General features: G+C 52.9%; 6 protein-coding genes across 8 annotated transcripts; all 6 read left to right on the plus strand.

The window, feature by feature from the left end:
* The first annotated feature begins 3,084 nt into the window (after positions 1-3,084).
* HOXD11 (homeobox D11) lies at positions 3,085-4,506 on the plus strand. Its single transcript, XM_009481517.2, has 2 exons — positions 3,085-3,691; positions 4,271-4,506. Exons 1-2 carry the CDS (start codon positions 3,085-3,087, stop codon positions 4,504-4,506), a joined length of 843 nt encoding a protein of 280 aa, XP_009479792.1.
* A 7,848-nt stretch (positions 4,507-12,354) lies between these two features.
* Positions 12,355-14,800, plus strand: HOXD10 (homeobox D10). Its single transcript, XM_009478321.2, has 2 exons — positions 12,355-13,096; positions 14,523-14,800. Exons 1-2 carry the CDS (start codon positions 12,355-12,357, stop codon positions 14,798-14,800), a joined length of 1,020 nt encoding a protein of 339 aa, XP_009476596.1.
* Positions 14,801-18,792: 3,992 nt separating this feature from the next.
* HOXD9 (homeobox D9) lies at positions 18,793-20,168 on the plus strand. Its single transcript, XM_075710694.1, has 2 exons — positions 18,793-19,477; positions 19,927-20,168. Exons 1-2 carry the CDS (start codon positions 18,793-18,795, stop codon positions 20,166-20,168), a joined length of 927 nt encoding a protein of 308 aa, XP_075566809.1.
* A 5,054-nt stretch (positions 20,169-25,222) lies between these two features.
* Positions 25,223-26,676, plus strand: HOXD8 (homeobox D8). 3 transcript variants are annotated; one of them, XM_075710696.1, is made up of 3 exons: positions 25,223-25,354; positions 25,634-25,781; positions 26,381-26,676. In XM_075710696.1, the coding sequence occupies exons 1-3, from the start codon at positions 25,223-25,225 to the stop codon at positions 26,674-26,676; spliced, it is 576 nt and encodes a 191-aa protein (XP_075566811.1). The 3 variants fall into 3 exon arrangements, with proteins under 3 accessions (XP_075566811.1, XP_009478326.2, XP_075566810.1); XM_009480051.2 differs by having other exon boundaries at positions 25,223-25,781; XM_075710695.1 differs by having other exon boundaries at positions 25,223-25,781; positions 26,384-26,676.
* A 16,341-nt stretch (positions 26,677-43,017) lies between these two features.
* On the plus strand, positions 43,018-44,143 carry HOXD4 (homeobox D4). Its single transcript, XM_009490945.2, has 2 exons — positions 43,018-43,435; positions 43,839-44,143. The coding sequence occupies exons 1-2, from the start codon at positions 43,027-43,029 to the stop codon at positions 44,141-44,143; spliced, it is 714 nt and encodes a 237-aa protein (XP_009489220.1). The 5' UTR covers positions 43,018-43,026.
* Positions 44,144-58,627: 14,484 nt separating this feature from the next.
* HOXD3 (homeobox D3) lies at positions 58,628-60,368 on the plus strand. Its single transcript, XM_075710916.1, has 2 exons — positions 58,628-59,123; positions 59,617-60,368. The coding sequence occupies exons 1-2, from the start codon at positions 58,628-58,630 to the stop codon at positions 60,366-60,368; spliced, it is 1,248 nt and encodes a 415-aa protein (XP_075567031.1).
* The last annotated feature ends 7,196 nt before the right edge of the window (positions 60,369-67,564 follow it).

Genomic DNA, 67,564 nt, shown 5'->3' on the forward strand with positions numbered 1-67,564 from the left:
TCCGAGGGGGCTCTCCGCTCCTCCTCGTTTGATAAGGCTGCAAACGCAACTCGGCTTGTCGGGAATGGCTCTGGATGCCTTTGTGCTTCCTAAAAGAGCATAAATAATTAAAGTTTGGCAGGGAGGAAAAGCTTTCTTGCAGAACTGTAGTGGCAATAAATGAAATGACTCAGAATCTCTTCTCCAGTCGGTTTTTACGAGAGCTGCCAGACAGTGTCTGTTCACGTTCTCCAGATACTAGGGGCGCCATAACAAAGTTAAGGTCAAGTTAGTGTCTTATCTTGGGTGGCACAAAACACCGCATCTTCTCCAGCCGGACTGGGCACATTTTTAAACCCGAATGATACGCGAGTCGCCTTAATTTCCACGGAGGGCTGTTGGAAATGTCACTTGGACCCGAATCCTTGGTAATTCCAGGCAACGGTTGCAGATGTTTCAAGACGCCTAACGGTAAAGTATTCGCCTGACCGTGTACATGATGTGCATTTATGTTTCGATGCTGTTTAATCTGCGTAAGGCAACAAAAAAGAAAAGGGGGCTGGGGGGGATATGAAATGCTCAGGGCTGGGCTGGGAACCGACCCCAGGGTGAAAATGCTCTGGCAGGCGGGGACCCCCATCTCTGCCTTATTCCAGCGGGGTCTCTGCTGCGATATTGGACTCACATTCCCCAAATTAGATCGCTTTTTAAGGGACTGTTACCTAAAAGGGCTGTTTTCGTATTAACAAATCGTCGCCATGTCTTTGAACTTGAATTAGTTGAAACCGGTTGGCTCCTGCGCCAAAATTTAATTGATGCCGGGCTTGCTGCATCGAAAGGAAGGTGAAGGATTCTCACTAAGGCGTAATGAGTTGTTTGAACGGTAAAGAAAATGAAGCTCCATAGGTTCCCAGAGCCATCTCTCCTGATGAGATAGGCGATCAGAAACCTGGGGGCACAATCCAAACGGATCCCTGCCCTGCTCTGCTGCAAGCTCAGGGTGGTAAGTGACACAGGAGCCATTTTAACTGCGCAGGCATCATTTTTAGGAGGTTGATTGTGTGTTGCAGCAGAATGGAGAAGGCTCGGAAGTTGCCGATAAAGGCAGGGAACGGTGGTTTTGTGCCTTGATTTCTGGTGATACCTTGTGAGAGCCTGCCTGCTGGGAGCAACGTGTGGCGTTTGAGGTGGCTTGCCAGCGAGGCGGCAAGGCAAAAAAATACCATACTGTACAAAGAACAGGGAAAAAAGGAAAGGATGGGGGTAAAGAAAAGGAATGGGTTTCATCTGCTCTGCCTGGCTTCGGTCTTTTGCTTTTCAGGAAGGGCAAGCCGGGCTGCGGTGCGGGAGCCCCTTGGGCAGCCCTCGCCTGCTCCGGGGGGCCGGGGGATGCGGGAGGGGCCGTGCCGGTGCCGGCGGCGGCGGCGGGGCGGGGGGCAGGGTGCGGGGCGCAGCCCGGGCCGCGGGGCTCCCGCCCCCGGAGCCTCTCCGCAGCGCGGAGCCGGGGGCGCGCAGGAGGCGCCTGTGGCGGCGGGGCCGCGCAGCCCGCGCCCGGCCGAGCCCCCCGCGGGCACCGCCGCCTCGCAGAGCCCCCGGGCCTTCCCCCCACTTGCCCGCTGCCCGTCGGGGCCGGTTCCCTACCTGCCGGGCGCTCTGCTTGCTGCGGGACTCGGAGCCTGCCTTTTTGGAGGTGGTCTGGGGCCTGGCGCCTGGCCGGAGCGCCCGGGGATTGCCGGGGTGGCAGGGGGGGACCCTGCTCGGCGTGGCGAGCTCGCCCAGATTTCGGGTTTATTTGGAGAGCGGCATGTGGCGGGGCTACTCTGGCTATGCTGTACAGTGGCGGAAAAAGGCATTCCCATAGAGAGCTGGCAACCGTTTCTGGAATGAGGAATCTCCCGAGCATAGGGCTGTTGCTGGCGCGTATTATTTATTCTCTTCTCTTTTCAGCCTTTGTCACCCGGTTTGTGCTCGCCTGTGTAAAATCATATTTCAAGGAGAAAAAGAAAATTGGCCAAAATGAGCCCTCGAAGGCAGGGCGGCGGCGGGGCCGGCGGGTGTTGTGCGCGTCGCCCGCTCCCAGCCCTGCTTTTCCCTTCCAATGGAAACGAACGTTTTGGTGGGAGTTGGAGGCACGGGAACAGAGGTCACTTTGTGTGCCGCTCTGCTTCCCAAGGAAACCGTGCTTGGTGGACTTCCCTTCCTGCCCTAGCCCTTCGCTTTCCAGAAGAGCCCGAAAGTGTCTCCCTTTCATAAAACCGGCTACTGAGAGATGCTCTGTTGGCGTATTTCTCACTTCGGCTTGTGCCTGGCGCCCTGAGACAAGCGCGCAGTGTTTGGGCTTCTAAGCGAGGGGGAAATGAGGTGATCGGGGCTCCGGCCGTGGATTTCGTGGCCGGCTTCGATGCCAGCTGCGGGCTGCTGGCGCCGGGCGGGCAGATCCGCTCGGAGGCTGCGGCGTGTGAGTGGGACCTGGCTTCCCTGGGCGAACGGTCGCCCGCGCACCCCCGCCGGAGCGGCGGCCGGCGAGCCCCGCTCCCTCTGGCGAGGAGCCACCCGGTTTGCCGGCCGAGGGTGCCCGGGCGGGAGCCCGCGCCCCGCGCCCCGGGGGCTGCCTTCCCCGAGGGTGCGGGGTGCCCCCCGGCTGCCCGCCGAGGGCCGGCGGCCGGGCGGGCCGGGGGCCGTGCGGGCGGGGGGCTGCGCGCCGCGGGGCTCCGCGCCGGGCTGCGGCGGTGGGCAGGCGCCCGCCCGGGCGGCGGGGCCCCAGGTGATGAGCCGCACCACCTACGTGTATCTCACCGCCTGGTGAAAGGGTGAGGGGGGGAAGGCGGCCGTACGTGTACAAAGGCTGCGCTCCCCTCTCCGTGCTGGGAGGGCTCTTTGGAGAGATCTTAGGAGCCTTTCCGAGGGGCCGATATAGATATAAGGACATTTCTACATCGCGTCACGTGACATAATTACCACTAGAATCAATCAAGATGAATTGCACGTCAGCACACGGTGGGGATTTTTTCTTAGTTGATCCTGTCCAAACCCTCTTGTGCAATAGATGGATCTTGTTCAATGCATTGAAGCCTCCTGGTTGCTTGCAATCGCAAAAAGGAAGACATGACCGAGTTTGACGATTGCAGTCACGGCACATCCAATATGTATCTGCCAGGGTGCGCTTATTACGTCTCGCCCTCAGATTTCTCGACGAAACCCTCTTTTTTGTCGCAATCGTCGTCCTGTCAAATGACTTTTCCTTATTCTTCTAATTTACCTCACGTCCAACCTGTGCGCGAAGTGGCATTCAGGGAATACGGATTAGAGCGCAGCAAATGGCAGTATAGGGGCAGTTATGCTCCTTATTACTCAGCTGAAGAGGTGATGCACAGAGACTTTCTGCAGCCTGCGAACAGGAGGACGGAAATGTTATTCAAAACGGACCCTGTCTGCGGCCACCACGGACCGTCTCCCGCCGCCTCCAACTTCTACAGCTCGGTGGGGAGGAACGGCATCCTGCCGCAAGGCTTCGACCAGTTTTACGAGACAGCCCCCGGACCCCCGTACCAGCAGCACTCCGAGGGCGAGGGGGACGCGGACAAGGGCGACTTGAAAGCCCAGAACAGCACTTGCAGTAAAACACCTTCCAGCCAAGAGAAGAAAGTGACACCAGCAAACAGCGCCGATTCCCCTTCTGGTGAGGCTGTTGCAGAGAAGAGCAACAGTTCAGGTAGGTATCAGTAGTAAATTGGGGGCAAGAGTACAAGGCCAACACTTTGTCAAGCCGCATTTTATGTGCAATTTTATAAGCATCCAAAGGATTTTATATATCCTATAAGATTTCCTTTACCGTTGTAAAGCGTGTTTACGATAGGAAACCAATTTAGGTGGGCTTAAGGTATTCTTGGAAGAGGATATTAATTGTTATTAAATTGTTGATTTGGCGGGGGGGAGACGGGGAGGTTTCACAGGTAGTGCTCAGAGCTGCCTTCGGTTTAGAGCTTAAGATCGTCGTTTGTTTGGGGCGGGGGGTGTGCGTGTGAGAGAGGAGTTTGAGAAACTTGGAATTTTTCCAGCCCATTTAAATATCTCTCTGTATTGCTCGAAGTGCTCTCTTTTAAGGAGAAGTTGGGAAATATTCGCTTTTTCCCCTAAGTCACCCAGAGAGTAAAAGCCCCAGGAATATTTTTTTGAACTGCTAGAGGGCTGCTTTCCGGGCGATGGGATATTGTCAAAGTCTCTGATCTCTTCCTAGCTGGGCATGTTCGTAGCAGCAGCATAAATCAGTTTCTTCTCTCTTGAATTTCAGCAATTCCCCAGCGATCAAGGAAAAAGAGGTGTCCCTATACTAAATATCAGATAAGAGAACTGGAACGGGAGTTTTTCTTCAACGTGTACATAAACAAAGAGAAAAGACTGCAGTTGTCCAGAATGCTCAACCTCACTGACCGGCAAGTTAAAATCTGGTTCCAGAATCGAAGGATGAAAGAAAAGAAACTGAACAGAGATCGACTCCAATATTTCACTGGGAATCCCTTGTTTTGAAAAAAAAAAAAAAAAAAAAGGAAAAGAAAAGGAAAGGGAAAAATTTTAAAAAGAGAGAGCGAGAGAAAAGGAAGAAAGAAGAAAAACAAAGATTATCTCGGTCTCTCTGACCTGCCATCTGAATGCAAAAGTAAATTGGTTTACATGACACATCCACCCTGCGGAACTCAAAGTTTCATTTTCATGTGCAACTCCACACACTGAATGGCCACTGGAGATTTCGGGGCTTGGCGGAGCAGATTCCTGATAAGGGGAAACTAGGGTAAATTCAACTGTCCACTCTCAAGTGTTTCTCGCCAAAGGTGCTTTTTTTTTTTTTTCCTCTCCCACAGTACCAGCAATGGACCTGCAGTGTGTCTGGTAGTTTTTGCTTACGATTCATTGAGTTCGGGGGGGCTCTGTTGTTGCTTTTGAGCTAGGGTAACACTTTCCTCCCTTTAAGTGAATGCGGTTTATTTAAGAGATGGTAAATGTACGTTGGCTATATATAAAATATATATATATATATATGTTTCTATTGTCATCCAAAAGCATGGGCCACTGTCTTTTTCATGTGAATAAATGGTTTCTAGTAAAGTTAAGGTTATAACTTCCGTGCACTGTATGGATTTCCATCTCCGAAGGATCCTAGCGTTTCCCGGGCTAGAGCCAAGTTCAGTTAAATAATAACGGGAGGAAGCCCAGTCGGGTTATTTTAAATGCGTTTTTGAAATGAATAGTTTAGATGTCTAACTCTCCCTTTGTAGGTATGCGCAACCTTCCCTGTTCGCTGCGAGGCAGAGCCAACATGGCTGTCTGCAGACCATCACTTCTGATGGTGCTACAATTCCTATAAACAACGAAAAAGGCGCTTTTTTTCCCTTTTTTCTTTTTTTTTTTTTTAAAGTGGTCAGGCTCCCAATAAGAGAGGGAGCTATAAACAATTGGCACTGGTGGAGCGGGGGGGGGGGGGGGAGGAAGGAATTAAAAAAAAAAAAAAAAGAAAAAGAAAACTTTGGAGGCCGAGGGGTGGATCTCTTAAATATCATCCCTCGGCAGGGCGAGCGGAGCGCGGCGCTCGGCCGGGAGCGCAGCCGCTGCCCCGGCCGCGGCGGGCCCTGCGCGGGGGCAGGCACCCGGCGGAGCTCCGCGCCGCTCCTCGCCGCTTTATCTTGCGTGACCTGGCTGGGCTGTTTACAAAACCTTGAACTGTCTAGACAACACCATAAAACCCGAGGTTCTAAACAGCTTAATTGGGTGATATTATACACCTTCTGGTGGGTGAAAAGGAGATTTCCGCAATGTGCAATAAAGGCGAGGACTGAGAAAAGAATTTGCCTTTTTTGAATAGGACGGAGCGGCTCTCGCTACGCTCGCACGCAGGGAAGGCAAAAGTGCCCAAATAAGTCAGGAAAAGCCCGAGAATTCAAAAAATCGAGAAATGGAGGCGGAGGGAGGCATGACTAAAAAAAAAAAATTTTAAACCCTTTCGCAAGAAAAACATAAGTGTATGCCTTTGAACTTCCAAAATGTCAAGGTCATCACCTTTAACCTTTCTGAATAATTAGGCGCCTTAAGGTTCCTCTGTTATTTTCAACCACCACCCACTCTCTCTGTCTCCCTCCCTCTCTCTCTCTCACACACACACACGCACAACCACACACACACTTATTACCGCATAGCTGGCCGTATTAGCAAATGCATCATAACGCAAAGAAAATCCCAGCTGGGTCGAGGTGAGCCTCTCCACGGCGTGGCGGGGAGCGTGTCCCGCTCCGGTCCCCGCCAGCCGGAGCACGGCGGGCTCCCCGCTTCCCTCGCCTTACTCTGCCGCGCCCCGGGAATTCGCCCCAAATCTCCTTTTTTTAGCTCTTTTTTTTTTTTTTTTTTTTAAAAAGGGGGGTTCGCTCAAAACAAACAAACAAAAAAATACGGGGCTTGCAGGAAATGATTCGTAATTTAGGGAGAAAGATGGTATTTCTGTGTAGCTTTTCTGCGGGTGTGCGTTTCCCTACAAAGCCCATTAATTAGAAACGCGCGAAGTCGCGGGGAATTTCTCAAAGCATTTCGCCTGACCTTAGAGCAAAATTCTCGCGTCTCTCCCGAGCCTTAATCCACAGGGCGAGAACGAGTCGTTTGATTTTCTGTTCCCTGCAGTGCTTTAACAGTCTATCTCAGCGGATTAATACGCCTTTAAAATGCTAAGCCACCGCAAAAGAGGGCCGCGGAAACCGAAACACCCTGGCGTGAATCTTGCATAAATGCTCAATTATAGCAGTTTTAGGTTTCTATTTAAAAAGAAAGGAAGCAACCCGCGACTGAGAGCGAACTGAGCTGAGGAGAAAGACGCCGGGAGAGGAGGAAATTCCCCGGTGCTTGGCGGGAAACGGCCACAGGAGGGCGCGCCCGTGTCCTGTAATGCCCACAGCCGTCCTGGTGTTCCAGGCTACCTTCCCCCTATAATAATTCCACTGCTAATAAAATATCTAATATATAAGTAACGATAAGATTTCAGGGCCTTCCAAATGAGAAAATAAAGCATCAAAAAGATTTATTAAACAAATAACCCATAACCGTGACGTGCTGGAGAAATATGCCACTTTAAAAGATTTTTTTTTTTTGGGGGGGGGGAGGGGGAGTGGGGGAGTGGGTCGTAATGTCTTATAATGCATCCAAGCTTTAAAAAAAAAATCCCATAATTTTTAGAAAGAAAAAAACCAAACCCAGTGATATTCAGAATTCGTTTGCTAGAACGAAAATCTATTTAATTCTTTAAGGACAGCCTTAACGCGGATGGAATAAAAGTAATATAAAACCCATGCGTTTCCACAGTTTATCTTCGATTCTTATTCGAGGATTTTCTTAAATAAACCTCTAGGTACAGAAAGCATAATTTTAAAAACATGTTTTATTTAAAGGCGAGATTAACGTTAGATCCTGAGAGTGCTTATTTTTTTAAAGAGAGACAGAGAGACTAAAGCGAAAAGAAGACATTTTTAATATCCGAACATCACCTTGCCAAGGCATTGCTGAATGAAATCCCTCTCCTTAAAAGTACTATGGAGATCTATTAAAATGAAACTAGAGATTAGAAAATTAAAGTGAAGCTTATGAATTTCCTGGACGCTCTCCAGCGACCGAGCATGTTCCATTTTTCTGGTTTTCTGTTTTATTTTTTTTTCCCCCTCCAGTGCGCACTTTTGGTCAGGATCTGAGGAAAGAAAGGGCTTCTCTGCTTTCTGCTTATTTGCAGAATTCATCGAAATCTATTTCACGTTGCCTCAGCCATATTCCGCATTTCTTAAAGCCCCGTCTTCTCGTGAAAGCATTTGTTGGCACTTCGTCTTCTGGGTTGTTGGGTTGGTTGGTTTGGGATTGTTTTTTTTTTTTTAGAAGTTCATTGTTAACAGTTTCCTAGAAATAGCCTTTCCGTCGGTAATAAAATGGCATTGTACAATCTGAAATCCTCGGGATCCCTGACGCCCAAGGTAGCCCTTGCAGGCGCAGCCGGAGCCCGAAGGAAAACCCCCTGGTCTCTCGGTGGAGATACCCCTTTCGAGAGGGAAACGTTTAGCGAAGTTTTTGTGTGTGTTTGTTTTTCTTGGCGTGAGAGTGCTCCCTGTGAGAGCCCACACCAACCCCAACCCCATTAGGCTTCATACGAGGTGCTTTAACCCCTCGCAATTACAGTGAGGCCGGTCTGAGAGAATGCGAACGAGTGATGGGAGCCAGGGTGTGTTGTTAATTAAAAAAAAATTATACTGGAATATGGAAACGCCGCTTTCTTCTTTTTTGAATCATCGTGTAAATGTGATGATTCTGTGCGAGCCTATAAAATCTTCTATTCTTTTTTGTTGTTTTTTTTTTTTTTTTTCCCTTTCTCTGCTTTAATCCTTTAGACAGAAAGGGCTGTGAGCTATTTCCAAATGTCTTTGGGCTTGTCCTTTAAGGAGAACGGAAAGGGCAACTTGCTTATTTTCTGATTAAACTACAAATGCGGCAGGAATCTGCCGAAAGATAAATGTGCAGCCCAAACACCGAGGCTGAGGGCAGAATCGGCGACCAAGTTACAGGCTAAAATCTGATCATACCAGATACGCACTTCTGTGTCCAGAGAAATACAGAAATACAACAGAGGAAGGGCTGAGGCTTCGGGCGAAGCTGGGAGTACAGTCAGTGCTACTGTGCGATCCCCACGCTCAGGCGTAACACCTTTGAAGAAATGGCCAGCGTGCTATTTTGTTTATTTTATAAGCTTTCATATTTAGGAAAAGGCATAATGTCATCAGTATGTTCGTTGTTGTTCCCCCCCTCCCCCCCGCCTCCCCCGCCCTCGGTCAAAAAAATCCAGGGAATCTGAACCCTCAGCCCAGACGCCGACTCTTTCTATGAATATATGGCACATAGAAATCTGGGCAACGTGTCAGTTGCATTATTAAAAGAAGAAAGGACACAATATCGTAGCCAATTTTTTTTTTCCTTAAATAAAAAGTATTCTTCAATCTCCCTGCAATATAACAGCGTGGCATAAAATATACAATCCGCGCCTGTAAAGACAACCTAAATAAAATGCTGAAATCGAGCAAATGAAAGGAATTTTACTAAAAGCTTCCTGGGTTCCAGCCTGTTTTTAAAATAAGCTATTTCTCGCAATACCTTTGTTACTGAAGGCATCTGCAAAATATCTAGCCTCTTTCGTACCTCTCTCCCATCCCCCTCCCATAATGAGACACAAACACAGCAAATTGCAACTATGAGAATCCTCAGCACAGCCGAGAGAAAAAAAATAATCATATCACCAGTAATAAGGTTTAGGAAGATAAGGCAGTGAAAATTAAGCCCCGCTGCCACGTCTGGTAACCTCAAGTTTTTAGCCCTGACATTTGCTAGAGGAGAAAACTGTAATGTCCACCTATGCTTTATTACAAACAGTAATTTACATCTGCATGGACCCATTGGTTGGGTTTTTTTTTCTTTCCCCTCCTTTCCCTCCCTCGTTCGGAAAAATATGGGGCTCTGAGAGCAAAACCTTTATATTAATGTAGATTGTATATCTCATTTATTGCACAATATTGATTTATTTATTAATGTTAATTACTTGATTCCATTTTAATATGATTTAAAACAGGAGTGACATTAAATGCCCAGAGCCTAAGTCCCCAGTTCCCCAGTGGCTCGCGCATGTTTATTCAACTTCTATTTACATCAAACTTAAACTTTTCTACTGTTCATTTTCACTAAAAAATTGCTGCCCGTTTTGATAAACCCTCCTGATTTATCGTGAGTGAAGGGTCTTACGGAGCTGTTTGCCAGTCCTGAATACGATATTTAAATCATTATCATCACAGCCATCGTCTGAGTTTCCGTGCAGTGACATGCGAGAAATTCATATTTTCAATTATTTAAAAAAAAAAAAAAAAAAAATCAAGGAGCCCTCGTGTCTCATCAGGAGCCAAGGAGTGAGCTTCCCGAGCACCAGCGAGGCTGGCGTGGAACGCAGCTCAGCGTTTGCTTATTGTTTTAACCTTACTCTTGGGCGAAACCCGCTGCAAAGCTCTGGGCTGCTACTTCAGCCGGGATATTTCTGGGACCCCCTTTTCTTCAAGTGTAAATAAAGATTATGAAAGAGCCATTTGATGGGCATAAAATTCCCGATTAGATTTAACAGTCGAGCCTTAAGCTGCGTCAAGGAAAATAGTATTTTGTTTCTTTAAACGCTGTGGGTTGCCCGGGCTGTTGTTGAAGAAGAGGAAATTGCTAGAAAGCGAGGGGGGGAACGCCGCGCTCGGAGGGAGCGTCGTGGGCTCCGCCGCCGCTTCTCCTCCGGCGCAGGCAAATCTTAGCAATGGCTCTGATCATGATCTTAAGCGGGCATCTCGCCCAAGCCCCCGCTTCCCCGCTCAGCCCTCGGTGGCGGCGAAGCGTGCCCGGGGAGGGCAGGGGGCTGCGCCAGGCGCAGGGGATGCCGCGGAAAGGTCTTGACGGCAGCGAGTATCGCGAAGGTAATATTTAAACTCTCCGGCAAGCCAGAAGCTGGAGACTGCAGCCATAAAAGGCACTGGCTCTTAACCTGACAATGATGTTGTATTTGAACAGCTGCGATAAGGTTTTAAAAGGTCTGTCTCATTGCCACAGCGAAATTTTAAATAGGGTTATTGTTTCCAGCAGTGTAAAGGGTGCGGTAAAGTGCAAACCGTCCAAATGCCAGGGAGCAGGGGAAAAATTCAAATCCACGCTGGTGGAAAACGCATGTTTTCAGCTGGGCGAAAGACGCGTTTGGATTTTTTAAAATCCTTTTCGCGTGCTGCCCGCTCTTGGGGACCCGAAAGGGTGTTTTCATGGCAGAAAGGCCCAAAATAAACAGGCGGATGAATCCGAAACAAAAATTATCAACAAGTTCACTTTTTCCGGGTGAGAGTCCTTGACAGCATTAGTCCCAGATAAGAAATACTCCAGTTTGAGAACAGTTGGGGAAAAAAAAAAAAAAAAGGAAAGAAAGAAAGAAGAGAGAAAGAAAGGAAGATAGCTAGAGCAGAGGAAAGGAAAAAGTGTGATAAACAGTTTGTACCGCCACTATTTAAAATGTAAGAGCTGCGGGTGTAAATATGGGTACGAAGTGGGGGGAAAAACAGTAAAACACGTTTAAAATGGTGGGGCGGAAAAATCTGATTTGCCATGTAGACAGTTGCTGTTGCCTTCGGTTTGTTTGGTTTGTTGGGTTTGGTTTTTTTTTAATAATACAGATGCATTTATCATTCTTCTTTCAAAAAAAAAAAAGAAAGAAAAAGTTGCTTGAAGAGTTGCAGTGAGGATATGAGTTTCTGTATGTTTTTGAATGAGCAATACAACAGAAGGAGAAATTATCTTTATGATGCTTTCAGTTTCCAGGGCAAGTGAAAAACCCACTTTTTTTTTTTTTTTTTTTTTTTTTTTTTTCCCAGGCGGTCGGGAGAGAGCATTGTAAAATGATTTTAGGAATGTAGCCTCCCTATAAAACTCGAGTTATGACAAAAGTCTAGCTTTTAATATTTGACGATGTGTGTTAAAACAAAAATTGACCTTCTCGGTTAGCAGCGAGGAAAAAAATCAATAGTATAATTTTCAATAATTCATAACGCGAACGCCATTATGCTAAATCGTAACTATTAATCTTATCCTTTACAAAGTCTCGATTGATTTGTTAATAAAACATCTTCCCGTGCGCGGCAACAGAGGGTATAACTCTCGAAAAAGCTTCAGAAGCAAGAAAATTACCAAGTAGCCCGAGAATGTAGATGAGGCTTTTATTGATCGCCCCTGATTCTCCTTAATACGCATTAATAAATCCCGCAACCTTTTGTCCCCGCACTTGTCAGAAGCGGGGCTCTTACAGGAGCCATCACGGGCCGGCGCCTTTTTCCGCCCGCCGCGCCGCGCCGCCCCGGGGCGGGGAGGTGCGGGGGGGGGCGGGGGGGGGGGGGCGGCGTGTTCCGCGCCCGCGGAGGCGGCTCCGCGCCCGCGGAGGGGTCTCGGCGCGGGGCGGGGGGGGGGGGTGCGGAGCGGAGCGTGGCGCGGCGGGGCCCGGTCCGGCCGCGGCAGGGCGGGCGGCGGGCGGGCGGCGGGCGGCGGGCGGGCGCGGCGCGGCGCGGCGCGGCGCGGTGCGGTGCCGGCGCGGCGGCCTAGGGGTCGCTGTTGACCGCGGCGGGGCGCGGCGGGGCGGCGCGGCGGGGCGCGTCAGCGGCGGGGCGGCGGGGCGCGGGGCGGCGGGCGCTGCCATTGGCCCGGCTGTCATGTGGTCGCGCGGAGGCATCCGCAATTACACGGGAATGTTTTCCTAGAGATGTCAGCCTACAAAGGACACAATCTCTCTTCCTCAAATTCCGCCCCAAAATGTCCTTTCCCAACAGCTCTCCTGCCGCTAATACTTTTTTAGTAGATTCTCTCATCAGTGCGTGCAGGAGTGACAGTTTCTACTCCAACAGCGCCAGCATGTATATGCCACCTAGCACAGACATTGGGACGTATGGGATGCAAACCTGTGGACTCCTTCCGTCTCTGGCTAAAAGAGAAGTTAATCACCAAAATATGGGTATGAATGTACATCCTTATATACCTCAAGTAGACACTTGGACAGACCCGAACAGATCTTGTCGAATAGAGCAACCTGTTACACAGCAGGTCCCCACTTGTTCCTTCACTACAAATATTAAAGAAGAAAGCAATTGCTGCATGTATTCCGATAAGAGATCCAAACTCATTTCTGCAGACGTCCCTTCCTACCAGAGGCTGGTGTCTGAATCATGCCCCATTGAGAACCCCGAGGTTCCCGTCCCAGGATATTTTAGACTGAGCCAGACCTACGCCACTGGGAAAACCCAAGAGTACAATAATAGCCCTGAAACGAGTTCAACTGTAATGTTACAGTTAAACCCTCGCGGCAGCTCCAAACCGCAGATATCTGCTCAACTTCAGCTGGAAAAGAAAATGAATGAAAACCCGAACAACCAAGACAGCACCGCTAAAGTCTCTCAAGTGGAAAGTCCCGAGCCCAAGTCCACGTTGCAAGACGAGCGGAGCTGCCTGCCCGAAGGCTCCGTGTCCAGCCCAGAAGTCCAGGAGAAGGAGAGTAAAGGTCTGTATTACCGAGTTTAAGCCGTGCCGTGGTGTAACTCCAACACGCCAGCACCATAAAGCACGCTCGAATATACTAACGAGCATCACAGCCATCACATTTAATGCTAAGGAGTATCGGGCTGCAGGTGCTGTGTCTCTGAAGATTTTGGCAGGCAAAAAAATGCTACACAAAAGGGTCCAAAGATTTTCTGTAGAGATCTGCCTCTCTCGTGCATGCAGACCGCCTCTGTGATGCGGGGAATATAGCCGTGTGCTCCCTAATGCGCTGCAGCAGCCAAAAGCAGCCCCATACCTCTGAAAAAGCAGGTCTGGAGGTTGTAAAATACGACCAGCTCAACTTTTCTCTCGTAATATTTCGCGGTTTTTTTTAATTTTTTTTTTTTTTCCACTGAGCCTTACTGCGGTTTGATTGCATTTAAAGTTAATTACGATCCTATTAAAATAGGTGAGGAATAGGTGCTACCAGGCTGGGTAAAGTTGGAAACAAATGCACAATGAAAGCAGCAGCCCGCTATCTGCCTGGTCCAAAGGTGGAATATTTCAGTGTGGTGCTTTAGATAACCTTGGGTCGGTCTCCAAAAGTGCAACAGTATTTTGAAATGCGTTTGAAAGCTAAAGGTGGTGGTAATCCGATTTTATTTTCCCTTTAAAAGTGCACTAAAGCCTTCCTTTCGAACGGCGTGTGTCTAAGAATCCCAAAACGGGAAATTTTCTCCTATCAAAATGTACTTTGCAACCTCTAGGTCGATTTTTACCCTACGTGTGCATGGAGATTCTTTCTATCTGAATTATATTAAACAGCCCAGGTCTAGGTTGATGTGGGGCAGATTTCTTTCTGGCGGGAAAAACAAACAAACAAAAAAGCTAAAAGGAAAATGGGAAAAAAAAAAAAAAAAACCACAAAACCCGAGGCAGAGGCTGTTTATTTCTTGTGTATCTTTTTTGGCTGGGAAAACGTCTATGTCTGCTCCTAGGTGTGCTGGTGTAATTCAGCTGATGGCTGGGGGGGAAGCTGCTTCAAAAACCCAGTGCGAGGATATTTTGTAATTGGGATATTTTCGTAGCAAGTGTCGTGGGAGCCCGAGGCGGCCACCGCGAGGCTAGACCCGTTAAAATGTGGCCATGGGGCTGATGGCAGGTTAAATATTGTGGAAATGCTGAAAACTCGAGAGCCCGTTTCTGGAAGGGGCAGGAGAGCGGGGCGGCCGCAAGGCAGGGTGCCGGGCGGTGGGGACGGGCGAGCCCAGCCTGGCAGCAGGTCCCCTCTCTGTGCCCACACCTCGCCCGAGCTGTGTTTAATGCCCACATCCACCATATCTGCCAGACACTGCAGAGGAGGGGTCATGGCCAAGGGTACACTCTAACAGCCTGAGGTATTTTTGATTTTTTTTTTTTTTCTTCTTCTTCTTCTTTGATTTTGATAGAGGAAATCAAGTCTGATACTCCAACAAGCAATTGGCTAACTGCAAAGAGTGGCAGAAAGAAGAGGTGTCCTTATACTAAACACCAAACACTGGAATTAGAGAAAGAGTTCTTATTCAATATGTATCTCACTCGAGAGCGCCGTCTAGAGATCAGTAAGAGCGTAAACCTCACTGACAGGCAGGTCAAGATTTGGTTTCAAAACCGCAGAATGAAGCTCAAGAAGATGAGCAGGGAGAACCGAATCCGGGAACTGACCGCTAATCTGACCTTCTCTTAAACCCTAACCCCGGGGGGGGCACCAGTGAGGAATGGGCACAGCACCGCCACTTGCTAAAGGCAGGAGAGACTCTGGCAAAACCCGGCATTTTCCAGTTTTGTTTTGTTTTTGGTTTTGTTTTTCTGATAGAATGTGACTCTTCGTCCTTCTTTTAGCGCTGCAAGTGAATATGTATTACTATGATGAGTATATATAAAACCTAGCACGTGTAATTTATTTTTGTTCTCATCGTAATGCAGGGTAACTATTATTGAATATTATCATTTGGTCTTAACTTATTGGAACTGTCGAACATCCAAGCAATGTGACTTTTTCATGTTTTTACTAACAAAATGGTATTTATGTGGGGCTGTTACACGGGCCATAACGTTTTGAGTACATTCAATACTTTAAGAAAAAAAAAAGGGGGGGGGGGGGAGAACTTTGGGGGCGGGGGGAAAGAGAAGCACATTATAATGTAACTATCCTCGCAAATGAACTTAGAGATTGTCCTTCGTAAGACGGAATATTTCCTTCTTCTCCATTGTAGACATTTCCTTGTGGTGCATATGTGGAATAGTAGTCGTTCAGCAGCAATATGTCCTTCTTGTGCATGTTCTGTTCGCATGTATAATGCAATAAACTCTGTAAACTACTGCGGTTCCTTTGGTTTTCTACAAATGTTTAAAGTACGGATGCAGGTTGGTCTCCTGATCTTTCTCTATCACCAGCTCTTTGGACTGATGTACCTTCTTTGCCATTTTCTGGTCTTTGTGTGTGTCTGCCTGGTTTTCTTTCTTTCTTTTTAACCCTTTTCTTTCCCCCCCCCCTTCCTTTTTTTAGGGGTGGGGTGGAGACTGGGGCGGGAAATGATGTAAACCTGATTCATTTATAATTGTGCCTGTAAACAAACGATTAATTGATAAAATGTTGTGTGATGTTCGCAGTCTGACAAACTGAATGCAAAAAAAAAAAAAAAAAAAAAAAAGAGAGAGAGAGAAAGGGAAAAAAAAAAAGAAAAACGTAGTAAAATGTTATGACCTAAACTGGACATCCTCATCCAATCAACTCGTAAATGGTAAGTGATAAAAAAATCTTTCTACTACAAGCTGTCAGCAATATGTGTGTCATTTTATTTGACGTTCGTATGTTGATTTAAAAAATATCAGTCACTGCGTGCTTACAATGTGTAGACTTTGATTTCGTGTCTTTACTCGCTTAAAAAACCCCATCATACCAAATGCAAAGCTGGGTATAAGTAAATGTTAAGGAGTTCGGTTCTTGGTCAGCTCAAGAGCTTTCAGAAGATGGTGGATGGGAAAACATTCCCTCAAATATCTGGCAGGGTTGGCTTTTTTGAGCAGAAACGCTCCCAAGCGTGCTTACAAAAGTACACCAGCCTCTTCAGACCTACTTTTGTCACCCTGCACCGTTTCTGTTTGCTCAGAGATCGTTTTATTTCGTGCAATTCCATTTTAGTAGCACACATCCAGATAATGAAGTTCACGACTCTTAACCCTTTCTGTACATAGCTGAAAAATGTTATTAGCAGAGCTCTGCACTGGCAGCTGAGGAAGGGCGTGTGTGTGCGTGAGAGCGGGTGAGTGCCTGTGTGAGCAGAAATACTAAGCAGAACGGCAAATGGCTTGCAAATGAACATGACTCCAAACTGAAGTGCAAATACTTGGGCATACTTTCACCTTCAAACAGTACTGGAAAAATAGCGTGGCTACTGTTTGCGCTGGGAAACCCGCTTGCTCACAATCAACGCCCATTCCTTCCCTAAGCAGTTTCTAAATCAAGAAATTAAACGCAAGATAGTGCCAATGTTGTCTGACTTGGTGACACTGATACTGCTCATATTGCAGCTGGTGGCGTTGTATTTTGCTTTCTTATCGCTGATATTTAATTTAAGCCAATACTTCCTCATGGGCACGTTTACTCGTAGGGCAGAGGTATATTTTCCTCAAAGCAAAGCATCCCCATTTTGAAGCTGAGGGAGCCGCCAGCACGTAGGTATTTTGTGCTTGCTGTCGTCTCCAAAACAAACAACAAAAAGGTGCTCAGAAACACCCCACCCTCCCTTTAAATATCGCATACATTTGAACCGTCTTTTCCTTTAAAGATACTGGCTACATCACCAAATAAGTTGCAGCAGTGGGAAGTAATTAGCTGGCTCCATACCAAGTATTTAACGTATATAAAAAAAAGAGGCTCACTGTAATCTGCCTGCTTTATCAATTTATGTCTGTGTGAAGCGAGGGGCGATTCTTCGCCATACCACAAGCCCTGCTTCTGGAGGAAAATACAGGAGTATGAAAACGCAAATGAAAACACTAAAGCGAGATGACAAAAAAAAGAAAAGAAAAGAAAAGAAAAGGAACAAAACGCACTTTAAAAAAAAAAAAAGAGAGCGGAAAAAAGGAAGAAAACAAGCTAAGAGAGTAATAAATCATTAAATAAACAGGAATTTCAGTCCCTTCCTCATGCCGGCCCGCGAGTAGGAAGTGTTTTCTCAGTGCTGTTGTTTGTGCCCTCGGCGGGCTGTGCTGCGGGCTCTCCACTAACTGTGTGCGTTTCCTCCAGATCCCGACACAGGCACCGTCCCTCGCTCGGGAGAGCAGGCGTGGGCACAAGACCATGGGTAATCTGGTTTTCAATACTAACCGGGCACCGTCTCGCTCGGGGAAGGATAACCGGGCCGGGGAGGGGAGGGAAGGGAAGCAAAAGGAAGCAAAGCGGGCAAAAATCGCACGTAGGCGTTGAACGTGGCCAGCGCGGCCCGGCCCCGGCTCCCCATGAACGGGGGGCGGAGGAGGCAGCTCTGCCGGCGAGCGGGGGGCAGCGGCAGCCCCTCGCCCCTCCGCGGGCCGCAGCCTGCCCGCCTGCCCGCCTGCCCGCACCCCTGCCTGCTGCCTGCCTGCCTGCCTGCTGCCTGCCTGCTGCCCGCCTGCTGCCTCCCTGCCCGCCCGCCTGCCCGCCTGCCCGCCCGCCTCCCCTCCCGGGCCGCGCTGGGCACCCTAAGGGGGGCTGCGCTGGAGCTGTGTAGCCCCAAAGTTTCGCAGATACAGGAGCCATGTGTTCAGCCACACGTCAGTTGCGCTCGAGACACAGGCTTTGCTGTTTCCATCCGTCCATTTTATTAGGGACACATTAATCTATAATCAAATACACCTCATAAAATTTTTATTGAAAGGCATAAAATCATTACAGAGGTCTTCCACCTGTTTTAAAACAACACAATGGGCATCTCTTTTAAAAAGTGGATCCTTTCCATGGAAACTTTCTGTCCGGGGTGGTGGGGGGGAGCGGATAATAATACCCGCACATGCTCTGAAATATGGAAGTACCGCAATGTGCTTTTACTGTAACATTTTCCTGTTTTATGAGAAGTCGTTACAGTCCCAGCTTGCGATGGTTTGTTTTTACAGGCAAGAATCCCCCTTTCCCAGCGGGTTTCCTCAGCAGCTTGGAGTGTGATTAGCAAGCCAAGGCTGTTGGATTTATTTAAACACCCTGCCTCTCATTGATTAAGAAATGAATGGCAGAAATCACTCAAAGGAGGTGAAGAAATAGTCCGCGCCCGCCGCGGCCGTGGGCTGCCAGCGCGGCCACGCCCGCCGCGCCCGGGGCAGGCAGGGAGGGCAGGCGGGCAAGCGGGCAAGCAGGGCAGGCGGGCGGGCGAGCGGGCAGGGCGGGCGGGCGAGCGGGCAGGGCGGGCGGGCGGGCAGGCAGGGCAGGCAGCAGGGCGGGCGGGCGGGCGGTCCGGGCGCGCAGCCGGCGCGGCGCGCTGTGCGGGGCCGTTGTTGATGATGATTTTTTTTTTTTTTTTTAATCACAGCAGCCCCAGTTTAGCGGATTGATTTACTCGCAGTATTGGTAAATATGATCACGTGGGCTCCGCAACCAATGGTTGAGGGTTGCAGTCTGCAAAATACTACGATTGTTCTCCGGGAGGGTATCATATACAGTTAACAGTGTAACCTTTTATATGACTAAGAGGGGAGCCTAAAATGTCGTCTAGTGGCACCATAAGTAACTATTATGTCGATTCTCTCATAGGCCATGAGAGCGAAGAAGTTTACGGGAGTAGATTCGTCCAGGGAGGTCACAGTGCGACCTCCAGGCCATCAGGTGTTGCAGAGAGTTCAGATTTTTCCTCCTGTAGCTTTGCACCAAAATCCACCGTGTTCTCCACCTCCTGGTCCACGGTTCACCCTCAGCCGTCTGCGGCAATGACCGGGATCTACCACCCCTACATGCACCAGCCCCACTTAGGGGCAGCCGACGCCGGCCGCTACGTGCGCTCCTGGATTGAGCCCTTCCCGGGCTTCCCGGGCGGCGGCGGCGGCGGCGGCGGCGGCGGCGGCGGCGGCGGCGGCGGCGGCGGCGGCGGCAGCGGCGGCTCCGCGTCCAGCTCCGGCTCCTCCAACGGGCGCCACTACGGGATAAAGCCGGAGACGGGAGCAGCCGCCTCCTCGTCTTCCTCCTCCTCCTCCTCCTCCTCCAAAAGGACTGAGTGCTCCTCGTCCCGGGAGTCCCAGGGGATCGGTGTGCCCGAGTACACGTGCAGCTCCTTCCTCCAGGAGCCCCGGGAGAAGGCGGCTGCCGGCAGCTCCAAGGACCCCGCCGCCTGCAGCCACAACCCCAGCCCGAGCAGCGATCTGAAGGAGGAGAAACAGCAGCAACTTGACCCAAGTAAGTAAAAAAAAAAAAAAGAAAAGGGGGGGAGAGAGAGAGGGAGAGAGGCAGAGAGAGGGGCAGAGAGAGAGGGGGAGAGAGAAAGAAGAAAGAAAGAAGGAAAGAAAGAAAGAAAGAAAGAAAAAAGAAAGAAAGAAATTGCCCCCTTGATTTATTGCCGAAACCTGTAAGGCTCGAATGTGCAAAACTGATAGTTTTACTAACCTATAAAAACGTCTAGACGCCTACCCCAGCGCAAGCAGCAGCAAGCACCCATAAAAGACTCCACATAACCACCTACCATCAAGACATCATTTGTACAGTAAACAGACTGGGGCATTAAGGCTTTTATGATAATTCTTCCAAAGTTGTGAAAACAGTCCATCCTTCGTTAAATTAATTTAACGACCTTTCTCTTCCCCCCCCGCCCCCCGCCCCCCGTTCCCTATATACCTCCCTTCTTCCAGATAACCCTGCAGCAAACTGGATCCACGCTCGTTCAACGAGGAAAAAGCGTTGTCCCTACACAAAGTATCAAACTCTGGAACTGGAAAAGGAGTTTCTCTTTAACATGTACCTCACCCGAGACCGCCGTTATGAAGTAGCTAGGATTTTAAATCTCACAGAGAGACAGGTCAAAATCTGGTTTCAGAACAGAAGAATGAAAATGAAAAAGATGAACAAGGAGAAAGGCAATAAAGGAGACTAACGCTGGGGTAGAAACGCAGTTGGGGAATATTGCTTTAGTTTTGAGTTTGGGGCTTTTGGGTTTTGTTTTGGGTTTGAGTTTTTGGTTGTTGGGTTTTTGGGGGGGTTTTTTTGGTTGCTGTTGGTTTGGTTTTATCCTTCCCCTGCCCCTCAGCCCTCATCCCCCCCCCCCCCCCACGTTTCTCCTCCTCCTCCTGCGCCCCCCCCCCCCCAGGAACTTTAAATCAGTCTGGTCTTTTTTTTTTTTTTTTTTTTTTTTTTTAGATAGAAGTGAAACGTGGTCTATGTCAGGTATTTTGGGAAATTTTGTCTTGCTCGCCAACGTGTTTTGCGGAGTCGCTTCATCCCCCCCTCCTCCTTCCCAGACCGTTTGGTTGATGATATTGTGAGTGCACGTTAGCTTTGGGAACTCTATCCGATGTTAAATGTTCGACATGTTTCTTAAAAGTGATGTAGTCTAGATAGTTACTTTGCCAAAATAAAGGTAAGGAAATTAATTATATTTGCGATAATAAAATATATATTAAATTACAGCCGCTTAAGTCAATGGGGGTGCCGTGTTGTCCACGATTTACGAAGAGGAAACCTTACCCAAAACCTCCGCTTTCTAGGTCTGAATTTCGCTCCTTCGCAATAGATGCCACAGCGAGGCCACGAGCTGTCCCCCCCCCCTTTTAGTGCACTATTAGGAGGTTGTCTCATCCTCGAAGCCGCTCGCAGTAGGCCTACCGCCTCCCGGTGCCCCGGCTAGCTGCCGCCCCTGCCCCCGGTGACTGTTGTATTAATTAACCACCCCGTGTCTCGAACTACGGACCTGTTGTAATTGTTGTCAGTTATTACACAATAAAGTCTGCCGTGACCGAACGACAACGCTGCGGTGAGAGGAGAAATCTGTGCGCCCCTCGCGATGCCCTCCGCGCCGCCGGCCCCGCCGCGCAGCCCCCGCGCAGCCGCCGCGCAGCCCCCGCGCAGCCGCCGCGGGCCGAGGGCTGCGGGGCCGGGGCCGCGGGGAAGCCCGGCCGCGCTGCCGGGGCAGCCGCACCTCCGGCAGCCACAAAGGCCGGAGGAAAATAATCACCTCCCCCCCCGCCTCGCCCGCCGGGCGGCTGCTGCCGGAGGTCAGCGGCGGAGAGGCCGGCCTCGGCCGCGCCGCGTAGGTGCGCCGGCTGCCCCGCTGCTCCCCGCTGCCTGGTGCACGGGCGGCCTTTGGAACAGCAGCCATCTCTCGGGGTAAACGCGGAAACATTTCCGCACCGCTCCTCCAGAGCCAGCGAGGCAAAATGATGCCTATTCGCCTAAACCTTCTGGTTTTTTTTTTTTTTTTTTTCCCTTTCTAACCTCTGCGCTCTTTAATCTGAAGCTCTGGGGGGACACGGCTGCTTCCAAACGCTCAGCTTTGTTGGCGAGAGCTCATTTAGCGACGCGTCTCATGCCTTCCGCATTTATAAACACGCATGACTTTATCAAGATAATTGAGATGAAGTTCATTGTAAAAAAAAGGCTTTGTTTAAAGAGCAACCATTAAAATGAAGGACCCGTAAATATTTACGAGCAGTTCGGTTAATTCAAGATTAAGGGGAGAGCTGAGAGACCTGGTGTTTAATGTTTTTTACCTCTATTAAAAAAAAAAAAAAAAAAAAAAAAAAGGGCAAAGGCATTGCAGTGCCAGGAAAAGGTGTTGCATTGCTTCCCATCCATTGTCGAGAAGATACCTATAATTCTTTTAAAACAGGAAGAACCGCGGTATAATAAAACCATTGAGATGGCTAGACGTCTGGACCTAATGAGTTTACGATATGCTATGGCGCTTTTCTTTGAAACCACCTTATTTTGATGTTTGTGTTTGTTAGAGGGGGAAAAAAGCCAAAAAATGCAGACAAACCAGGTCTTAAAATCTTGGACTATAAATTTCACTATGTCAGCGTTGGGCCAAGGCAACAGACTCGAAAAAGACCCGAAGGTCACGAAACTGAGAGATTTTACAAACTCCACTGATTTGTTGAAATGTATTTTATTGGATATTCTACTGCGACGAATCCGACGATGTTAGCCTCCATATTTTCGAAAACAACCATGGAGGGGGCTGATCTATAGCTAACAACACGTAAACAATATTCTTGCCACACAACGCTCTGTTATGTTGATTCTAGCAGAGGCTCTGGCAAGCAATTGTCACCGAGCCCACACCATCTTTTAATATTTCATCTCGGGCAGATTGACAGATTTTACCTTGTATATTCCCCACACACACTCCCACACCCCGTTTACCTATTTCTAACATTGTGTGCCTTTATTTCAAAATGGCAGAAAGAAATCCAAACGTCTGGAGCGACGAAAGGCAAGTTCTTCCATAGAAATTACTTTTAGTGTCAAAATGAACAATAATTTAATTCCTACCCGTCGGTTGTGTTAATATGTCTGTACATATGCACAGTCGCGTGCACACGCACACGCATTATACCGAATAATTCACAGGCATGTGTGATGGGGGGGGGTGAGCAAAGATTCATCTTTACTTTCGTTTACATAAATCAATCCATAAATACATAAATGCACGGGCAAACAAAATAACATGTTCAAGATAAAAACGTATAACTCTGAAACTACCACACATGGAGAATTCGTGGTGTAATATGTGGGGAAACATGATCGAAAACGCGATAGCAGCGGTCTTCAAAGCTCAGGCGTCTCTCCTGGCTGCCATGTGTAAACGAGGCGCAGTCTTTGTATGTAGTTAATTATAGCGCTGGGGAAAAAAAAAAAAAAAAAGAAAAAAAAAAGGCTGTCACTGGAATGAGCTAAGAAAATGGCACTGTAAACCCCGACCGACCAAAAAAAAAAAAAAGGAAAAAAAAGGGAAAAAAAGAAAAGAAAAGAAAAGAAAAGAAAAATAAGGAAAAAAAAAAAAAAGAAAAAGGAAGAAACCCAGCCCAAAAACAGACAGGAAAGGAAGAGCCGCTCGTCACCGAGCGCCCCGCCGGAGGAGTGCGGAGCCGCGCCGCTGTCCCGCAGTGTCACCGGGGCTGTGCGGAGCCCTCTGGGTTTCTGGCGGAACCACCGGCTGCGACGGGGCCGGGGCGCGGCGGGCAGCGCGGGCAGCGCGGGCAGCGCGGGCAGCGCGGGGCGGGAGGGCGCTGCCTGCCGCCGCCGCCGCGCGCCGCCAGAGGGCGCCCGCGCTCCACTCTAGCGCCGCCGCAGCGCCCCGCTCCCCGCGCAGCGCCCCGCTCCCCGCGCAGCGCTCCGCGCTCCGCGCAGCGCTCTCCGCGGCCCCGGCCGGGGGGGGAGGGGGGTGCGCCGTTTCGCTGCTGGCACCGCAGACCCCCGCGGGTGGCGGTGCTGGCCCGCGGGACGGGCGCCCAGGCGGGATGAGCGTGCGGAGGGGCGGGGGTCCCCGGCGCGGGCGCGGGAAGCAGCCGCTGCCCCTCCGCGCCCCTCCGCAGGGTGAGGCGGTGTTTCTCCCGCCCACCCTGGCCTGGCCTTCTGCCTTCCCGCTGCTCTCTTGCGATGGGCTTTTGCCGCTGTCTGTCCTTGTAGCACCAAAAATCCGTGTGCCCTCCCCGGGCCTCTCCCGCCTTTCCCCCCGCGCCTGGCCCCCGGCTGCACGGGGTCCCTGAGCCTCCGCCGCCTTCCCACGGGCGTGTGCCCGGGGCCGCGGGGCCCCTCTCCGGGCGGGGGTGTCACCGGGGCCCGTCCGGGCGCTCATATGCGGGGCAGCCGGGCTGGTCACCTAGACAAAGCGAGTTAATTGGCATGGAGGCGGGCGGGGGGGGGGGGGGGGGAGCGGGGTGTGATGGGGAAGGAGCCTGCGATGCCTTTTATGTAACCACAAATATTTTTTGTCAATTCACACCAGACGGTCACACGTGGCTCTGGCGGGGCCCGTATTATATTTCACCTACATTTTTCATCTCTCTTCAAAACAGGGCGGACTGGAGCTCCTGGGGGTGTCCGTCCGAAAAGCTGTTTCCCGCTGCAGGACGAAGCGGGGAAGAGAGGACCGGAGCCGGCGCTTCTCGGGCAGCGGGGCCCGCGGGGGCGGCCGGCCCGAGGAACCGGGGCAGCGCCGAGCCTGGCGGGCAGCGCCTTCCTTCCTTCCTCCCGGAGAACAGGGCTCGCTTATTTCGGACCGCGTCCCCGAGCGGTGCTAACCGCTCACCCACACGTTTATTTTTTTTTTTTCTTTCCTCCCTCTCTCTGCCTCGGTAATGACGTCCACCAAGGGTGAAATGATGGAAAGTATATTCATAGGCATGATTTCCATTAAGTATCAATTAACCTGGAGCCTCAGCCATGCGTGCACGGCGTCAAGGGTAAATGTGCATCTCATTTCCCAGCGCTCTGCTCGCCTGCAAGGAAAAGAGCCGGAGGGCCCGCTGGCACCGGGGCCCGGCCGCCGCACGCTGCCGCCCTTCGGACCCCCCAGCTGCCCCCGCCGACGCCCCCGGGCTCCCTGCGCCGGGCGTGGGCTCCCTCGGCGGGGCTCTGTGCCCCCCCCCCCGGCCGCGCTTCGCTGCTCGGCCGCGGCCCTGAGCCCCGGGCAGCGCAGCCTGGGCGGGCCGGGCGGCGTCGCCCCGGGCAGCGCGCCCGCGGTTATCGCGCAGGATCTGCGCGGCCGCCTCGCCCCTGCGCGGCGGGGGTTTCGGCGGCTCCTGGCGAGCGCGCACCGGCGGGGGGAGCGGGGGCGCCGGGGCTGGGGTGGATCCGGGCAGGGCTGGGCCGGGTTTTTTTCTTGCCTGAGGAGCGGCACATGTAAACTGAAGCCAAAAGTCCCCCCTGAGCTCATGAGCGCGTGTGTGTGTGTGTGTGTGTGTGTGCGTGCGCGGGCTGCTGTGTGCCTAATAGGAAATAGTAAAAGCAGTGAGGCAGGTCATTTTGAGAGCGATTATATTCCAGTCCTGGTCACCACATACACGGAGAGCAGGAGCGGGGAGCGCACGGGCGAGCGGCGGCGGCATGAGCGCGGCGTAGAGGCAGCGGCGGCGGCGGCGGCGGCGGCGGCGGGAGCAGCGCCCCGTGCCCGCGCCCGCGCCCCCGCCCGCCGCTGCCCCCTCCCCGATGAGCTCCTACTTTGTCAACCCGCTGTACTCCAAGTACAAGGCGGCGGCGGCGGCGGCGGCGGCGGCGGCGGCGGCGGCGGCGGGGGAGCCCATCAATCCCCCCTACTACGACTGTCACTTCGCGCCCGAGGTGAGCGGCCGCCACGCCGCCGCCGCCGCCGCCGCCGCCGCCGCCGCCCTGCTCTACGGGAACGGCGCGGCCGCCGCCGGCTTCCCGCACCCCGCGCCCGGCGGCGCGGGGGGCGGCGGCGGCGCGGCCGCGGACTTTTACCACCCGGCCGGGGGGAGCCCCGCGGCCGCCTACCAGCCGCCTCCTCCTCCCCCCGCCGCGCCTCCGCCTCCTGCCCCCTGCAGCGGGGTTACCTGTCACGGGGAGCCCGCTAAATTTTACGGATACGATAACTTACAGAGACAGCAGATTTTTACGACACAGCAAGAGGCCGAGCTGGTACAATATCCTGACTGTAAATCGTCCAGTGCTAATATTGGCGAGGAACCAGACCACTTAAATCAGAGCTCGTCTCCTGCTCAAATGTTTCCCTGGATGAGACCACAAGGTTGGACGCAGTCAAAAATTTGCTTCCATCTCACGTCTGAGTTTGAAACTTTCTTTTCCTCCTCCCGCTTCTTTCTCGCTGCCTCTCGCTCCCTGCCTCTGCCTCCCGCTCCTCCCTGCCTCTCTCCCCGCGATTCCTATCACCGCGGCGGCTTGCGAGAATAAAGCGATACAGTAAGCAAACAGAAACCTCTGCAGAAGGCGGCTGCCACCCCAGGAGTAGCCTTAAAGCCGCCTCTCGGACGCAGAGGCGCAGCTCACACGCTCGCCCGGCTCCCGCCGCCGCTGCCTGAACGGGAAGGGTGCAGGGCCGCGGGGGGGGACCGGTTGCCAGATAATAAAGTGACCCCGTAAACTCGGTCCCCGCGACCCCGGTGCAGGGGGAGAGCTGAGGCGCTTCGTGCATCTGCTACCGCTGCTTTTCCCGCACCCGTGTGTAAAGCTCTAGACGCCTCCGTGCCCTCTGCTTTCTCTCCCTGCGTTTCTGCGGGGCTCCTCTCCAGGGATTTCCAGGGGGGACTCGAGCCCAAGCTCCCTGCCTGCGCCTTGTTCTGAACGACCGCACCAACCTCCAAAACCCTGTGTTTTTGTTTTACACAGCAGCGCCGGGTAGGAGGAGAGGAAGACAGACATACAGCCGATTCCAGACTCTAGAGCTGGAAAAGGAGTTCCTCTTTAACCCCTATCTGACCAGGAAGAGGAGGATCGAGGTGTCCCATGCACTAGGACTCACCGAGAGGCAGGTAAAGATCTGGTTTCAGAACAGGAGGATGAAATGGAAAAAAGAAAACAACAAGGACAAATTCCCCGCTTCCAGACAGGAGGGAAAGGAAGGGGAGGCCAAAAAGGAAGCACATGATCTGGAAGAAGACAGAGCTGAAGGCCAGACGAATTAGATTTTGCCCTAAAAGCCTTTGTGAAAGGCTATAAAAAAATAACCAGCGCCATAGCCCGACATCTCGGCCCGTCTCCCCCTGTACGTGGTCCTGCCGTGGGACGAGTGACCCCGTGTCCCTCCGCTTGACATTTCTCTGCTTCGGGTGCTTCACTTTTTTGCGGTTTTGTTCTGTTTTGTTTTTAACCGTATCCGGAACAATCTCTAGATTTAACAGTTTATCTACTTCTTTCGGAAATTTGATACAGCGTTTGTAGCAATACATGTCTAATGATATATATAAATACCTTTTTTTTTTCCCAATCCTTAAGAGACGGTGATTGCGGGAAACGACACGAACTTCCTAATAAGAAATACCAATAAGCAAGACATTTAACAATGCTTTATTAATCAAGACAAGTGCACTTGTACTATTTTAATTCTTGTTCTTATCTTAAGTAAATTAAATAAATTTAATAAATTTGAAGAAAAGATCTTAGAAATATATTTAACCTTCTGCTATTGATATTTGATTAAAATAAACCAAATTTATTCAAATATAAAACGTATCGCCTCCCTTTTTGTAATCCACTCCTCCCTTAATCTTCAGAGCCTCCCCGCGTCTGGACTAACGCTCTCCCGCGCCTTTCCCCGGATGCCGGGTGTTTCTGGGGGGGCTGGGAATGGCACATTGGATACAAACCCTGGCTTTCGCTCCCTGCCGCCTGCACACCCTGCCACCACCGTGGGCTCTGCGAGGCCGGGCTGAACGCAGCGGCCAGCGGGGACCGCGGCCCCACCTGCGGGCTAAGCCCACGCTGCGGCCCGGCCCCGGTAGCCCCCTCGACGTCTGCGCCCGGGCCCTGCCGCCGCCTTTTCCCGGGCTCCCCCCGCCCCGGGGGGGCTGCGGGGCAGGGGGGCCGCTGCCGGCAAACACGGCCCGTTACCCTGCGGAGCCCTCCGCCGCCAGCCCGGCTGGGGGGAGCCGGGAGCGGGGCGCACGCCGGGCCCCCGCCGGCCCCGAGGTCTGCTCCCGACGGTGCGGGGCTTGCAGCCCCGCCATGCGAACTGCCGCCAAACCGGGCCCAGCCTCCCCCGAGGACGGCGGGCGAGCAAAAGAATGCGCAGGTTGTGTGGCCTTGCGAGGGGCTGTAATGGTCTGTGGTTCCAAACCATGCGTAAATGGGAAAAAAAGGGCATTTTCCCCCCCTAAATGTTACCGCACGGTTTGGATGCGTTTCCCAGCGGAGGCCGCAGCCGGCGAGGGCAGAGCCTGCCGCAAGGTTCCCCGCAGCCGCGGGAAGAGAAGTCCGCTCTGATCAGTAAAATGGTTTAATTTATCTCCCCCTCTCCCCTCCCTCCCCTTTCTCCCGCTCCGCGGCGGGGTCCCGCAGACCGCGGTATCTGAGAGGACGGCCGAGATCAGTGCTTTTTAGGAACAGCAGGCAGAGGGCTGAGGTATGAGGTATAAATCCCTACCAAGATTTCTGCGTCATTTTTTCCCCACCGCCTCACGCCCCCGTGAGTGATGGTTCCGTGAAGGCAAGCGCAGGGACGCACCAGCCGCTGCGACAAACACGACAATTTTATATTATCTGCCCGGGAAACCAGCGTGCTCCCGATGGAGCAGGGACCCAGCCGGGGCCCCGCTCGGGAACTCGCATCCAGGAGCCTCGGGAGGTGCCGGGCGCCGCCGTTCCCGTCGGGAGCCCCCCTCTGCACCCAGCGCTCCGCTCCCGGGAACCGACCCGGCACGGCGGGCACCGCCGTCCCCGGGCTCGGGATTTCTATGGAGGGTTCAGTTCATTTCGTTTCCCTTCCTCTTCCTCCCTCCCCGCCACCGAGCCAGGCACGCTTCCACTCCTGCAAAGCGCCAGCTCTAGAGGGAGGCACAAGCAAGCGGAGCTGTTGTTCTGGGTTTATTTTAATCGCCTAATTGGTTAAAGGCTGTAAACGCGGGGAAACTGCGGCAAAGCGGTGAAGTAAACATTTTGCTGCATGGATTTGCATAAATACACCGGTATCCCTAGTGTCCAGGAAGGGTGTGGGACTGCTGACGGCAGGCTTAAGGAAACCCAGTCGCCTGACGCGGAAAAAACCCTTCGCTTTCCAAAATAATCCGCGCTGCCAAGGGCACCGGCATGTTGGGTCTCCGGGCAGGGAATGAGCCTTGGGGCCGAGGCTGGGCGCAGCGGGGTCCCGGGCTGCCTGCGGGGGCCACGCATAACGGAGACCTCCGCACCCGAGCGGAGCGCTTCCTGGGCTAATATTTGTCCGGGAAAGAGCTGCTGCCGTAGTTGTTTTTAATTTCCAGACAAAGAGAATAAAATTAATGTATTCCTGACGAAGTTTCCGTTCGCGTCGCTCTCCCTGGGCCGACTGGGAACGCAGCCACGCAGGCAAAAACTGACTTCCTTGTGCACACAGCAGTTGCGAAGGCCTAGTGGTAAATGGGACCGTCCCCGTCTTATTTGTTAAGAAAAAGAAAAAAATTCCCTGTAGTTCTTAAGCTATTTTCCCCCGTAGCCTGACAACTGCATCTATCCCCCGTTCGTACTTGGAGTCTTGCTAAGAAAAAGAAAAGCGAGCCGTAAATTGGCTCGGGCGGTCAGTAGACCCCGCTAAAACCGGAGCCATCGAGCTCCGGAGCAAGCAGCGGTATTTTGGCAGGGAAAAGCCGTAGCTGTGCGGGTCGCGGCTGCAGCGGCGGCGGGAGGCCGCCTCTGACCGCCGCAGCGCGGAGGTACCGCGCCTTTGGTTTCCGCGGATTTTCTCCGTTCCCACGTCGAGCAGCTCTGCGGGGCCGTGGGAGCTGCAGAGCCACCGCGAAAGGTGCCGGTGTCTCGGCCGGGGGACACGCTGCACGGGTGCAATATTCACGGGTGTGCGACCGCCTGAAGCAGCGTTTTTAAAAGACTCTAGGGCTTTAGGAGTGTTTCTTTTTTGTTAGCACTATTTCCGAGGCAGGTACAATCAACACGGAGGCCACTGGCGGAGGGCTCTGGCTATTCCCTGAAACAAAAATTGAGCAAGGAACACCCCCAGTATTCCGTCTCCGAGCCGAGCATTCCTTGCGGAAGCGGGGCCTTTTTTAGTCTTTTCGAGTACTTTCTGAGACACGGATTTTCCCTGTTGCTGCCCCATGTCCGAGCGGCCCCGGGGAGGCTGCGGGCAGCCTGGGCGCGATGACAGCACCCGGTGCAACCTGCGGGAACCGCACACTTCGGGGGGGGCAAGCGGCTCGGACTATTTTTAGGTCGGCGACGGCTTCGGCTTCAGTAGTGGGCGCTAAAGGAAACGTGGTTTCTTTTAGGGCCCGGCGGAGCGGGGAGGGGGGTGCGGGTAAAGCCCCCTTTCGTTGGGGCAAGACACGGACCCACCGGGGCAGGGTGGGCCCCCACCCCACTTTGTGGGGTTCCGCGGCGCTGCGCGGGGTCTCGCCCCGCTCTCCGCTCGCCGCGCGGATCTTCCGCGCCCCGGCCGCGCCTGCGGGGCCCCGCCACCGCGCCCGGGGCGCGCAGGCCGCGGGCCGGCGGGACCGAGGGCTCGGTAAAAGCGCAGCGCGCAGGCGAAAGAAACATGGCGCTGGGAAGCAGTATGTGCAAAATCCGCAAGGAATTGCAGTAAATTCCTTTTTGTTTGAAGAAAATTTACAACTTGGTAATAGACCTTTTTATGACCTATTTGGGCTCGTCATTGGCTGCGGCTGGTCATGTGCAGGCAGCGAGCGCTTTCATGGCCTTTTCCTGATTTCCCTGGCGAATTTCCCCCTGCATTCTGCCTTCAGAGAGCCTCAGCCCCTCTTTTCCTAACCTTTGTCTAAGCTGAGGTGTATGGCAGTCGCCCTCATGTTTGTGCCCCGCTCCCCGAAACCCGCGGCCGGTCCCGCCGCCGCCGCGCTGACACTTCCCCGGCCCCGCGCCGCCGCCTCTCCCGCGCCCGCGGGGGGATGCGCGGAGCCCCGCGCCCGCCGCCGCGCCGCCTCCAGCCCTCCGCTCCTCTCCCGCCGCTTGTTGCCCCCGCTGCCGCTATCTCCTCCGGCGCACGGATTGCTACGCGGGCGCAAAATGGATTACAGCGACCCTCCCGGGCTCCTCCGCCGGCGGGCGGTGCCGCGAACCGGTAAGCACTCGGCTCCCCTCGGGCTGGCCGCCGGTTCTCCGCGCCCGCGCAGCGCCCCGCACCGCGGCACGCCGCCGGCGCCCCTGTCCCCCCGCCCCGCTTGGTCACCTGTCCCTCGGAGCCCCTTATTCTTCCTATTTCTGCTATGGCTATTGTCGCTGTTGTCGCTGTTGCCGGTGCAACTACCGCTGTTGTTATCACCGATAATCGTCGCGGGCATGCCGCGGGCTGCGTGCGGCTCTTGCGCGGTCCGGCGCGGAAAGGCGCTGCGGGGCCGCCACGGCGCGGCGAGCCGCGACCCTCCGCGCCGAGGGGCGGAAGGCTGGGGCGCGGTGCGCGCAGGCAGCCCCTCTCCTGCCGCGGGGCTCCTTCCCCGAAAAGGCCTTTTTGGGGCACTTTCCGCCCTGCCGGGCCGAAGCGCGGTGTGCCGACGCCGAGGTTTGCTCCCCCCACGGCGGCAGGGCGCTCGCCCAACTTTAAGGCTTAACAGGTGTTTTCGCAGGAGAAGCGTGGCCAGCGCTCCCGCGGGGGCGGGGGGCGCGGGGCGGCCCCGCCGAGCCGGTCGGGCCGGGGGCTGTGCCGGGGCCAGCCCCGGGAGCCCCCGCCCGCCCCGCCGGCACGGTTTGGCACGTCCTTCTCCCGCTGTGCCGTGCCGGGGCCCGGGCTGCGGCTCCCACCGGCTCGGCGGGAGGCACACGGGCCGGGCTCGGCAGCGGGCAGGCGGCCGGTGGCGGGGTCGCCCGGGCGGCCCCAGCCCCGGGCTCCTCCTCGCCGGGCAGCGCGGGGGCGGGCAGCGCGGAGCCAGGGCCGGGAGCGCACCCCCCGCAGCACGGCTACTCACCCACGTGGAAATCACGGGGGGCTAAATGGGGGGCCAGCTCTCGGGAAAAAAAAAAAAAAAAAAGACAAAACCCCCCAGGTTTATTTTGAAATATGTAGAGGAGACAGAACAGTCACGTAAGCTGTATCTGCATTACCTACATATGCGTATACATCCATATCTGCATTATCTATATACGTGTATATACGTATCTACACCTCTACTTCTCTCTGTAGAACACATATTCTTTGGAAGTATGTTATTTTGGACGTATACATATTTTACATATCTCCTCTTCATTTTCAAAATGCTAATGCACAGTAGAAAACCCGCTGCCTGGTATTCAGTGTTCACGTCGTTGGTCAGTAATGGAAATGCACCGTGCCATTGCACTGCAGCAATTTATCGAATCCGCATTTACATCAAAAGTAGCCACTTATTTAATGGTAAAGCAAAATGCCTGTTTAAACCATACCCAGTGAGGGTGGAAAGGTGGGGGGCGTCCCCCAGGTACATATTTTGAAGCCGCAGAAGAAATTCTTCTTTAATCCATCCCCGAGCACCTCCCCAGCCTGCTAAGCCCGAGCCCCGCTACAGTAAGCGATAGGATGCCTCTCCCTCACGCTCTGGCTCTCTGCGCTAGCCGACCGCCCGGCGTTGCTGAAGGACTTGGGGATTATTTGGGAGGAATCGTTTTCAACATAGCAACAGCCTTCAACTTGGAAAGTATGTATTGCGTTAGGTTTTGCTCTCAGAATCCCTCCTAGGTGACAGAGTAATGATAGCTGCTTGGCTATAAACCTCTCCAAAAACTTCCAAAAATCTCGTCCTTGAGCTGTTTTCAAATTATTCGTAGCCTGGGGGGAAAGAAGAAAACAAAAGCAGGATGTTCTAACGAATTCTAATGTGCATGTGTGTGTCTGCGGGTCCATATGCTGACACATACGGATATACAGATGCATTTACGATCCCACTGGTTTATGTGGGAGTTCGGCCCCTCCTAAACGGCTTCCTTCCTTCCTTGCTTTTTCTCTTTTTCTTTTTTTTTTTTAATTTATTTTCTTTCATTTCTTAATGATTGAAGCACACATAGGTATGTTTATGCTCTTAACCATACCGACGTGTGTGAGTATTCATAACAAACTCTTGTATGTATGTGTACACGTATACATTGCACATATGAGGACTGTATTTTTATATACATTTATACAACTCTGTAGCGTGAGCGCCTGTATGTGTGCAGATTTGTTGGCGTTGCTGTAATTTTCGGAATAGAGAATTCACATCCACGTTTCTCACACCTGCTTCGTTTCCCGACGTGTCCGACAGAATTTATGACTCATCTCATTTTTTCGCTGAAAGGAAACCGCCGATCCCCAGCCCACACTTTACTGACGCACGGGCAGTAAAAGAACACCACAAAATCACCGGCAGGAAACGGCAGCCTCGCTCCCTGGCAGTGCCCGGGTATCGCTGGCGCCGGCTGCGATTTGGGAAGTCAGGTTGGGCTCCCGCTTAGCTGCTGCAAGTTGCCTGGAGGAGAAGTGCAGCCTCTGCTCCCCGAGTCTGGCAGGGGTTTGGTGCAAGGAGGGGAGGCGATGCGGACTGCGGACCCGGGAAACCCGATGAGACTGAGCGAAGAAATACACGTTGGTTTTGCGCTCTTAAGAACAGCAAATCCCGCCGATTCGTTTTATTTCCCAATAATGTTTCTCTTTCCCCAAACAAATATAATTCTCACGGGGTGTTTTATGAGCGCTTGGGGCAGAAAGAAACCCGAACAAAGACAGTATTTCACCCCTCGGTTGGCAGGCAGCTGTTAAAGGTATTTACGGCTCTACTGCAGTGCGGCACTCAATGCTGCTGGAGCGGGAGAGGAAAAAACAGGAAGCGCAAGGAAAAGATGAGGCACAATAAACATTGCAGCAGTCGCGGGGGCCGGGCGGGGCGCGGAGGAAGGGTCTCTGCCAGAGACAAGAGGCAATAAAAGTGCATTCAGCGGCAGCAGGCTCTGCCCAAACCCTGCACTCGCCTCCCGTCACCCGCGGGGGAGGGGGCGGCGAGGGGCGGGGGAGGCAGCCCGCATCGCCCACCCCGCGCCCCACGTCGGCGGCGACCCGGGCTGGACCCCGCGAGGGTGCGGGTCGGCGGGGGGCAGCCCCGCCGCCCGCCCGGCCCCGCCGTCGAGGCCCGGCTCCGCCGCCTCTGCCCGCGGGTGGGCGCCCGCCCCGACGGCCCGGGCCGGGGTCACCTGCCCGCGGCTCCCGCCCTCGGGGCGGCCGGGCCGGGGCGCGGAGCGGCCGCCGGGGGCGCGGCAGGCCCCGGCCGCCGCCACCAGCCATTTTGTCTCCACGGCCTCTTCCAGGAGAAGGCGCTGTAGGACAAGCCTGGCCGCTCTCCCCGCCCGGGCGAGGGGCCCGCCGCCCCCCGCCGCCTGCCCCGGGCCCCGGACCCGGCCGCCCGCCTGCCCACGGGAGAGGCCCACCGACGGGCGGGGGGCACGGGTGGGGCTCCGCCACCCTGCTCGGGCGTCCCCAGAGCCCTCCCCGGCCGGGCCCCAGTTGTCCCACGACCTCCAGCGCCGCGGCCTCCCGCCCTTCCTCGCACCCGTGCGCGCCCCTCCGCACTCCCTGCCCTCCCCACGGTGCCGGCGGGGCTCACCTCCAGTGCCCCGCCGCCCTCCCGGTCACCGGCCCGCCCTTTGATGTCGGGCAGCCACCGCTTCCTTCCCTGCCCCTTTGATGTGGGTGCCAGAGCACAGTGGCGGCCCGCACCCTCCTCCCCGCCGGCTCCCTTCCCCCGGGCACAGCCCCCGGCCCCCGCACATGCCCCCTGCCCCCTGCAAGCCGGGGCCCGGCAGGTTTCCCTGCCTCCGCCTCACCTGTTGCCTCCAGGCTTCACCTTGCCCAGCCGTGCCCGGACACGACCCTGGCGGTGCCCGGCCCCCCGGGCCGTGCCTGCCCCAGCCAGGCGCTCCCACGGCCTCCCCTCCCTGCCCCGTGCTCCTCGCCCTCTTCCCCCGCGGACCCGGGGTGCCGCCGCCGCCCCCGTTTGATGTCGGGGCGCGGCTCCCCGCTGCCCTGCCCGCTCCCGGTCTCTGCTGCCGCCGGCTCTGCCCGCGGGCGCGGGGTGCTGCGGGCAGGGGCCTTTGCATGCCCACATCCTGCTCGGCGAGGGCATGGGCGGTGAGGTGACTGCTGCAAGGCTGGGGTTATGATAAAAGCAGAGAGGGCTAATGCGTTGGACGCGATCAAGGCGCTCAGTAGGTCTTCAAAGTCAGAGATGGAGCCTGTCATTTTCTGGCGGTGTGGTCCTCGGGGTAGGATGCTGGTCGTCATGTCTGTTGGGTAGCATCGAGGCCGACGGTGGTTTACACATGCGATTCAATTTCCCCAGCCCTTTTATCACAATTATCAGAGAGAAACCAATTATGACTGGGTTACTTCATTCCACATCTTATCCATCTCCAGATCGCCAGCCCCAAATATGAGAGCTCGCATAAAGGCCTGGAGAATGAACTGGCCAGAGCTGCAAAGTCAACTTTCACATCCGCATTTTAGAATAGGAAATGCGAAAATCCTCCGAATTCCCTCTTCAAAATATCAGGGCTAGAATGACTCGGTTGCAGAAACATTCACCTTGTCCCTAGATGACAGGGGAGTTGAATCTCTCTCATCAACTCCTCCCTCTCCCACAGCCTCACCTCTCCCAGCCCCAGCCTCCCGGACTAGTTTGCCCGGAGCACATGCCCGGCCCGGCCCGCCGCTCCCGCCCCGTGTGCCCGGGGCCGATGCTGCGGCCGCCCGCCCGCCGTGCTGCCACGCTGCCGCCCTCGCCGCGGCTCCTCTCCTCCCGCGCCCGCTTGAACAGGGCTGGTGGACAGGACCCTGTCCCGAAACCGTGAGCTCCTCTTGCCCATGAGATGCGCCGAGAAGCGACCACAGACACGCGGGGAGGGACATGGCACTCCCCGTGCCGGCACAGGGGCTGGAGCCCACCCGTGACCGCCGCTGCCCGGGACCGGGCCCCCGCCGTACCCAGCACCCGTTGCCAGGCCCGGGGCAAACGCATCTGACTCTGCATCCCGGTTCTTGTCGTCCCAGCCTGTTTCCCCCATGTTTTGTTGGACTTGCCCTCTCCCATCCCGATCCGTAGCGTTTCCCCCCACCTTCCCAGGGGACGCGCATCCTGTCTTTTTGCAGCTGCCTGTCGCTGAAGCCATCGCCCCGGCGGCCAGTGAGGACGGGGATTTGGGGGGCAGGCGGGGCGGGGGGAAGCTGGTGGCTGCCACGGAGCCTGGTCCAGCGCCCGCCGTGCCCAGGCCGGGGTGCCTGGGCAGGGCGTGGGGTACAGTCCCGGGGCTGGGAGCGCGGGCCGTGCTAAAAGCGACCCACGAGTCAGCCCCACGCAGGGCACCCCCCAGCTCCCGGGGGCGCCTGGCCGGATCCCCCGGGTTTTCATCGGCCGCCCGATGAAGTTGCTGAAATGTCACCTTGCGCACTGCCCCTGCCAGCCGTCCCGGGCAGGGGAGGGCACGGGGAGAAAGAGCCATTCCCCAGCTTAGGCCATTAATAAAGCCCGAAGGTGATGCCGTGTGATTAACGCACTGACAGAGGGCGAGGCAAATAGCGGCGTGCAAAATAGCCCCGCGTCCGAAAGAAGGGGCAGGAAAGGCGCTCAGGATGGCTCCTGCTCTCTGGAGAACACCGGATGGATCAGCTGTGCTCTGAGCCGCCTCAGGAGTGGGGCGAGAGCTCAGCTGCCCCTTCCAGCCCATTTCAAACTTGTATAGCCAGATTCGGTAGGAAACGGCCCAGGAAGAGCAGGGGAGGAGGGACCTGACCCCGCCGTTAGCCAGGCACCGCCCGGCAAGGAGCTGAGGTTGGCTCCGCAGGGCCCAGCCCCGCACCCGCGGGCGGGGGAGCGGCCGGTCCCCTCTGCCCCCGGCCGGTCCCCGACGGGGCGGACGCGGCTCCCCGCCCTCGGGGGGAGGGACAAGCCCCTCCTTGGAGGCACCAGTAGCTGCTGGCCGCTCCGACTTCCTCATCTTAGCCATGACAGATTGGGAGCTGATGCCCGGGTTCCTTTATGCTGTGTGACTGCCAGGGACATTTGACTTCCTGTGCTCGGGCTCCTTGAAATTCTCATTTGCTAACTCACACCCCGCTCCCTTCACACCAGGGCTGTTTTATTGTTTTATAACCCTCCTTAAACTTCCAGTCCTCAAAGATCTCATTGTGGCAGGCTTCACACTTTCTCTCTTTCCAAAGCCCGGTGCCCTCGCTGTTTCCAGCAGTTTGGTCGCTTGCAAAGGTCCGTCGGGTGCCTGGCGAGCCCTCAGCCCCTGGCACAGCTCGCCCGAGCGACGGCTCAGGAGGCGAACGAGTCAAAACCATTTTCCAGGGGCGCCTGACCAAAATCCCGTAAACAACCCGGGGAGGGAGAGAGGGACCCCCCTCTCCCCGCAGTACCTCTGGGTTTTTTCCTGACGCTGGGCTTCCCTGTCCCCTAAGAGATGCAAAGAAAGGGTTCAGACGGGCACCCACGGCAAAATGCACCCGGCTCCCTTCCCGAGAGCAGTTTGGGAGGGCTGACTCCCCTCTTAGCAGCTTTCCCTACAACAAGCTCCTCAAAAAGGCCGGCGTAACGCCGCGGAGCTGACCTTCCGCCCATCCCCGCTATTCCGACCCAGTCCCGTTTTACAGGACAGATTCAGCGAACCTTTATTTAGCGAATAAAAGTTTAAAGCTGAAGGTTATTTATGGTTCCACAGAGATAGGTCCTGAGTGGCTATTTAGAAGCACGTGATTCCAATAAACTTTGTTTTATGGCTTGAGAGTTGACAAGCCAAAATATAATTCCCACCATAAATTAGTTTAAGAGCATACAAGTGCAGATGCTTTCGTTCCTGGAAGCAGTAATCGGGAAAGTGTTAGCAGGGAACCGTCTGCGGGAATGCGGCCGTGCAGGCACCTCTGCTCCCGGGTCCCCCCGGCCGCGGGGGGAGCGCGCAGTAAGTCCGCTACAGCCTCCCCAATGCCACCCCCGCGCTCGGGCTCCCTTCGTGCCCCTGGAGACTCCGTGGGAGTGGGGTACCAGCGCTGCTCCGCCCGGCAATGCGGAACAGCTTGGCTGGGGAAAACGGACAGGTAGAGCTCAGGTGACCAGGGCAGCGCCGGGATGAGCGGGCTGCTCCCCGCCTGAGATTTCTCAATTTAATGGGACGTCTTATTTGAAGCTAACTTCTTTTTTTAAAAACAAAAACAAAAACAAAAAAACAAACCAAAGATAAAAAAGAAAGGAAAGGAACGGTAAGGGAACGTTTAGTGCCGAAATGCTGATATTATTCCACTGTCCTCGCAAGCTCTGAATGCTCTCAAGAGTGGGCAGAACTAAAAAAATATTTTTTTAACCAAAACAGTCTTGGGAAGCTCTGTCTACTGAACTATTGATACCGAGGCGATTGCTCTGCGTGTAACACAATAACTCTCCAAGATATCGTAGGAAGGCAATAGAAGGGGTGAAAAATTGCTCGCAGAAAAGAAACCCCCAATATTAGTATTTTAGTCTGAAATATACGGTGCGTTTCAGGAGCATTAGACTGAGCGCATGTTTTTGTTTTTCTTAATGTGATCTTTGACTGTATTTATTAAAAGATTTGAAGGAAAGTTCAAGTCAAATCCGTCCTTCTATAATGCAAACAAAGCCGCATGTCTCGTGGTTACTGTTTGGTTAATTAGGTGATCTTAAAGAGGACCTATCCTACAGTAATCCGAGATTTATTCTTATAAAATTGTAGTTCTTTCTGCGCTCAGCATGGATACGATGCTGCATGGCATATTGTGACATTTTATGGGTGATGGTTTAGCAAAGGTGATCTGAATATTTCATTTGTAAGTGACTGGATTGCCACAGAACAAAAAAAAAAAAAAAAAAAAGGCCTTTGTTATTCTTTTTTTTTTTTTCCATCACTGAAAGAGGGAGGTCTGACTTTTCGTCCCTTTAGAAATTATCCAGTATAAAATCTAGACTATGAATATTAAAAGTGAAAGATCACACCCCGAACACAGGGAATGCATGTGTTCATAAAAAACTGCCTGGACGCAACGTGGTCCTCATTCAGAAGGGTCTTCCACCCCACCACTCTGCTGCTCGCAGGATTTACCACCAGCTCCTCTCTGCCTTCATCTATCAAACGTGGTCTGTAACTGTTCTCCAGAAATATCACCCGTATGTGGAATACAACAGTAACAAACGTTTTTATTGCAACAGGTTCGGCAGCATGGAAGGACATCCACGGTGAGTAACCTCTTGTTTCTTGTGGAGTTCGCGATGCTTGAAAATTCTCTTTCTTCCCTTCGGACTGGAAGAATTTAAATTGGTGTATCCCTGCTGAATATTGCTACCAAAAGGGCGGGGGGGGGGGGGGAGAAAAAAGACTATGTCAGCATGTGAAGGCTTTTGTGGAGTCGGCTTGTGGTACCATGTCCCGGTCCTGGCTAGCTTTGGAAGTAGAGGTGCAGTCTCCTGAGGGTTTATTATAGGGCTGTACAGGTGTCCTCCTGTTCTTAAGCACTTTGAAGCAATTAGCAGCGTTTCCATTTTGACTCGGCGGGACCGCGCAGCGCCTCCCCCCCCCCCCCCCGCGCGGAGCCCCGACGGATCACGTTGTGTCCCAGCGCCTCATAACCCTGGCTACTCCCCCTCTTTTCTCCAGACGGGATTCGAAGCAGAGTCGTGCCTGCTCTCCAATGTTAACCTCGTTTGGCACAGCCCGCTGAATGAGCGAAAGAGGCGGTGGCTCTGGGGGCTGTCAGCGCTCGCCAGCCGGGCCAGCCCACGCTGCAGCCGGGTCGTGCGGGGCGGTAGCGCTCGCCCTCTGGTACAAGGTCTTTCCGGGCAAGGGAGGTTCAAACGTGGATTTGAATGCTGGAGAGGCACGGAGGGCAATGGGTATCTGAGCTCAGGAGGGCAACCTTTTACTCTAGGGGTTTTGGCATCCCCGACGGTCCCGCATGAGCTGCGCTGGGGGGACCGAGGGGAGGGCAGCAGATCAGCGTGTAGTGGGGAATGTTGCTGAACGTTTCTGGCTGCAGTGAGGAGCTGAGCGCATTAGTCCTGGTGCTTCAGACTGAGACCGGGTGGTCTCTCAAGGAGGAAAAGAAAGCCTGCGATATTTGGAGATTCATTCATTCGGACTATACATTGCCCTGCCTGCTTCTGCCAGCCCCGCTCTGACCGGGAGCGTGTAGAGGAGCGGAGCTGTGTTTGTTTGCATTTCTCCCTGTTTCCTCTCCCCGCTTGCTGATAAATAATGTCTTTCACTGCTTGTGCCAGGCTTCTCCTTCTCTTTTTGCCTTCCGTTGAGATATTGGTTTTCGAGCCCTTTAAATACGAACTAAAGAATCGCCTCCAGCACTGCAGTTTTAATTGTGTTCCATAGGTAACTTTCCTCCCCCCGTAGCTCAGCCCTGCGCTGTGTAGATACCCTTGGCATTTCATTCCAGGGCCGGCCCTAAATGTATGGATTACTTGTTTTCTGCCAACGTACATTTAGCATACTGATTATGAACCAGAATACAAAAAGCCTGATAGATCAAAAGCATTTTGTATGGGCAGTTGAACAGGAGGTGAATATATAACGCTTTTGTTCATCAATAACTCTTTGGCTTTGACCTGTCTGAGCAAGTCGTGCAATAAGGTGAAACGCAGGTCACAGCGTCTAACAAATATGAAAATGTGTAGTATTAAGCAGAGCGGGGAGCTGCTGCTTCCCCAGCCCCACGGCTTCTCCCCGGGCAGCCTTCGGCGGGCTCGTCCGCTCCCGGGGGCTGCCCCAAACGCAAGCTCCGTTTTGGGGGGCGGGGTGGTTGCCCTGCCAGTTCAGCTGGGTGGTCAATAACCCCCCCGGGAGGGGGAGGTATGCCCCCTCCCCTCAGAGAAAGGAGGAGAAAGCGGGGCGAGCCGCTTAACATAGTTGGGTGGAGATTTAAATAATCCGGGGAGGGGGCGGGGGGGGGAAGGAAGATTAGGGACACAAAGTCGTTTCGAGTTGCACTTGCTGTGAAGAAGACACAGCCGCAGTGCTAAGAAAGCAGATGTTTAAAAATAGCATCCCCCAGATCAGGCAGCTGGGAGTCGGAGGCAGGCAAACAAACCGGTACACATCGCTCGGATAAACGCAACACCCCCAAATCTGCCCTCCGCAGTGGCTGGATGTATCACACCCGCACCATTATTTGTCCTTATGGTGCCTGTTTTAAATAGTGGAAGGAGAAGAGGTTGACCGCAGGACAGCAGTGAGGAGCTGGGTCAGACACAATTCATGAACTTTTGTACTCCTGTGTGCCGCTGTCGACAAAGTAAAAATAATGAAACTTTGTGATATGTTTGTAAATGATTTCGGCTGACCTCTCGCCCTGCCCTTCACCATAAACGCTACGGCGGGGAGAACCTGGGAGGGTGCGAGGCTGCGGCTCGCAGGCAGCTCGCGGGGATAATAGCTAGACCAGCATAAAGGGATGAAGGTAAATTTGGAAACTCTCCTCTTCCCCAGAGCAACTAACTCCAGCCTTTCATCTCCTCTTTTTCACCAATCGCTGTTTCTGTTGTCGGCTGTTTTACGTCTGTTTCGATTTTTTTTTAATTCTTTTTTTTTTTTTTTTTTTTTTTGTCGTGTGTGTGTGTGTGGATTTCTAATTATGGAGAATCTCTTCAGATTCGTGTTAGCCTAAATAGATAAAGGATCTTTTCTAAATTATTTTAACCATTATTATTCTAAGTAGCGCAATTTGACCGGTAACGTCCGTTTTCCGTAGCGAGGACGTAAACGGCAGAGCATTTAAAGTGAGCAGCAGGTCTTTCTGAGAATTTGGTAGGCGAAATTCATCGCTATAAATTGGTGGAGAGTCGTATAGCTCTATTGCAGCGATAATAACAAGCGTGAATCTTTTCTGAAATCCCACCTTCCTGCAAATCCGTATTTCAGAACTGAGTCCCAGCAGAATAGTTTGCATTCCTCAGAAGACAGTAAGGACTAAGAGAATTGCAAAGACCTGCTATATTGTAGATGAAAACAGAATGTTATTACGTTGTCTATATATACCCTGTAGAACCGAATTTGTGTGATATTCATATAGTCACAGATTCGATTCTAGGGGAATATATGGTCGATGCAAAAACTTCACCTTTCTGCAAATGGTTAGAAGTTTAAATACTGGCGGAATCAAAAGGCATGTGCGTGCTGAACACTCAGAAATTATAAAAGTTTTGCTGCCTCCCTCCTTTTTGCCAGGTTTTAGGACGTCTCTTAAATAAATTTCAGTAGTCGTTCAGTTGTAACTCTCACTGACGGACTGTGAATTTAAACAGTTAATCTCACCAGAAGTTACAAATTTGCTGAAAAAAAAAATAATTATCTACCAATCAGGGAATGAATCTTTAAAAAGATGCTCATAAATTAGCTAGATCTGCCAGGCGTTAGCAAAATTTTCCTGTCAAGGGTCCCGATCGCATCAAAATATTTACGACAGCAGCAAAAGCAGCATTCGCCTCACTGGAATGTATTTACTTGTGCTCCAGGAATGATATTGATGAATGAAGACCGAATTTATCTCGTTAAACCCGTGATATTTTTAACCTAATTAAATGCCGTCTTCAGTTCAATTGATTGAACTTCAGCGGTTAAAAGTGAACGGTTTCTTGCCATCTGTATGATTTTACGTACATACGTGTACAGATTCATATATCTACGCGTGCGTTTGCGTGTGTGCGCGCATACGTGTGCACACATATATATTGAGGCTTGGAAGTGAATGAGGAGTTACTGATTGCCTAATTTTATTCAGCAGAACTAAATTCTGGTAACTTTTGGATGACCTCTGCGAGACAAAGGCAGGACAGACCTATTGTACGTCATATTACCCTCTTCTTTGACGGCTTTTCTCTTCCTCGCCTCCTTATCGGTTTCCTCCCTCTCAAGCCCCCTCCAGCTCCTCGCTCCCGATATTTCTGTCGATATTTTATTGGAAGCGGGGCAGCAAGCCCCGGTGGCGGTGGCGGCTGGCGAACCAGGCGGCGGGGCAGCCTGCACCGGGGCTGGGGGACGGCGGCTCAGACAAAAGGCCGGCCCTACCTGCGGGCCGGGGAGGTGGCCGCCGCCCCAGGAGTACTCCCACACCGCCGGTACCTGGTCCGGGGGGTGCGACCCGCCGGAGAGGGGGGTCACCCGGTTACGGGGATATTATTGAGTGAAATTGGTGGAAATGCTGAGCTGCGGAGAAATCCGGTGATCGGCTCCCGCCTCCCCATTGGCCGGGCCGGTCACATGCCCGCCTAACTTTATTCAGTTGACAGCAAGTAGGAGGGCTCTATGGCAGGGGAAAAAAAGACAACACGAGAAAAATTAGTATTTTCTACCTTCAGAAATTAATGGCCATGAGTTCGTATATGGTGAACTCTAAGTATGTGGATCCCAAATTTCCTCCTTGCGAGGAATATTTGCAGAATAGCTACCTAGGCGAGCAGGGGGCCGAGTACTACAGTGCCTCGCAGGGCTCTGATTTCCAGCACCAGGGGCTCTACCCACGGTCAAACTACAGCGAGCAGCCCTTTAGCTGTAGCAATGCCCAAGGCTCTGCCGTGCAGCCGCGGGGTCATGGACAGGAGCAATCCGGCCCAGCGAGCCACTTCCCCGGCCAAGCAGAGCATTGTCCACCGCCTCCAATGCCCAACTCGCGAGCCTGCAGCCAGCAGCCGGCCCTCAAAGCCCCAAACGGGTCAGCACTTAAGCAGCCAGCAGTAGTTTACCCCTGGATGAAGAAAGTCCATGTTAACTCGGGTAAGGATCCTCTTCTTACTTTGCTCTTCTCCCCTGCTTCCGATCGTCCTCAGCGACGCTCGCTCGAGTCCCTGCCAGACTCGTGGACGAGCTTTTTAAGCCGAGGTACCCAATTACACTCGTCATAAATTTTTATTGCTGAGGAAATAGGCCGTTGGCCATGCGGGGCTTTGCCGTGCAGGAGAAAACTCCATTTTAGGAGCCTGCTAGAGGCTCCCAGCCTACCTAGCTGCGTGTGCCCGTAGTGCCTGCCTTAAACGAGGGGGAGAGCAGCCCGTCCATTGTAAGCAACTGGGACGAATCCAGCCTGGCCACATGCTCGCAGCTCGTAAGGTTTTCTTTTGTAAAGTCGAACCGGCAAGTCAGGATTAGCTTTGTAAAGTTCTCCGTATTTTTTTCCCAGTGAATCCCAATTACAACGGAGGGGAACCTAAACGCTCCCGTACAGCTTACACCAGACAGCAAGTCCTAGAACTGGAAAAAGAATTTCATTTTAACAGGTACCTGACCAGGCGCCGCCGTATCGAGATAGCCCACACTTTGTGTCTCTCTGAGCGCCAGATCAAGATCTGGTTTCAGAATAGAAGAATGAAGTGGAAAAAAGACCACAAACTGCCCAACACGAAGGGCAGGTCTTCTTCCTCTGGTTCAAACCCCCATTTACAGACTGGTTCCAAGGACCATCAGACTGACTTGACAACTTTGTAGAAGAGGTGAAATTTTCCATTTCATCCTTCGCTTCTGACCAGTACTGTACATAACTGACACTGCCCAAGCAGAACCTGCATGTAGCAGCTAAGGACTCGAGAAACTGTCATCTTTCTTTAAGGTACTGTTGTACAAAGGAGACAAAATGACGCTACTTGGGACTTTATTTTATTTGCCTCTGCTAGCACAACCTAAAAAAGGAAAAAAAAAAAAAAGGGGGAAAGAAAGCAAGAAAGAAAGGAAAAAAAAAAAAAAAGAAACATCATGCAGGCAGTGGGAATTGGGAAAATATTAAACGAGACCTTCTGTCCATAAAAAGTAATAAATCATTGAAAATGAAACTGTCCTGTGTTTCAGTTTTGAATTCAAAAGTGAAGGTTTGATGTTTTATTCTGGGATTTTTACTTTTAATTGTCTTTTTGTCCCACGCAATTTCGGGAGGATGCATTTGGGCAAGTTGAGGACAGGAAATTTATAGCATAGTCTTTTATTTGAACATAAAGACTAGTAATCGTGAACTTTTTGTGCTGCTTTACCTTTCTTGGTGTAATGAAAATACTTGCTCATTTCCATAACGTCTCAGAAGATGTGCATAGGAATTAAGTGAAAACGGGTTATTTTATGTACTGATAGTGTTAGCGTATTTATTTATTTGTTACGTAGAAAAGTGAAGAAAAAAAGAAAAATAGTCAAACCAAAAACAGGGAAGGGGAGCTGAAATACAGTATTTCTCCTTCCCACTCTCATGAACACATGTATAATGTTTACTTGTCTTGAACGTACACAACTTTCTTGTCCCTTTTTTTTTTTTTTTTAATTTCCTTCTTTGTGAATAGGAAAAGCGTCCCTGCTCCTTACTGTGTGCCATCCAGGGCTAACAGGCTTGAAATCTGTTTCCAAAGTCTGCTCTGCTCAGCGCTGTGCTTTAAACCATCGATACCTCATTTAAAAATGGAAAAAAAAAAAGGGGGGGGGGGGAAAGACCACAAAAAAACCAACCCCCACAACAAAAAGCTAAAAAGGAAAACCCAGAGTGAAAAATAAATGCGATTTCTGATATAACCTGAGCCATTCAAAACTGAAAGCTGAATGCATTCTTTCAATCAGTTTTTAAATGTCTTTTCTGCCCAAGAGAGAGAGAGGCTATGCGCGTTGCTGCTTTGTTTTATTTTGGGGTTATTTTGGTCTGTTGAGGGTTTTCGTTTTGGTTTGTTTTTTGGTTTTGTGGGTGGTGGTTTGTTTTGTTTTGTTTTGTTTTGTTTTTGAAGAGCAGTGATTGTTTTTAAGCAAACCACGACACATGACTGCAATGGTTGGAAATCTCAGCAAGTTGCTTTCGGGGAAAGGGGAAAGGCTTGGATGGGAGCAGAGCTGGTCTAATACCCACGGATTTGTCCCTGGCTGCTGGCTGCATCGTGCCAAAGTTTTAGTGCGCTGTAACTACCAAAGCCAGCCAAACCAGCTGCCTCAGCCACTTACACCTCTGCTCAGGCGGTTTTAAAGCTCAGCCCTTATCTCCTGTACCCTCAGGGCAGCTGGGAGAGGGACCACATCATTGAAATTGTAACGAGATGATCCCTTTATTAAAGAAAAAAGGGGCAAAGAAGGAAACCCAGAGCAAACGCTGAAGGGCAGTGGAAAGAGCAGGGGGTGCCCATCTCCAGGCTGGGTGCTTCCCACAGAGGACTCACTGCTTTCTGGGCTCACTCGGGAAAACCCTGGGCAAAATGGGCTTGAATGAATTCTAAAATAAAAGGCGAGCTTTTCAACAGGAGTGCATTCGGCAGCATTAACTGTGGCCAGCGGTTAATTTCTGCCCTTTTCTCATCCCTAGCAGTCCGCAAAGTGTCTTTAAGACTTGGTCTTTTGTTTTAGAGCCTGGAGAAAACTCTTTGTTCTTCCTTAGGGTTAGCCCAGTTCTCAGACTTGCACATGGCAATACTTGAATATCTCCACGTCGTGATATTAAAGATGGATATTCCCGCATTATTCGCATCATTGTTTCTATGACAAAAAGCACCGAGTTCATACATAGTAAAGATGTCTTTTTTCTGACGCCTTCACGTTGAGAAGCTGAAAAGGTATTTTACTGAAGTTCGGCTAAATTGCAGGAACAGGTTCACCCAGAGGACAAATTTTCTATTCGATTAGTTGTATTTCAGCCGGGAAGAGTGACCTCTAAACCCTTAACCTTTTGGACCCAAACTACCCTTCCCTTTCTCTGGCATGGAGAGCAGCTAGCAGCAGCGCTTGAGGAGGGAATTCCTGAGCCAAGTTTTCAAGTTTTCTTGCACCCGGTTCCTGCGGTAGCGGCCTTTCGTCTCCAGAGTTGTCCAAAGCCCTCCCTTTGCTCTTCATACGAATCTAGGGAAAGGAGAAAAAAAAAAAAGAAAAAAAAAAAAGGAAAAAAAAAGAAAAACTTCTCTGGCTGCTCTTCTTGAAAATCCCCCTCCCGGACCCCCGCTGTTTACTTAAAGACTGTGATAAGTTGGCTCGGAGCAGGGCAAACGTGTTATTCGAGAGAGAGCTACCAACTTTGGCATCTGTGGTACAGTTCTGGAAAATAATGGCCTTGGATAAGCAAATCCTTGCTTTGTGCTTCTTATCGACCGAGATGGCTCCCGAAGTTAAAGGGCCAAATTCTGCTCCCAGATTTCCTTCCCCCGCCCACTGAAGTCAAACAGGGATGTAGCTGCGAGCAGAATTTGTCTCATTGTCTTTTGAAATGTTAATATCTCCAGGACGAGTGTTGGGTTCAGCAGGCACAGCTCTTACAACCCTGTTTGCAAGTCCCCTTTGAGAGAGGCTGGGGCACTGTAATTTTACATACTTGTAACTGCGCTGTAAGCTCGGCGAATACGTGAACTGGAGGCAGAAAGTACCAAAAGAAATAGTTTCCAGCTGCCAATGCTCTGAAGGGTCAGGAATGTCTGTAATAACGACCAGAAGCACCCCCTGGTCATTATCTCCCGTGGAAAACCAACCTGGGCTTTATTTTTTATTGTTTTTTAACCCTCCTCCAGAGTTATTTTGTGTAGGAAGGGAAGCTGGTTATCTTTGTTTATCATGGGTGGAACGTTGTGCATCAGAGCCTTTGTTAACCGGTTGCATTGTCCAGCAATACCCTCATCTCTGTTAAAGTGTGATGCTTTTTATAGACTTTGCCAATGTTTTGCTGCCATTGATTAAAGCGTTATTTATACTAATTGTCGCCTGTAGTTTTGATGTAAGCACTCCGTATACATTTGAAACAATAAAAGGTGTAGAGAAATAGATTCTGGTTTGTACCTTGAACAAACAGTCCTTACAAGGTGGGTCTCTCTCCTGTGAAAATGCTGGTCCCTCCCATCATTACAGTGTTAAAAGATGAGTGACTCTACATAGCATCCTTCCAAATGTCCCTTTGAACAGGTTTGCTGATTGCCCCAGCCATAATGGTGTGACTCCAGGCCAAGCTGGAGTCTATATTTACATTTAGGCTGCAGTTAAAAGTGCCTGTCATCCATTTGCTACTGCTTTGCATTTAACAAGCCCTCCTAGAATGACTCCCGGATTTATGCATGTGTGGTGGGAGGCAAGGAGCCACACCTGAAGTCACCTCGATCCCCACACAGATGTGTGCCTTTTAGGTGAGTCCTGGAACGTATCAATTTAAAAAGAGATGGAAATTTGAAATTGAAATGCACTGAGTAGCTTTCTCCGAGCAGTAAGCTTCACTTCTTCAGCCTACACGAGGGAAAGGTCACAAGAAAACACAAACCTGGAGAGTTTAAACTTTCCCGTCGACCTAAGAGAAACATCTTGGTTTTTCTTCTCCCCTGCGTAAGCACCTCAGACAATAACACGTACCTCCGGCCAGGAGAAGTCGATTGCGCTATTTTTGTCATAAGTGTTTGTCACTGAGGACTTGTCCTCTCCTGGAGCGTGGTCAAGGCACGAGTCCAAGCAGACACAGTCTCTTGCTCAGCCCGGGAAAGGAGCGTGGTGCACAGAACAAGGCATGTGCCCTTACTGCCTGGAGTGCGCGGAGGGGAGGGTGCGTGTGCGTCTCTAGGCACACGCTGGCTAAGTTTAAATATCGAGGCACATTTTGCGACTATAGTGTCTCTCTCCCTCCTGTTTAATGGCTCCTCCTGTTACTCCCGATACATCAATACAGTTCTGTATATTATATCACCACTAGTCGTTAAGGTAAGAATGAAGAGGAAAGGCAGAGTCAATAGCAAACCCCACGCACTGTACAGTACAGTAAATAGGGACCTCTCGGTGCAGAGCCACACCGCTTCCACCGGCCATGTTTGTTAGCCCTTTCCCCTGATTCTTTTTCCTTCCCCCCCACCCCCCCCCCCCCACCCCAAGCCTAGAGACCAAAATAATCTTGCTAGGAACAGTCATAACAGGGAGAATTTCAAAGTGCAAGGAAGATGATAAGAATAGATTTCTACAAGTCCTGACCACGTGATTTGCGAAATAATTAATTCAGCACGTCCCTTAAGAAACACGGAGTCGTCATTAATCTGCCAAGCAAAGGACTCTATCAGACTTGAAAACTGAAGAGATCCCAAGAATATAATATACAAAGGGTGCAGTCCCTCTCTCTGCACACCTAGCTCTTTGCTAGCTGCCGAAAAAGAGACGCCCGGTACGTAAACATTTTTTTTACTTTTATTCCTTCTTATTTAAGCCTTAATGAACTCAGCTGTCAAACGCTTGACAAATAGGGCACGCTGCTTCCTGATTTCCAGCTCGGCAGCGGCCGGGAGCCGGACCGGGCGCAAGCGGTGACCTTTGCTTCCCAGGGAGCGGGGGGAAGAGGGCGAGCGCGGAGCCCCGCGGAGCCCCGCGGAGGAGGCAGGCTGGCCGGCCGGCCGAGCGCCTCCCGGGGCGGCGGCGCTGAGCGCGGCCGCCTGCGCGGGGAGGCGCGGAGCGGCGCGGAAGGAACAATGCGGCTGCCAGGGCGGGCGCTGCCCGCTCCCGCCGGCGGGGAAAGGGCGCCAGCTCCTTCGCAAGCCGGCTCGTAAATTTTGCCGCGCGTCTTGGCAGCGGGGCTGCAGCGGGGCCGGAGCCAGCGCCCAGCGCGCCTTCCCCCCCGCCGCCCGCACGAAGGCCGGCCCCGCTCCCCCGGGCCCCGCTCCCCCGGCCCCGCTCCCCCGGCCCGGCGCGGGGCTGCGGACGAGCCCCGGCGCCTCCAGCCTCCGAAGCGGGCACGCTGCCTTTCAAGCCCCCCCGATCAATAGCCCGGGCTAGGGGGAAATCGGAGTTGTATTTTTATAGAAACTCCACGGAATATGGACAAGGAGGCTGAGATTTCTCTGTGAAATCCCAGAGTCAGCTGGAAATACTTTCTGCAAACAGGATATTCTTTATTATCCCTTGCCGGAGTAATTTCTAAAAAGCCCTAGATTGTAGCTTTTTATTACTTCCGTTTCGGTGGCAGGACAGAGACAAAGTTTCCTATGTTATGAATTATACATTCAAACAATAACACATTAATTCAATTATTCAAAGATGACAAATGTTTATGTGCTTTGGTAGTGACTAAGGAACAGAACAGATTTGCTACTTCACGAGAACTCCTACATTTTTATCAATGAAGTTTTATATTATCCTGTTGGTCCGGGAAAGAAACCAAACTCCACCAAGGCACGCAGTAAAATGGACCCGAACATAAATCGCAGCCCTTTCATAAGAACGTTTATTCCCGCATATAGCCCGGGCTATTTTATCAGTTTGACAATTGCCGGAGTTGTTGTTATAAATCATCATAAGTAATTCCTGAAAGGGTGCGAGGCTGCTGGGGGGCGGGCGGAGACTGTAAATCTTTCTGTTTTATTGCTCTATGAACATATGCTCCGATTGAAGAAGTCTTAGATCCTTTACTGGAGACAAATTCGCGCAAAGCTGGAGTCCCACCAGCCAAAGGATTAACATTTCCTTAATACTTTTTCAGTCCCCTTTACGATGTCTTAATTCTGGTGGCGGTGGCGAAGGTGCTCCTTTCTTTCAACCGTCCTCCATTTTTATATTAAATTTCCCCCCTTTGTTTTTTTTTTTTCCTTTGGCCCTGGCGTCTGAAAAGATACCCGAGGGCCGTGGGGCTTTTTTCCAGGGGGTTCCGAACTGCCCTCCAAAAAGACATCTTCTTCTGAATCCTCTCCGTGCTCTTTGCTCGACCGGTGCCCAACTTCTCCCTCGCACTTTTGTGTAGGAAGCGAAAGACCTCTCCGTCATCCAAAATGTCTAAACAGCGGCCAGAATTATGTTCGGCTTTGTGTGTATGTACACAAGTATGCAGAACACGCTGTGCGTGTAGGGGTTGCTGTATGTACACACAGACACGCGAGCGCGGGGGGCTCTGCAAAACTACCCAGACGCCGAAATATATGGCTGACGGAAAAGGATATAAAGAACCATTACCTCTTACTTGAGGCGAGATTTAAGTGCATCATTTCGAAGAAATATAGGATTATAAATCCGAAGCCGTACACAATAATTTACATTGAACTTATGTTTCCATCACTGGACTCCAATCTTTTTATAACTGGTTTGCAAAGTCAGGAAAAGCAATGTAATTTAGATAAATGTTACAATGCACTTACGGTTAGTATTGTAAGGTAATACGTTACTGTCACATCCCCATGCTTTGGATGGTAATGAAATCATAGCAGATGTTAGATTAGGTGTGGTGTATTTATAGCTACAGATATGTTAGAAAAATCAAACGGAGGAGCTAATATAAATTTTTTTTTTCCGCCCCGAACTGGAATTGTTGGGGAGCTTTGTGGGCACACATGACGGATATACATGGGGTTTGCTCTGTGTCTTTTCATACACACAGAGGGGGGAGGCAGGCTCAGGGCAGACACACACACGCACAAATGTCATGAGGTTTTTTTTTTTTTTTTTTTTCCCCCCAACGCTTCTTTAGCCTCCAGACAGGGGTAGTCCCCGCTGCCCGGCATCTTCCCGGCACGGAGAAGGAGAAAACAAAAAATTCGCGCACGCCGGTGAGCCCCAGCGCCTTTCCGCCAGAGCAGCGCTGCTGCGGAGCTGCCCCCGGCGCAGACTCTCGGCCGCAGCCGGTCCCAAATACCTCCTCTTTCTCCGCCGGGAATTTCTGCGCCCTGGGATCATCCCGCGGAATTCACCTTTTCCCCGGCTCCGCCGGCCCCGCGGGGCGCGTAAGTGCGGGCTCCGCCGGCCTCCGCGGAGCGGCGCGGAGCTCTGCGGGAGGAGAGCGGGCTCGGCAGCGGGGCCGGAGCGCGGAGGAGCGCGGAGGAGCGCGGAGCGGGGGCAGCCCGCCCCGTGGGGCCCGGCGCGGCGGCCCCGCTGCGTGGGGGCGCGGGCGGCCGCGGGGCGCGCGCCAGCCTCGGCCCGGCGAGCTGCTCCTGCGATCACGTGGGCGAATATGCCTGTATTTTAAGGCAGTGCCTATATTTCTGATTATAAAGGGGTTTCTCCTGCTCGCCCCCAAAATTCATCAATGGCCGCACGATTTAAAACCAAAACAAAACACGAGCCGGCCAATTGCTGCCTTTGGTTCCAGGACGCTGATGGCTAAAGGGTTGTGTGTTGATTTTTTTTTTTTTTTTTTCTTTTAAAGCCCAACAAATTCCGATTTCCACTCGCTCTCTTTTATTGGTAGTTGAGCCTGAGCCTGTTTTCGTTCTATCGGGAATTCTGGTGTATGGAAATGTCTGTAAAACCGCAAGATCAGGTTTAGGAGAGTATTGCCTGCAGACAAAGGGTGAAGGATATATTCTAAGAACTGCAAGCGCAGATCCTGAAAAGTGAGGAGCCCAGGTTTATGATAAATTGATACACAGGTAAGCAACTGCATGACAAAATGGGACCTTTAACCGCAGGGGCTGCATTATCGCCTTTACTCAGAGACCGTCTGGAATTTGTTTGCAATCTCTGCCCACAACGGCTGCAAACGCATGGAGTGATCTCCACCTCCTTGAACGTTTTAAGCTGTGTCTTCTTTTTATTGTGCTCTTTAAATAAAACGTGGACTCCTTCCCAAGGGCTAGGGGAAGAGGTTTATCCCTATCCTATTCCCAATTTTCGGTGGTTTCAGGAAGGGAATTACAAATAAGCAAAGAAACGAGGGAGACACAACTTTGCTAGATGCTCCCGTTGCCAAAGTAAGATTGAGCATCGCGTTAATGCGTTGCCGTGGATAGCCGGGCAGGGGGTAGCCGTGTTGATTTGTAAAGGGCGATTTAAAATAGGCTCGTCGGTAATGTAGCCCCTACATAGGGTCTCTTAAATATTCCTGCCAACTGCCTTCCCGAACCTTTTCCCCTCGCCGTGCATTCGTGTTCCTCAGTGGCTGTTGTTGTCCTCCCCCGGTTGTGTTTAGTGTTGATATTACCGGTGTGCTCATGCCTTCGAGTTACACACGCTGCTTGAAGCACGGCTTGATATTTATCTACCGAGAAGTTTCTTGCCCTGCATTTGTGCGGTTTGATCAATAAGGCGGTGGGAAGGTGCCTGGGGGGGGACCGGTGCCTCTCTGGGCGGACTGGGGGGCTGGAAGCGGCCACACAGCCTCCCCGCATACATTTGCTCAGCTCAGCTCAGCTCAGCTCAGCTCAGCTCAGCTCCCTCTCGGGCTGTTGCCGCCAGCCCGGCTCTCCCCGCAGCGCCGGTTTCCACCGACTTTTGGCCTGCCTGGAGCCCGGCTGAACTCGCGGGTGGTGTCTATTAGGGGGGCCCCCCGCGTAAAGCCCCGCTTTGCGCTGGCGAGCAGGAGCGGGTGTAAGGCTGCGCCGGACCCTGCCCGCCCCGAGTCACCCGGGCGAGTCCTCCGCGGGGCTGAGGCGTCCCGCGGGAAACAGGGCAGGGAGGCGAGGGGAAGGGGAGAAAGTTGGGGTGGGTTGGGGTTTATTTATTTATTTATTTTTCTTCTTTCTCTTGCGTGTTGCTCTGCTCGATCAGAAGTTAAAGGCAGTGAACATTTTTCTTAGCTGTATGCCTCCAAGCTGCTGGCCTGCCAAGTTAGTCAGCTGAATCCAATTACTGCAAGCAGCATTTCATTTGGCTCGATGGAAGCACTCACTTATAACTTCACCTAAAATTTCAATAATACCTATATTGGGCCCACGCCTGAATAATTCTAAAGATTTCCCTGGGCTTAGCTCTGGCAACTTCTTCTCCGAGGTCGGCTCTGCAGGAGCGGCGCTGGGATCAGGGCACAACCCCGGCGTGCCCGGACTCCCCTCTCCGCAGAACAAACTTTGGGGGTTATTCCTGCGGCCGTGGAAATCTCGGTATTTGGCCAAGCTCTCGCCAAGTAAAGCCTGTCTAGAGCAAAAAGGCTACCGCTTGTGAGGCTGAGGAGCTGCTTCAGAAAGGGATGAGAAGTCGATAATTAATTAGGCACAAAATGAAAACTTACCGTGTTAATCAACAGCGGCTAACAATGACTCGGTTTGCAATATTATGATCTTTCCGCTCAGGGGCTAAGGTGCAACCCAACTTACGCTGCCTTCATACGCCCTAGAAAGTGCTTTTTCTAATGAACTCTCTTTAAAAAAAAAATAAAGCACCTAAAGTTGACGTACGCCCACGTGAATATATTATATAAGATGTTACCGGGACAGGCCCGGGCCAAGAACCTGAGCGAGCATCATGTGTAATCATGAAGCTCCACTTCCCTAACTCCAGTTTGCCAGCATAAATTAAGGTGATTTGGAGGGGGAATGTTGCATCCTACTGGGTTTGGGTAGGGAGAGGGAAGACTTGGTGGAAAGTTGTAAGGTCTGTTGTGTTGTGAGCTATTGGAGGCGCTTCCGTTGGTTGTTCATTAAGTGGTGAGTTATTGCTATACGAGCCAAAGGTCATTTCAAAGGCTTATGGTGGCTAGATATCGTCTTTATAATGACCTGGGCTTCTTTGTGGGGGATTTTCTGGCACTCAAGTTCTTAAAGTCCTGAGTCGACACGTTACACAGCCAAACGCAGAATGCTCGTTTCGAGCCGCAGATATTTGCGGGGTATTTTGAGCGCCGGGGTTTCTTCGCTTCTTTTTCTCTCTGCCTTACCCGGGGGGTGGGGGGGAGGAAGGGAGAGAGACCCGCGCTAGCTCCGTTCCCGCGGAGCGCTCCGCGGGCCCTGAGTGCGGGCGGCGGGTGCGGTGGCCGTGGCCGGCGGGGGTGACCGCAGATCCCCCGCAATGGCCCTGCCGCCCCCCCCAACCCCGTCCGCTGCTTCTCCGCGCCTCGGCCCGGGCTGGGCGCTCGGGGCGGCGGGCGAGGCTCCGCGGCCGCGGCCGGTGCGCGGGGCCCGGCGGAGCGGCTGCCGCAGGCCGCCCTGCCCGGCGCCGACCCGCAGCCGGGGCATTTTGCTGGTTTCTTTGCTCCCCGCCTCTCTCAAAGCGCTATTAATAAATGAAGAGAAGCATCTGCCCTTTGTCTGGTAAAAGATCTGACGCGGACGGAGAGACACGGTGAGGGGCTGCCGACGAGAGGTGCGTTTATTAACAAAGTCCTAAGGAAGAAAGTCCAAAACAGAGCCGTTTCCGCTGAGGCTTCTCACTTTTGTTGCAGGTCTCTGCCCACGGATTATCCAAAGGAACCTGAAGATCCTACCCGCACAGTTAAAGTCAAAAATCAAGAAAAAACATAAGTGTGGTGAGTTGTCTACATTTCCTTTTCCACCCGCCTCTGGCCCCTGGCAGGGAGCGGAGCCCGGGCCCGGCCGGCGGAGCGGGAGCGCTGCTCGGCCGAGCCCGGCGCCGCAGACACCCGGGGCGGGCGGCCGCCCCCGACGCCAAATAAATAACAGCCCGCAGACAGCCCCGCTGAGAGCAGCCCGTGGTCGGAGGGAGCCGAGCCCGGCTGGGGAGCCGCCAAGCCCTGGACCCAGCCGGGGAGAGCGGGTGGCTCCCGGCGGGGGGGGCTCCGTAGCTGGTTTAAGAGGCCCCACGGCGGCCACCGCTCCGTGCCGGCGCCAGTGTCGTCCCCGTCCCCCCCCTCCTCCGCGCTCCCCGGTGCTCTCAGCCCCCCCCCCCCCCAAAGACGAGACCCCCCCCGGCTCAGGCGCAGCCCCAGCGGTGGGTGCCCGGCCGCCCGCCCAGGGCAGGGGCTCCCCGGGGCAGGGGCTCCCCACCGCCCGGCTCCCCTGCCCGCGGCCCGGCGCGGCGGCCGGGTCCGGCGGCGGCTCCAGCGCTTTCCTTATATACGGGGCTGCCCCGGGCCGGCGGCCGGGAAACGTGCCGAGCGGGGGATTCTTTTGCCGGGCTCCCTCCTACGCGCCGGCTGCTTTGCACTTCTGAAAGTGCCGGGGCTTGGGAAGTGTTTTCCTTTTCATTCCTGGCCGGAGCGTTTACTGCCACGGCGCTAGCAGTCATAAATTTTGTTACAAACCGCAATGACAGGTGCATTGATATGCACCCTGAGAGCTCCGGCTGCTTTAATAACCGCTCCGCTGGCCGCTCTCACCGCCTCTTATTTATTCGGTATCATATTAGATATTGATCCTAAGCAGAATTAAGTGTAGTGGAAGTTTTAGTAGAGAACTGCTTAATATGAAAGCGTCGGGAGGAAAGCGGCTGGCAGTGCCGGGCCGGTTTCAGCGTGGGCCGGCCGCCTCCGCGCACACTCGAGGCGTGGACGCGTGGGCTCCCGGCGGCTCCCCAGACAGAGCCGTGAGAGGGTCGGTAACCCCCAAAAGCGCTGGAACCAGTGGCGGGACAAAGACCCCCATTATCATGTGCAACGCCTGACACTTCAGACGAGGTTAACCTTTCTGGAGAGGAGGAAGGGAAATCAGAAAGACAGACATGGATACTTTGCGGTTTCCTACCCTCGGTGCCTCCGAGCCCACCTCCCACGGCTCGGCCTCACCATTTGGATGCCACTTTTTTTTTTTTTTTTTTTTTTCCCCCCCCTTCTTTTCCTGGAGGCTGTTTCTGGCCAAACCACCAAGTGTTGAGCCCCTGCTTTGGTGTTACCTATAAAAACATCACCCCGGGCCTTGCACTCGTGGAAAATCAAAACCTGGAAAGCTCTCTCTCTCCCTCTTCCTCTCCCTCTCTCTCTTTTTAAGATCTAAAGATGAGCCACCAAACAGTTGAGCATTGTCCATGTGATTTATGGCCCATAGCCTCCTTTTTAGGTTCAAGCAGAGTTCACAAGCAGTTGGTATTTCAGAAAAGAAATAAGGCTTTTAACAGCTTAACAGCAATATTCTTTCTTAAGATTCTGCGTATTCTTTTGGGAACTATATTTTACAAGGCACATAAAAGCCTATGCTTAAGGCGGCGTTGTGCTAACAAAAGTCCTCAGTCCAGACCGTTCCAGAAAATTTAGATGATAGAAGTGGAAAAAGAGCGACAGAGTTATTTTTGCACAAATACTTTCAAGACTCGTCAAGATTATCACAGCGCATTAAAACTAATCCGAATCGCCGCCGTCCATTTCCCACAGACTTTTTTTTTTTTAACTGAAATTTTCCAGGACAGGAAAATAGCTCTTTCCCCGTTTCCATCAGCTTCGCAGATCATCCCAGGCTTTTGTTCAGGGAAGAAAAGGACGGCGGCCGTTTGTGACAGGGGATAAACGGCCGAGAGCGGCCGCGCATCGCAGCTCACTGGGGTTATTCTGAGTTATACAGATGTGTTTCCCGGTGAATTTTAGAGAACGGATCAGCGGTACTTGGCGGTACCGATTGCTGCGGGAGAAAGAGCAGTGCTCTGGTAGTATTGCTGAAGTATAGGCTGGAGAGTGATAATTACCGGACACTCTTCAAAAATTTCTAGCTACTCTTCTCCGGTATGTTAATAGGCATAAACCCTGAAGAAATAGGATGAACTCTTAAGATACGTTGAGTTACAGACTTACATTGTCAGGTGAAGTATGTGCTAATTTACAAAATGACTACAAATGTCAGAGAAAACCCCTATCCGATAAGAAAAACAAGAACAGGGAATATTAAAAAGCCGCAACAAAACTGCAGACCAGTTTCTATCTTGCAACAAGAGCAGAGAAGTTTCGGGAGCAGCAAGGGGAAAGGTGACAGCACCCTGCCCCAAAAGATGTGCCCTAAGGGGACCGTGCGTTTTCGGTCTGAGCAGCCTGATGGGGGGGGGGGGGGGGGGGGGCGGGGGGGTGGGGAGGGCAGCGCAGTGAGTTTGCAGGCTGGAAAAAGAAGAGAAACCCCTAAAAACGATCTCCAGTGTCTCAGGTTCTTTCTACTGGGGACAAATAAAAGGGACGAGAAACGTTGGGTGAGGGAATTTAATTCATCACAGAATTAAAATAGGGGAGCTGACCTGCGACTTCCTTTATAGTGCAAAGTGACGGGAGTGAATGGCGCCGGTTATACTTTAACTCCGGAGGAATCCGAGGGAAGAAGGAGGCCGGGTTTACAAAGGGGCCGGGATCTTTCTGCCTCTGCCCGGCCTCAGCCCGGGCTCAATCCATCATGTCAGCCCTGCGCCGCCGTGCGCACGCGTGCCGGCCGAGGGGGCGCGGGGGGCTCTCAGCCGAAATGGGCCGGGGGGGTCCCTGGGGACACCACCCAGCGCGGCCTCGCCTTGCTCGCCGAGAGCCCTTGCCTGTAACCGCGGGGGCCGATCCAGCGATATTCGTGCGGGAAGGGTCCAAAGACAGAACGAACAAAGCAAGGAAGCATCCCCCAAAGTGCCTCAAAAAGCGGCCTCTAGGAAGTGCCGCCCATGTGTCCCCTTCTCCCCCAGCTCCATCGCTCTCGGGTGGCTCCGTCCCTGCCGTCCCCCGGTCCTTCCCCAGTGTGCCCCGCTCTGCCCTGGCTGCTGTCTGGTGACCCTGCTCCCTCCCTGGCGTCCCTTGCTCCCTCCCTGCGACTCTGCTCCTTCTCTGGTGTCCCCTGCTCATTCTCCGGTGTCTCCTGCTCTTTCCTTGGTATTCCCCGCTCCTCCTCTGGTGTCCCTTGGTGCTTCTCTGGTGTCCCGTGCTCATTCTCCGGTGTCTCCTGCTCTTTCCTTGGTATTCCCCCTCCTCCTCTGGTGTCCCTTGGTCCTTCTCTGGTGTCCCTGGCTCCTTCTCTGGAATCTCCTGCTCTTGCCTTGATAGCCTCTGCTCTTTCCTTGATATCCCCTGCTCCTTCTCTGGTGTCCCGCTGCTCCTTCCTTGATGTCCCCTGCTCCTCCTCTGGAGTCTCCTGCTCTTTCCTTGATATCCCCTGCTCTTTCTCTGGTGTCCCTTGGTCCTCCTCTGGTGTCCCCTGCTCCTTCCTTGATGTCTCCTGCTCCTTCCCTGGTGTCCCCTGCTCCTTCCCTGGTGCCCCCGCTCCTTCCCGGCCGCTCCCCTCTCCCACGCCGCTGCCCCCGGGCCCACCCGCCCAGCCGAGGTTCGGGGTGCGGGGGGTGCCGGGGCCGGCCCCGGCCTCTCCCAGCCGGCGCCCCCCACTGAAGGTCTCTTTTGTGTCCCCGCTGTCCCCCTCCCCAGGTGGCTGCGAGTGGCCCGGGCCGACGACGTGAGGCGCGGGGCGGCGGTCAATGTTATTTGAGCGGGGGCCGCGGGCCTCGGCGATCGCAGAGCGGAGGATGCAGAAAGCCGCCTACTACGACAACGCGGGGCTCTTCGGGGGCTACACCTACAGCAAGGCCGACGCCTACCCCTACGGCGCGGCCCACCAGCCCTACGGCCAGGCCGGCCTGGACGGCGAGTACCCCGGCTCCGCCTGCTCCGTCCAGGGCTCGGCGCCCGGCCGCGCACCGGCACACAAGGGCAGCGAGCTGAGCGGCAGCTGCATGCGGACGGCCGGGGGCGGCCCCGGGGGCAGCCAGCCCCCGGGCATCGGCGAGCAGCAGCCCCCGGCGCTGCCGCCCTCCTCGCCGCCAAACCCTCCCCCCAGCGCACCCCCTCCGAAAAAAGCCAAGGGGGGCCCCAACTCCTCGGGCTCGGCCACCGCCACCCTCAGCAAGCAGATATTCCCCTGGATGAAGGAGTCCCGGCAGAACTCCAAGCAGAAAAGCACCTGCGCCCCCTCAGGTAGCCCGACACCCCCGCCCCGGCCCATTGCCCGCCCGGGGAGCCGGGCTGAGCCCCTCGGGCCGAGCTCCCCGGGCTGAGCCCCTCGGGCCGAGCCTCCCGGGCTCAGCCCCCCGGCCCTGCGCGTTGTCCCCTACTCCTCCAGCTGCCACAGCCGCCACCCCCCGCTCGGGGGTCCCGGGCCTGCCGGGCGCCGCAGGTGGGGCAGGCTGGGGGCTCCCGCCCAGCTCCCCCTGCCAGCCCGGCGGCGGCAGGCGCGGCCCCGACGGGTCCCGGCAGCGCCCGGACGGGCGGCCGCTGCGGGCCCCCGGGGGAGGCGGGTGCGGGGGGGCGTGCGTGCCGGGCAGGGAGGGGTGGGGGGCCGCCCCCGGGCCCCCTGCGCCCCCTCCCCGAGCGCCGGCAGAGCGGGGGGGGGCGGCGGGGCTCCGGGGGACCCCGGGGCGGGGGGGGCTTTCGGGGGGCACCAACGGCTCTTTGTGCCTCTTCCCCGCAGGAGAGAGCTGCGAGGACAAGAGCCCCCCCGGGCCGGCCTCCAAGCGGGTGCGCACAGCCTACACCAGCGCGCAGCTGGTGGAGCTGGAGAAGGAGTTTCACTTCAACCGCTACCTGTGCCGGCCGCGCCGGGTGGAGATGGCCAACCTGCTCAACCTGACCGAGCGGCAGATCAAGATCTGGTTCCAGAACCGCCGGATGAAGTACAAAAAGGACCAGAAAGCCAAAGGCATCATGCACTCCCCCGTCGGACAGTCCCCGGACCGCAGCCCCCCCCTGAGCGGCCCAAACCACGTCGGCTACTCCAGCCAGCTCCCCAGCGTCAACAGCCTCAGCTACCACGCGCCCTCGCCCACCTCCTTCGCCAAATCCCAGCAGAGCATGTACGGGCTGGCCGCCTACACGGCGCCGCTGAGCAGCTGCCTGCCGCAGCAGAAGCGCTACGCGGGCGCGGAGTACGACCCCCACCCCATGCAGAGCGGCGGCGGCGGCTTCGCCAACCCCAGCCTGCAGGGCAGCCCCGTCTACGTGGGGGGCAACTTCGTGGACTCGATGCCGGCCTCGGGCCCCATGTTCAACCTGGGGCACCTGCAGCACCCCTCCTCCGCCAGCGTGGACTACAGCTGCGCCGCCCAGATCCCCGGCGGCCACCACCACGGACCTTGCGACCCCCACCCCACCTACACGGACCTCTCCTCTCACCACACCTCTCAGGGACGGATGCAGGAGGCACCCAAGCTCACGCATCTGTAGCGGGGCGGCGGCCGGCGGGGCCCGCTCCCCTCTCCATTACCTCACTTTTCTGACGGGACAGTGTTACTTTGCTCTCGAGTGCCAACAGTATTAGTGGATTTGTCTCCCCTAGCAGCTCCCTTCTTTCTTCCGCAGCCCCGGGTAGGTCCGTGAGCAGGAGCCTTTCTCTTAGAGCTGTGCTAAGCATGACAGTGCAATATACTGCAAACCGAGGGACTGATAAGCTTGATGTACTTGAAGGTAAGTCTTAGAGATGCCGTAGTGTTAGCAGCGCGTCATGCTGAGGTGTTTTAGACCAGTCGTGAGCGGTGGGAACTTGCCCGCGCGTAAGCTTATTTCAGAGAAGTTAATTTATGGATTCTTCCCTAACGTAAGGGTCGCATCGGACTAAATGATACGTATTTATTATTTTAAGCGAGACATTTTTTGTATCACTGATTATTTATCCTTGTCTTAATGTATTTATGTGGGTATTTGTAGAGTTTCTTCACCAATGCTTCGGGAGAGCGATTCAGGTCTGTGGTGACTTACATTTCACCTATTTAGTATATTCGGTCTGAGCTAGTTGAGAGAGTAGTCTTGAACAGTTGTAACAGTGGCTGGTGTTTGTAGTTTATGTAAGGATTAATTAAGACAGCAAGTCGTAAGTCATTAATAGGGTAAAACAAACTGTGACATCACATAAAGAGCCGTTACACTTTAGAAAAAAAAAAAAAACTCGAAAGTATTTTTAAAGTATTTATTTCTAACCGGCTGGCCCCACTGGAGCTCCTCGGTGGCTTGGCCGGCAGCGGGCTCGGCCGGGTGAAGCCACCTTGAGCTGGAAGCGTAGCCCCTAGGAGGAGGCGATCTACAAAGCGGGGCGCTTGGCCATCTTGTTTCAGATCAAGTCCTGCATACAAAAACCTCGGTGAGGTCAACATTTATTTATTGACTGGGTATCTATCGCACATATTATTATTTCGGTGGGCTATTTTTTTTTTTTAATTACACTCTGGCTATCTGAAATAGGAAAGAAATTAGAAGCTTAGAACGCAAAAAATTTAGAAACCCTCTGATAGTGCTAATTTCATTAGGGTCTCCATAGCAATCCGCGCAGCAGCTGCCGCCTCCTTTGTTATTTATACTGTTGTCTTTATACTAACCATAAATCAATTTTTTAGACATCTTTGGAAGCCCGAGCTTTTCCTCTTGTTTTTCATAAAAATAAACTTTGAAAGAAAATTGACAATCAGATATATACAGCCGAAGGGGAGCCGCCGAGGCGGGGTGCGGGCAGCGGCCGGGCGGTGCCGCCGCACTCCCCCTGCGCCCGGCTAGGATGGGCCGTCCCCTCTGCCCGCGGCAGAGGGGCCCCCCCACCTCCCTCTGCCACGGACGGGACAGCTAACACGGGGAAGAATTAAAAAAAAAAAAAGAAAAAAAAAAAGAAAGGAGAGAGAAAAAAAAGAAAGGCGAAAAAAGGAAAAAAAAGCAAAAAGCAAAAAAAAAAAAAAAGGAACGATGCTCTGAACCCTCGTGTTTCCTCCTCTAGTTACACGGCTGTGTTGAGTCCGTTGCTGGATTTACAGAGATACTTCTTTTGTAAACGTTGTCATTAAAGTCTCTTCCTGATGGTACATGTCGCTCCAAGAAGACTATTCTTATCTCTTTCTAAAAGTGTTGAGTTAAAAATTAATCCGAACTTCTGTATTCCCCACCAAGCCATCTGACGTGCCACTTCCCGGTTTGACAAACACTGCAGCTCCTACTCCATCCTCTAATGACAGGACCTGACATTCCTATTGTGAGAAATATTTTAATTCCTCCAATTCTGGTCAACACAGACAAGTTTTCTTTCTTTCTTCTTTTCTTTCTCCTCCCTGCTTTCTTCCTTGCCTTCTGGTATTTGTGTTTGGCTGGACAGTAATGATTCAAAATATTACTTAGGGTTTTATTTTCCCTTCTGTGCGATTTTAACAATGTCGTGCTATGTTGAGATGTGTATCTTTTGTTAAATTTCACTTTTACCCAAGCAAATTTGGATATATGTGTTGTAGATCTGTAAACGGAACAGAACAGAATAAACTACTTTGTTCAGAGACATATTTTAACCATTTTGAGCCCTAAAATTGTTTTCTATGGAAGTTTTCACACAAATTATTTCCTAGAAGCTCCATCCAGGAGTAAACAAAACATACAAACAACACAAAAAGTAAGGCTAAACACTACTTGTGAATTATACTTCTATTATATTCCATAAATATATATATATGTTTGTATCTCCAAAACTTTCTGTAATCAATGTACCCATGACTGACATTGTCCATGTAGGTTTTTTTGTGTGTTCTTGAAAACACAACGTATTTCGCATCACCTGCTTCTATCTGTGAAACAGCAAGGCACCACCATTTCTGTGGGGCTGTCCCTGGTGTGACCCAATGTGCTTTTCCCAAGTGTTTCCCACCTTCATGCTCTGTAGGCTGTTCTTCAAACAGTGTCTGCTCTGACTTACACTATTAGTCCTTCATTAAGTCTGTTAACAAAGAAAAGCCCATTTATACATAGACAGCACTTCCCCAGATCTGAGGAAGAAGTGGGTTTCAGAGGAACCCTACCACAAACACGGTGTTACTGAGGCACACTGCCCTGAATTATTTCCATATTGCAGAGAGAGGGGGTTTGCAGACTTGTTTTCCAGTGGGGGAGGGGGAGGAGGAGGAGGAGCATGTGTGAGGGGGAATCTTCTTGTAAATAAATTCACTTTCTTCTCCGTGACTCTGGCAGCAGCGTCTCGTTTGTAACGTGGTAGAAGTCTGTGATGATAACCTAATTATTAGAAGTAATGTTACTTTAGCGAGATCTCTGGCATTTTTACAATGTTTGTACAAGCATCAGCAATCTAGAGGAGAGAGACACTTTGGCACAAGCCAGACTTTTTCTTGGCCCATCATTTAAAACCCATAAATTATAAACTACCCCCTTTCACACTCAATAGGAACTCAGCTCCTTTGCAATAACATCTGATGTGCTGAACGCTGGTCACCCATTTAAAACACAACTTCTCAGCCAAGGCCTGGCCTGGTGCTGATTCCAGCCTTGCCTTTCTTTGCAAATAGGAGCCATAGCACTCCTTCCCCTCCTTCCCTGCTCCCTTCATCTGCTCCAGACCCATAACGGGGTCACTGAGCCAGGGCCTTTAAATGCCAGCAGAGCTGCAGCAGTGTTTGGGATGGGGAGCGGCCGACAGCATGGGTTGAAAGGGGTGCACCAAGCTTCAGCGAGGCCATGCAGGTTCTCCTGTTCAGCTCAGCGGGTTTTGGGTCTCCACCTGTTGGTCTGGCCCTTACAGTAACCCACCATTTAATGGGGCCGCAGCAGTTTCCCCCTGCAAAAAGGAGAGGAGGCTTTGTGTGAGCTCTGTGCAGTCAGGGCAGGGCTGAGCTGCCCCTTTACACCCTGTTTCTTTTGAGGGGGGGGCTCCCATCCATGTCCCTCTGTCTAGGGCCTCGTAGCAGCACCTGGGCAGGGGGACCTAGGCAGGCACAGCCAAGGGCTCGTAGGGATGCCACTGTCTTGCAGCTACCACTTGTGTGGGGCTTGGAAAACAAAGCCAGATGCCTCCTGCTCCATTAGCAAGTGCTCCCTGGGCAGAGCACTGCAGGCTCCCAGCCCTGGTCCCTGGGCAGGCCAGGGAGGGACTCCAGGGCACCCCATACGGCTGCCACCATGGGACCATGCCTGGGTCACCCAGGGCTGCAGGCAACCTTGTCCATGGGTGAAGAGGAAGCAGCTGGCTGCACACCCAGGAGGCAAGGACAGGCAGGGGGGAGGCTGGCTAAGAAAGAGGGAGCCAACTAGAAGCCCCCTGGCTTTCCTGGCGACCAGCTGGGTCATTGGAGCTCACGGCAAGAAGTCTGAAGGCAGGATCTACCACTGGGATCTCTGCACCCCTCCAGCCCCATGCAAAGCCCTATGAAACAGCCCGCAGGGAGGTCCAGGTACAGAAGGGACTACTTGGCTGGGGAAAAAAGAGGGTAAAGGTGATGGGGCTCTTGGGCTACCGCTGGGAGGGTGCCTCGCTGACAGCTGTCGGCCAGGGAGGGAGGAAAGGAGCTGCAGGTCGCGATACCATCCTTGTACATGCCAGCCTGCCCTGTGTGCCCAGTGGCCGTACACAATGGCAGCCCAGCAAAAGTGTAGCATGCTGTGTGGCGTAGAGGCCCAGGCGTCCGGCATCACTGCCGCTGTCCTGCCTGGGAACAAAAGCTGGAGCCAGACGGGCAGCACAAAGGGGCTGGTGCTGCTGGGGCAATTAGGACCGCGGTGGCTGGCTGGGCACCACGTGATGTTATATCTTGATGAACCGGCTACCTCTGCTTTTAAAAGGCACAAGATGGGCTGGACCAGAGCTCCGTTGGCTGCAGCCACTTTCCAGGGACTGAGCTGCAGGTTAATGCCTGAATGGGCAACAGCTCCATTCCCCTGTGAGCAGTGGCAGTGGGTATGCTGTGGTCTTCGCTGGGAGTGGGGCTGGCGGGGGTGGGAGGGGGCTGGCTCTATTAAGGGTCATCAATCACATGATGAGTACTTTTCACTCGACAGCGGTTCCTCCTGCTTCTGCTGGGGCCTGAGCCAGCTGGGACTCGACCAGAAACCCTGGTTAGCAGAAGCAGAGCCCAGTCCTGGAGCCCAAGAGCCATGGAGTAATGTGGCAGGATGGGACTGAGCCCCTTCGGTCAGAAAGGCTGAGATGCAAAAGGGGACACAGCGAGGTGTCTGTACCTGCATATCCTCAGGCCTCTGCAGATGCTGCTCGGGAGCAGAGATGGGCCTTTGCCTCTACCTTCAGAGCCCAGGGTGCCGGAGCTCCCTGAACTGCTCTGGAACGAACCCCAGAAAGGCTCAGCTGCAATGACTATAAGCACAAAGCTGAATAAAATTAACATGGGAGCTGTACTAGGCAGGATGGAGGTCTTCCGGGTAAAAATACTCCTGAATGTACAATTTGAATACTTGGGTTCCTTTTTTCTTTATTTGCTGACGTGCAGGTTTTTTTGCAACAGCAGAAGTTTTGGGAGTGGGTAGACAACCCCATGCTGAGTGAGGTGCATAGATTCAATCTTTTCTCTGAGGAACCTAGGCCACCTTTTAGAATCTTTGGGAGTAAGAAGGGCTAGGCAAGGCAGAAATCTTGACTGCAAACCCTTTGATATCTCTATTTTGCACACAGCAGTATGGCTTACCTTGATACCTCTGGGTTATCAACATGCATAATTGTTCTTTCCTGCCAAATTTACAGCCATGGGACAAGAAACAGGGCATTACATGGCACAGGGGCCCATGTGGAATCACTCTTCTGGGGAAATCCTTACAGAAGGAGGGAGAGACTTTCCTCTTCTCTGTGTTCATGCAGAGGATCTTTGTAGTTAATCCCATGTACTGGGAGAGCAGGGGTCCCTGTCCCAGGCCTGGTGAAGTTGCCCCAGGGGTCATCCAGGAAAGAAGAGCTTGTGGCAGGGAAATATTGATGGCAGGGGGAAACACTCCTTTCTCAGGAAGAGCGCAAAGTGCCCTGCCCACCTGGAAGGTCTGTGCTTGTGCTGGAGCTGAGCCTTCTTCCCCAAGAGCAGCAGGACAATTCCCCTTCTTTGCCCTGGGGTCTTTGTACATCCCTGGTTTTATTCACTCTTTACAAAATAAACTCCCCAGAGCTTCTCCTCCTTCTTCTCTTGACAGCCTTCCTCCCAGGGGCCTTTGATGGTTTGCCTGTGTTAACATGGCCACTGCTTAAATCCCCACTGTTTGCTTACCTCCCTTTGGGATGCTCACCCACACCCTGGCTGTCTTCACACCATGGATGCACATCCCCACGTACTGCTGAGAACCAGCCCTCCCCGGCTGGCAGTGTCGTGGCAGCAGAGGGGCAAGGACAAGGTCATGCTGGAACCAGACCTTCCACATCATTTTCCTGAGGGTTGGGGAGGGATCTGTTGAATCTCCTGTGTGTTAGCTATTGTGACAAGCACCGAGGGTAAAGGCTTCCTCCAGAGAGGAAAGGCAACATGCCCCGACCTCAAAGTAGTCCCTGTAGCTCAGGGCTGCCATTGCCTTCAACACATGCGCTGCTCAAGCAGCCTCCCCAAGGCACTGCTGGTAAGTGTCTGCACCGAACAGGACTTAGGGCTTTTTGGCTGGGCTTGTTCCTGCATCGTGTCTTAATTTCACAAGTGGCTGTCTCAGGCTTTGCAGTGGCCCACATGCTTCCAGAAGCATGGTGGCATGGGGGTTGGTTTGGTCCGTTGTTCCCACAGAGGTTTCTGCCACAGCAGCTCCCCTGGCTCGTGCCGCCACTGCACTGCTTGCACAGACGTCCCTAAACCTCCCAGCCATTCTCAAATTGCCTTTGACAGCATCATGTTCCTCCCAGTCTTCTTTTGAACTCACTTTTCTTCTCCCTCCTTTGACTACCAGGGACTCTTTCCCATTAGACCTCTTGCAAAGAAACAGCTGCAGTCGCTCAACTTCATATCACTGGGACTCAGCTATTTAACTCTGAACACTGTGAAATTTAGGAGCATAGAAAATTGCATCCCCCTCAAAAGCCAGAGCAGCAACAAGAGACGCTTTGCCTGTGCTCAGCCACTGATTTCTGCTTTCCTCATCCTTGAACAGTCCTGCAAAAACAAACAAGTAATGAATAAGAAACTCGGTAACAGAATCCAGCCGGGTGAATGGAAAAATCGTATGTTGGTGTGAACACGGACAGATCTTCTAGCATTTAAAACACAGCTTTAGGTATAATTAAACCAGTTGCGTTCTGCAAACAGAAGACTCAAGTAGAGCAGCAGCCCTCCTCCGGAGCCAGTGCTGTTTGCTTCACTGCAGGCAGGAGTTTTTACAGCAGGGGAGACTGAAGAGCACAGATGCTCTCCTGCGTGGACAGCCTTTCTCTGCTAAAGAGAAAGCCTGGTGTTCCCAGGCTGCTCTTTTGTCAGAAGATGACAATTCCCAAACTGTTCCGATTGCTATGTGTATGCTGAGCAAGTTTGTATCATCCAGAATTGGATCCCTCCTTCAAAATGTAAGTTTCCTGACAAGGTGTATTTGATTTAAACTGTTGTTCTAATTTATACCTGCATCCTCTGCAAACGGAAATGTAGGTGATAGCCCATTATTAGTGCAGCAGGATAGCACAGCCTGGAACAGTGAACAGG

The sequence above is a fragment of the Pelecanus crispus genome, chromosome 5 (genome assembly GCF_030463565.1).
Source record: "Pelecanus crispus isolate bPelCri1 chromosome 5, bPelCri1.pri, whole genome shotgun sequence".
NCBI lineage: Eukaryota > Metazoa > Chordata > Aves > Pelecaniformes > Pelecanidae > Pelecanus > Pelecanus crispus.

Excerpts from the sequence above, each read along its gene's own strand:
- HOXD9 (XM_075710694.1), top strand. The coding sequence starts at position 18,793 with ATGTCGTCTAGTGGCACCATAAGTAACTATTATGTCGATTCTCTCATA. Across the intron at positions 19,478-19,926 it reads ACAGCAGCAACTTGACCCAA|ATAACCCTGCAGCAAACTGG; the intron begins GTAAGTAAAAAA and ends CCCTTCTTCCAG.
- HOXD8 (XM_009480051.2), top strand. The coding sequence starts at position 25,223 with ATGAGCTCCTACTTTGTCAACCCGCTGTACTCCAAGTACAAGGCGGCG. Across the intron at positions 25,782-26,380 it reads TCCCTGGATGAGACCACAAG|CAGCGCCGGGTAGGAGGAGA; the intron begins GTTGGACGCAGT and ends TGTTTTACACAG.
- HOXD4 (XM_009490945.2), top strand. The coding sequence starts at position 43,027 with ATGGCCATGAGTTCGTATATGGTGAACTCTAAGTATGTGGATCCCAAA. Across the intron at positions 43,436-43,838 it reads GAAAGTCCATGTTAACTCGG|TGAATCCCAATTACAACGGA; the intron begins GTAAGGATCCTC and ends TTTTTTTCCCAG.
- HOXD11 (XM_009481517.2), top strand. The coding sequence starts at position 3,085 with ATGACCGAGTTTGACGATTGCAGTCACGGCACATCCAATATGTATCTG. Across the intron at positions 3,692-4,270 it reads AGAGAAGAGCAACAGTTCAG|CAATTCCCCAGCGATCAAGG; the intron begins GTAGGTATCAGT and ends CTTGAATTTCAG.
- HOXD10 (XM_009478321.2), top strand. The coding sequence starts at position 12,355 with ATGTCCTTTCCCAACAGCTCTCCTGCCGCTAATACTTTTTTAGTAGAT. Across the intron at positions 13,097-14,522 it reads CCAGGAGAAGGAGAGTAAAG|AGGAAATCAAGTCTGATACT; the intron begins GTCTGTATTACC and ends TGATTTTGATAG.
- HOXD3 (XM_075710916.1), top strand. The coding sequence starts at position 58,628 with ATGTTATTTGAGCGGGGGCCGCGGGCCTCGGCGATCGCAGAGCGGAGG. Across the intron at positions 59,124-59,616 it reads AAGCACCTGCGCCCCCTCAG|GAGAGAGCTGCGAGGACAAG; the intron begins GTAGCCCGACAC and ends TCTTCCCCGCAG.